This window comes from Amborella trichopoda, chromosome 12, assembly GCF_054954075.1.
Source record: "Amborella trichopoda isolate Santa Cruz 75 chromosome 12, AtrichopodaSantaCruz75HAP2 v2.0, whole genome shotgun sequence".
Classification (NCBI taxonomy): Eukaryota; Viridiplantae; Streptophyta; class Magnoliopsida; order Amborellales; family Amborellaceae; genus Amborella; species Amborella trichopoda.
Window position 1 is genome coordinate 6,534,578 of NC_142347.1, and position 66,632 is coordinate 6,601,209.

The following is a 66,632-nucleotide window of genomic DNA, read 5'->3' on the forward strand; positions in this document are numbered from 1 at the left end:
GGTGTAATAAGCCCGGTTGAGGTAATCTCCGGCACTCTTTTTTTTTCTTTCTTGTGATACTTAATTATATTGTCTTTATATTCCCAAGTATAAGAATTGTGGATATTTTCTTTAAAGAAAATTGGCATCAAGGTTTTTAATATCTTTGATTTTTTAGTTTAATTTTCGTTGAAGCAAGAGTTATTGTAATAAAACTATTTTTAAGTGATATGTGATATTTGCCCAAAGAAAAAAAAAAAAAAAAAAAGGTGAAAAAAAGAAAAGAAAATTAAAAAAAAACATATTCCCCGACAATATCGCATTAGTCTTTCTTTCACAAAGTAACCATCAAAAGCCATATGATAACGAATTGAAATAGTAGCAAATGTATAGATGTTAAATAGCGCATCTCTATGAATATTTTGATAGATTTCTCAATATTTCCAAATTTTGAAAATTACCTCAACTCCTTAAAAAGTATATTAAAACTATTGAAATTGCCCTCGTAAAGAAGTTGGGTATACTTCAATACTCATCAATAACAAACAAGGGTACTCAATCATTGGGCCGAGGCCTCAAAAAGTATATTAAAACCAATGGTTTAAAAACCGGATCGGTGACCCGGATCGGGCTTTTCAAAAACCGATCCGGATCGGTGACCCGGATCGGGCTTTTCAAAAACCGATCCGGATCGGCGAATCGGCGATCCGGATCGGAATCGGGTGAATCGGTCAGAATAAAGCTTCAAAAAAATCCGAAAAAATTATTAAAATTCATTATAAATATTGGTTTTTAGGAATTCAATAAAAAATGAGGGTACTCCATTAAGAATTTTCATGTTTTTGAATGAATATGCGAATATTGATATGTTCTTTCCCTGCATGAACCGCCGTTCAGTATTTAATTTACAGTATTTCGTGCTCATCCCTACACTGTTGCTGTTGGGACTCGATATGTGAATAATATGGCTGGGATAGGGTGGCCTCAGAATCATCATCTCTCTCGTTTTCTCTTTGAATAATATGGATTAAAAAAAAAAAAAAACAAATTTTCAAAAAAATCTATCATGGATTAAAAAAAAAATCACAAATTTTCAAAAAATTCTATCATGGATTACAAAAAAAAATTCGATCATGGATTAAAAAAAATCACAAATTTTCAAAAAATTCAATCATGGATTACATAAAATTCGATCATGGATTACATAAAATTCGATCATGGATTACATAAAATTCGATCATGGATTACAAAAAAAAACAAACAAAAAAAACAAAAAATTCAATCGTGGATTACAAAAAAAGAAAAAAATAGTTCGATCATGGATTACAAAAAATTCAATCATGGATTACAAAAAACTCTATCATGGGTTACAAAAAAAGCAAAAAACAAAAAATTCAATCATGGATTAAAAAAAAACAAACAAACATTTCAATCATGGATTACAAAAAAAAAACAAACATTTCGATCATATATTACAAAACATTCGATCATGGATTATAAAAAATTCTATCATGGGTTACAAAAAAAAAAAAAAAAACAAAAAAATCGATCATGGATTACAAGAAAAGAAAACAAACATTTAGATCATGGATTACAAAAAATTCTATTATGGGTTACAAAAAACCAAAAAATTCGATCATGGATTACAAAAAAAATCTATCATGGATTACCAAAAAAAAAAAAAAAAAAAAAAAAAAAAAAAAAAAAAAAAAAAAAAAAAAAAAAAAAAATCCGTACGGAATCGCCGATTCACTGTTCGGACTCGCCGATTCCGTACAGTGAATCGGCGATTCACTGTACAGAATCGTCCGGTTCTCTCTAGAACCGGACGATTTCCGATTTATGAACGATCCGGTTCCTTTTTCACTATTTCCGAGTCGAACCGGGCGAGTCCGGTTCGACTCGGCGTTTTTTAAAACGCTGATTAAAACTATTGAAATTGCCCTCGTTAAGAAGTTGGGTATACTTCAATGCTCATCAATAACAAACAAGGGTACTCAATCATTGGGCCGAGGCCTCTTAGGTACGTAAAATTATTGAAATACCTTGCGCTTCCAACCCTGATCAAAGGCAATTTAAGTATTATATTTTTGAAAATTTTATATGCATAACTCTTCCCGAATTCCTATCATAAAAGATCCTCTATAAATTTTTGTTTTTATATTTATAGTAATTTTTCAATTTGTTTTTTCAAATCACCCTTACTTCAGACCTTGAAGGTGTGAAGGTTCATTTAATGGCTAAACATGTTGGTTACAAAAAGCTAGATTTGCGAGAGATTTATATAGATAAAATTATCTTTGGAAACATCCGAAGTTTATGAGAAAACAAATTTAAACTTTTGACCTTCAAGTTCTGAAGTAAGAACAATTCGGTCAACAATTAAAAAAAAAGTAATGACCCTAAATAAAAATTTGAGGACTTTTTAAATAGGGATTATCTAGAGAGAGATTATTTATTTTTCATACATAGATATCACAATCATTCACACTCATTAGATGTTACTTGAATGGTTTAGGGTGAGTTGCGAAGTTTGAAATTTTTTTTAGAACTTTGTGTCCATTTCATGACACTCTTATAACTACCGATTTTGAAATGATTGTAACATCTATGTACAACAAAACAAATGGTTTCTCTGTGGATAATCCCTTTTAAATAACGTTGTGAGGGGGATATTTTGCATTAATTTCTCTACATTTAAGGAAATGCCTTAATTAAATAAAAAAAAAACAAAAAACCCTCTAAGTTAATATAAATATTTGGACTCCTTGATGATTTTGCATGGAGGCCTCGCCCTTAGATGATAAATATACTTTTTTAAAACCTATAATAGGTTGAAAACTAGGTGGTTAGGACAATAGGGCACAACAATTTGACTTCTTGAGTTCCATTTGCTTAGGGGTGGCAATAGGTCGGGTATGAGTCGAGTCCGACCGGACCAAGACCTACAATCGAGTAGATTCGGGTCCAGGTTTTGGACCCAGATCCAAACTGTCGGGTCCAAAAATTGGACCCATACCCATACCCGTTAGGTCTCGGGTCTACCCCATCAGGTCTTAGGTCCATTGTCACCCTCACTATGGGCTTCCCATTTTTTTACCATCATATACCCGTATTATTGGCAACAAGGTCACAATCACCCGCTATTAGATTTCATGTCGTGAGATTTGTTGTTTAATAACTAAAGATGACTACTAGTTCTAATTATATATGATCTTTAATACACCCAAATGAATAAGGCTTAAAGTAAAGTATTTTATCTCTAATAGTTTATGAGTACGGGTTGGGTCCAGTTAGACACAGACCCTAACCCGTGTAGTGTTGGGTCCAAGTTTTGGATCTGAACCCAACCCGCCAGGTCCAAATGCTAGACCCATACCCAACTAGCATCGGGTATACCAGGCAGGTCCTGGGTAGGGTCGGGTCCGGTCCATTGCTACCCCTACATTTGATTTCCAATCAAGGGTTACGGGTGGCCATGGGTCAGTTATGGGTCTTGTCCGGCTGGACCAAGACCCAAATAGATTCGGGTCAAGTTTTTGGACCCGGATTCGAACCATCGGGGTCCAAAAATTGAACACATACCCGTACCCATCGGGTCTCAGGTCTAACCCATTGGGTCATGGGTCCATTGTCACCTTCACTATAAGCTTCTTTTTCTTTTCTTTTTTTTTTTGCCCCTTTTTTTACCATCATATACCCGTATTATTAGCAACAAAGTCACAATCACCCGCTATGAGATTTCAAGCCGTGAGATTTTATGTTTAATAACTAAAGATGACAACTAATTCTTATTATATACGATCTTTAATAAACCCAAATGAATGGGGCTTAAAGTAAAGTATTTTATCTCTAACATGAATATCTCATATTGGAAGAAATTTATTGGAAGCAACAGTCTCGTGTCTAATAGCTCAAGGAAGGGGATAGAACATAAAATTCTTTCATGCAAATGCCAATACTTGTAGAAGGCAAAACGATATCTCTGTCTTGAGAATGCCTGGTGTTAGGGAGGATGATGACATTGGTATTTCTCTAGTAATTTTCAGCTAGGAGTTATTATGGATGGGGTACCTTTCACAAGTCTACCTCTTCATTTGGTTGGGGAGCTTGAAAAGGAAGTCAATATACAAGAGGTTAAAAAGGCAGTGTTCGCACTTCTTGGGGATAAGGCCCCTGGGCCAAATGGTTTTCCACTAATGTTCTTCCAACGTTATTGGAATTTGGTCAAAGAAGATCTTTTTCTCATGGTAAAGGAATTTATGAATTCTAGTGTATTTATCAAAGGCATTAACTCAATGTATATATCTCATTGATTTCAAAAAACTATTTTATTGCAAAGATTTGTGATATTAGGCATATAAGCCTATTATCTAGCCTATACAAAATCATAGCCAAAGTTCTTGCAGAGCATCTCAAAGTTGTCCTTCCTTTTGTGGTATCAAGTGAACAGTCTGCCTTTATCCGTGATCGCATGATCACATATAACATTCTTATCACTCAGGAATGTATCCATTCGAAAAAATTGGCAGGTGAAACGGGCATGGTTATAAAGCTAGATATGGAGAAGGCCTTTGATAGAGTCGATTGGCATGTTCTACAAGAGATTATGAGAAATATGCATTTCGGTTTTAAATGGATTTTTTGGATTTTTGGGTGTCTATCTTCGGTTCATTTTCAGTGCTCGTCAATAGCAGCCCCAAAGGATTTTTTCAAGCTTCTAGGGGAATTAAACAAGGAGACCCTCTATCTCCTTTTCTATTCACTCTAGTGGCAGAAGGCTTCAACATGATGCTTAAAAATATTGTGAGGAACGGTTGTATGACAGGTTTCCAAGTTGTTGTCAATGGGCTAGTTGTTTCCCACCTCCATTATGTTGATGACACTTTAATCTTTTGTGATAAAGATCAGATCCAAATTAAGAATCTAAGTAACTTTCTATATTGCTGCTAGTTAACTCTTGGCCTCAAAGTCAACTTCTATAAAACTTCCATTGTTGGTATTTAATGCACTAGCAACTATGTGGAGTCTCTTGCCTTAATTCTAAGTTGTAAAGTTGACCACTTCCCTCTTAAGTACCTTGGGGTGTCTATTTCTAACTTTAAACTACCTCGAGCAGTTTAGGATCCTCTTATTCATAGACACCAAGTTAAATTGGATCTATAGAAAACTAAAACTTTGTCTTTGGGTGGCCGTATGACATTGGTCAAATCCACTTATGCTAACTTGCCAATCTACTTGATGTCTAATTTGCAAATGTTAGGTGAAGTGGTAAAGACAGTAGAAAGCTATATGCAGAATTTCATTTGGGGGTTAGTAGATGACAAACCACAAGAAATTTCATTTGGTGGGATGGGACAAGATTTGTACACCAGTCAAAATGGGAGGCTTGGGTATCCAAAAAGTAAAGCTCATGAATTGGGCCCTTTTATCTAAATGGTGGTGGATAACTATTCAAAGCACGAATTATCTCTGGAAGGACGTCCTGGAAATATGGTATTGATGACATTTCCCATTCTACCAAAAAATGTAGAGGAGGTAAATTTTCATCTCATATATGAAAGATATTTTTAGCTATAGAAATATTGTTTTGAGCAATGTTAGATGGATGGTTGGAAATGGGGAGGAGACTTTCTTCTGGTTCAATAAGTGGTTGGGTGATCAACCTCTCTCCTACCAATTCCCATATATTTTTTGCTAGAGTCACTTTACCATCTGCTAAGATCTCTGAACTCTGCTTTTTTTTGTCATGTTTAGGATATTGATCGTGCTTATAACAGGCTCCTGATAGCTTCATTTCACAGTATCGGAATCTTTTACAGCTCCTTGGTAGAGTCTATATTTCCTCTTCTTTCAAAAATGAAATAATTTCGGAGAGTGAAAAGATGCATAGTTTTCCGTGTGATTTGCCTATAGATTCCTCTTTGATGATCGGGTTAGGTGGTCTAATTGCACTCTTAGCTTTATTTGGAAATGGCCTATCCTTTCGAAAATTCAGGCATTCCTTTGGATGGCTATGCAAGATAAATGTCTTACTATTGACAACTTGCACAAAAGCGGTAAAGTTCTTCCGAACATTTGCCTCATATGTAAGGGCGATGAAGATATAGGCAGCCATTTATTTTTGCACTATCGATTTGCATTAAGTCTTTAGCTTGGGCTTTTAGTAAATTGGGTCTATTTTTTGTTATACCTGAGCACTTAATTGGAGTTATCAACCATCTCTCTTCTGCGGGTCTTCCTAAGAAGGGTATTTTTATTGGGAAAGTTTTTCGAAGTGGTATTATTTGGTAGATCTGGTTGGAGCGTAATATAACTTTTGACAGGATCTGGAGATTAAAGTTGTGAAAGCCGGCATCTTGCAGTCTTTATGGGATTGGTTTTCTACAGCCTCTGTGGGTCGTCATGTCTCACGTTATGATATTTTTGTCAATTTAAAGTCACTTACATCATCCTTCTCCTATATTGACCGTCCTCTTTTGGTTTGGAAGTTGCCCGCTTGAAGGATCCGTCAAACTGAACTTTGATGGGAACTCATTGGGAAACTCGGGTCTTGCATGATTAGGTGGTTTGCTTCGAAACCATGAAGGGACGGTACTATTTTCCTATGCTGGACCTTATGGAATCACTTCGGCTAACCAAGCTGAATTATGCTCTCTTCTGCATGGATTGGAAAATGTTATTGGTAGAGGCTTCACGGTATATATTCTTATTGAGGGTGACTCATTGAATGTCATTAAATGATACAAACAATGACAGCAGTTTCCCATATCTCTTCTTGGCCTTTAGTTGAAATTTCATGACCTTTGTGCTTCCTTGGGCTGCGATTACTTTTTCTACTTTTTTAATTCTTCCCTTGTAATTTGATGTTGTTTAAGCGCATATTCAATAAAAGAAAAAGTCTATAATATTGTCAAAAAAAATAAATAAATAAATAAAATAATAATAATAATAATAATAATAATGGCGTACCCATCGCCCGCATGACTAAAAAAAAAAAAAGGTAATTATTCCCGAATGGTATGGTAGGTAGGGTTTTGTCAATTTCGAAAAAGCGAGGTGCCGAAAATTTAGTATTCATAAAATGAAGGGTAACTCCCTAATAAAAGATGGACTATTTTCTTGTCGCGCACGAAAGAATTTAGATTGGGCACGTATTTGCTGCCCCATACAAGGGATAGTGTTTATTTAATTTTTTTTTATCGGGATGAAGTTTCTACCTAAGGTTTTATGAAAACAAAATAAAGCCCGACCTTGAATTCTCGTGTAAAGAGTATTTTCGATAATCAAAATCTATATGATGGATTTAAAATCAATTTTCAAAATCGACAAATAATTTGAAATTCAAAGTCTGATACAAATCTTGCGGATCAATGAACAATTATATTTAAGGAGAAATAAACGGTTTAAATAATTAATTACAATATACACTATTTTTAGAGCTTAAAATCCTTTTTTTTTTTTACAACCATAATGTTCAAGCCGAGATAATCGATGTAAATGTTTTTCAATACTTGAATTGCAATTTTCGATGAGTTATGAAGTGAGCCTTTATGTATTTTGATAGAGTTGCAGCCCTATCAAACCATTTTTTATTTTATTTCCGGCTGCTTCAATTTTGGACAATCCAAATAAGGTGCACTCCTAAACTTCGTTAAAAGATAGTTTTTAGAATCTATGTTGACAACCCCACAATGGTCTTAAATTTATTTCTACCCCTAATTGTGAAATTTAAAGCTCAAAAAAAATAGTGCATATTGAGATAATATCTAAGTATTTGAAATTTTAGACCATACATGGTCTAGATAATATATTATGAGATGTATTATTTTTAAGATTTGAAATCCTTTTTTTTATAGTTATATCTTGAGATCGAGATGATCAATTGAATGGTTTTTTTAGAGTTGGAGCAATCTTTTTTCTTTGATTTTTTGAGCGTACTTTACTTTTTAGTATATGGTCGACACTTAATAGGATCTTTTCCCTTTTTATTCACCTTGTGAAAAATCTAAAATTTTGAAACATTGGATGTTATTTTCCTTTTTAAAACCTTAGATATTACTTTTCTTCAAATGGATAGTCTAGAGTCAATATTTTAGAGGGGTTCGACTTAGATATTTTTTAGCTTATAGTTGATTATTATCATCTCCACAAGAAAATACCAAAATCATTTTAAAAAATCATTGAGGTAATTAAATCGATCAATTTAACGATAGAGTGATCTTTATAAAACTACTTCAGTCTAAATACTGCTTCCTGTATTTTGTTTAAAATTGCCAAAATGTTTATGTACTAAGGTTGGAACTCCAAAAAGGCTTATCATTTTCGTAATTTGACACAATTAAGTAGAATGATAAAAACTTCCTGCTTGTTTAGGATTAGGAACCACGAACAAGATTTTTCAAAGAGCAAAACATATTCACTGTTTCCAATCGTGAACAACTGAGGGTAGAGTCGTCACTGGGCTCCTAATCAGGTGTATTGGTTCGGACTTAGGGATGGCAATGGACCCAGACCTGACCTCGGACCCGATGACTCAACCTGACCCGGGTCCAGGTATGGGTCCAAAAATTGGACCCGGCGAGTCGGATCCAAGTCCAAATCTTACACCCGGACACTTTTCGAGTCTGGATCCATCTAGACCCGACCCGGACCGGATCGAATAGTGTTAATATTTAAATAATATTTAATATGTAATTTTTATAACTATATATTTTAGTTATAATATTCAAATAGTGCATGTATATATTTAACATAATAATTAAATATATATATATTTTTAAATTTTTGGATCAGGTCCTATTGGTTCGGACGGGTAGGGTCCGAGTCCTATAAAAAAATTTTAGGTCCTGATCTAGATCCGGCTGGACCATACCCAACCCACCCCATTGCCACCCCTATTCTAACTAAGTTTTTGGGCTCTAAGAGGTATTTTTAACTTGGATCCTAGGTTATATGCTTCTTAAGTGTGGTCTAATGACTCTTATGTGTAGTCTAGGACATTATTTTATGGGAAAGCTTTCTATGTTTTCCCTGCAACATGGAAGTTCTATCCTGCCCATACCATTCAGCCGTTCATTTTTTATCAAGAGAGTCACTCACCGTTTGATCTTAGATCCAACGTCTTAAAGTATCTTATTTTTAGTTTTTTTAATACAATTTTTTAAATATGAAATTTGGTGCAAGTCATCTTCTCATTGGGGCACATCTGTAAAAAATATTAACAATAATTTTTCGATGAAAAATAATGACCAACATACCCTTTGAATCTTTTAGGGGTATTTTGGTTATTTATTTTATTGAAAATATTTTTTTATATTTTTTATTAGTGCGATTTTAATAGAAGAATGGACGTCCAAAAATTGGTGTTAAAATAATTTATAGAAAAGAAATTAAAAATAGAATAGTGTAGAAACGTGATATTGTAATTGGGGCAATCTTAGCCCTCCATTAAAAAATGGACGGTTGGATAAAGGGGAGGATATAACTTCTATATGGTAGGGGATCATAGAAAGCTTTCCCTTATTTTATAACCAATCACATTTCAAGTGTCTCTTGGGATCAGTGCATTGTGAACCTTGACAAAGAGCATGATTAGGAAAAGCATCTTTTGCAATGCTTGGGACCCAACTAGTTTTACAAAAACTGGCCGGTTAGATCAGAACCGTTAAGGTTATGAGTCCGATTAGATCTGGTTATAGGTGTCTAGTAGCCTAAGGTACACCTCCGAACATTGCCTAGGCCCAAACCGGCCGGTTAAGGGTTGAACCGGCCATTTTTTATTCAAACTGGTCGGTTTTATGTTAACCGGATCGGTTAGACAACATAACAGATGTTTTTACAAAATAATGGTAATATACACGCTAGTCTAGGCTTGTTCTTTAAAGCCCACAAGAGAGAGATGAGAGGCTAGCCCTTAAGAAACTTAGGGAGAGAGGGAAACCCTATGCAAACTAGGTTGGGGAATGCTTTGAAAAATGATTTTCTTTTAATTTTTAAATTCAAATGATAAAATTAAATATCAAAAGATTAACAAAAATTCAAATAAACATTCTAATCTCTTATTTATATTTTTTATATTTAAGAATATGGTCCAACCAGTGTTCGCAAAATCGAACGGGAACTGTTAACCAGACATGGAGCCTGGAGCCGTTAGAACTGGAACCGAACTAACCGGTCTGGTAAAAAAAAATTTCTTTAAATGGGACCAAAATACCCAAAAAAAAAACAATTCTAGTAGAGGCACTTTTCAAGCTCGAGTATCTAAATAGGGTTTCATTCAATAGATTAGCCTAGACTTCTTGGGTGTATTTTGATATTAATGACCGGACCCATATTGCCAAATGTGAGGGATGATTTGAAATTAAGATCACCTTTGTAAAGCTCTCTCTCTCTCTCTCTCTCTCTCTCTCTCTCTCTCTCTCTCTCTCTCTCTCTCTCTCTCTCTCTCTCTCTCTCTCTCTCTCTCTCTCTCTCATCAGGTCTGATCAGGATCGGCCAGTGACCTATCTCGAGCTAGTCGGCCGATTTTTTAAAAATTGGCCCGACAAGAGCATTGTGTACGTGCTTTTCTCAAAAGTACATGGTGGATGGCAACGGCCGGGCCTCGGCTCTGGTCCGGCCTCCAGCCTTGGCCCGGTTAGGGGCGGGCCTGGCTGCGTGGCTCATTTCCAATCTTACAAGAAAATAGTCATTATGTCCTAGGTGGTATGCCCGACCACGGAGACCAAATTTACCATAAAAATTTGGCAAACGCGAAATCTAAGTACTAGAGTGCTCAAGGAAACGGAAAAAAAAAAAAAATTCAAAAAATATTGTATTCAACAATCCATCTAGCATATAAATGAGTGTTGAGTTAGTAGTTTGGGTGGTCCTATATTAAAAATATCGGGCCACCCTATGTTGCTCACATTTTATAAATTTTGGTCTATTGTCTTGAACGTCAGATAGTATACTTTAAAAACTTTATGAAGTTCAGAACTCAAATTCCCTACATTTAGAAAAAAAATAAAATAAAAATAAAAAGGATATTCTCATATCAGATCAACCAGCAAAATTCTTTGTTTGAATTTCCTATATGAGTTGAACGAGTCCATAATTACTATATATCTAAACGAAAATGGTTCGATAGAGCTGCAACCCCATCAAAAGAAATAAAGCTTCACCTCATAACTCTTTGAAAATTGCAATTCAAGCATTAGAAATTGCATCAATCATCTCGGCTTAAACATTATGGCCGTGAAAAAAATTAGGATTTCAAGTTCTAAAAAGAGTAAATATTGTAACAAATTATCTAAACCATCAATTTTGCCCCAAAAATAATTGTTCATAGATCCGTAAGGTTTGTATCATTTTTTTTAGTTTCAAATTTTATTGTTGGTTTTGAAATTTGGTTTTATACTTTAAAATAAAAAATAAAAAAGCACGAACAGAGTGCTCCCGTGGGGGCACACGTGGCCTATTCTTCCTCGCTCAAAACCCCAATCGTTACATTTGTTTTTTTTTTTCTCGACGTGAAATGTTATACGGATTCTCCGGCCGAATTTTAGGGTTTTCTGTGGCTGTGTGAGAGAGAGAGCCGATAAAATTGAAACTATACAGAGAAGAACAACATTGTCAAAATAAAAAATAGTTCAAATTTGTTTTTATTCAAATTATCATATCTGCTGTATTTTTCTCTTTTTTTTTTTATACAGATTAGAGTTATCATATCTACTGCAATTTTTTTTTGTTTCTGAAGATTAAATTTAATATTTTTTTTTGCTTATACAGATTCAAATTATCATATCTGCGGCATAGTTTTTTTTTTTTTTTTTTTTTACAGATTTGAATTATCATATCTATTGCAATTTTTTTTTTCTTTTTTGAAGATTTAATTTATTTTTTTGCTTGACAGATTCAAATTATCAATCCTACTCGAATAATTTTGAAAAACTTATCTTTTCTGAAAATTAAATTCAAATTATGAGATATACTGGAAATTGTTTTTGCCCAATTAATATAATTCGATCAAGAAAATTCCTCTTTTATCTTTCTAAAATCAAGTTTCTTGTTATCCTTTTGAAATTTTTTCCTTTTGCCCAATTAATTTTTAAATTAAGCAATTTGTTCTTCTATCTTCCTAAAATCAAGCTTATCTTTCTAAAATCATATTCAAAATTATCACATATGCTGAAATTGGTGTTCAATTTCATTTATAAATCTATTACATGTGTATTTTTAAGTTTATACTTCCACAAGTTAAATTCTGTTTTTCCTCAAATTTGTTTTTCCAAATTATGATATTTGCTGAACTTTTTGCCCAATTTCCCTTCTTATACGAGTAATGCACGTGTTTCTTAATTTTATTTTTCTAAGATTTTAAGTTGTGTTGTCCTTATTTATTTTCGAAATTTATTTTTTCTACTATTCTGCTCTATCAAAGGCCATACTCGAGTGAGTCCATAAGTTCTTGTATCTTTTCTTACCACTTCCAATCATGTACATTTAGGCCACCCTTTGTCCTTCTTGAACCTTCTACTTGGACCAACTCGCACCTCCTAACAAATGTTGTACTAGATCTGCACTGCATATGTACCTTAGTCTGTTTTCTCTCATCTTAGTATTGGGGCCATACATAAGTTCTCTCTAGTGTGTTTATTTCGAATTTTATCCATTCTTGTTTTCCTACTCATCCAAAATAACTTTAATGTATTTCAAAAAAAAAAAATCCTTTATGTTTTTTAAAAAATTAAACAACTCTCTTTTATTCTTCTAATATTAAAATCCAAATCATGAAACCCACTAAAATTTTTGCCATATTTCTATTTTAAATATAAGATATGTGTTTTTTATTTTTTTTTCTTTGTTTCTATTTCGTTTCTTTCATTAGAGTAACTCTACTAGATTTTAATGGAAAAATGCAATATTTTTTGTGAAATTAAAAAACAACATTTTAGTTTACATCCAAGTCTTAAAAAAAGGTCATATTTTTTTGAAATTAAAGTGTCCCATATTTCTTAATATTAGAAAATAATCTCGCATATTTTGATTTTACATTTGAGTCTCCAACTTTTGTATTCTTTTCTCTTGATGGGGGTCTTTTATTTTATTTTTTATTTTTTTTTGTAAATATCCTATATATCCTAGTATTTAGAAAATCTAAAGTGTCCCTCTAAATATCCCTCGTTCTTCATTGTTTATGCTTCTCACCATTATTTTCTTTTTCTTTTTCTTTTTTTAAATTTTTTTACAAAATACTCCTCGATTAGGAACTTAAAGTTTGTAGAGCAATTGTGACTTCCTTATAATAAAGATAAATGGTTTCATTATACAATCCCTTACTAAAATATCCATGAGAGATACTATTTACACATTTATCACTATTCCAACTCACCATCATGTATATTTTTGAAGTGAAATCAATCTATATAGGTAAAATGTTAAACAGTTTATCACTCATAGATATTTTAATAGATTTTACTTATTGTTAATTTCTAAAAAATCATAAGATTTATGGGTAAATTGCCAAAAAAAATACAAAAAATTGGGACAAGTGTTGTAAGAGACCATTTTCCAATTTTGAAAAGAAAAAGGGAACTTTTTATAAATTTCCTTTTCTTTTGCTGGTTTTTTTGCAATATATTCATTCTATTTTCCCTTTAGAATTACATTCTTTGCAACCTACAATCCCAAGAACAAAAGAGATCAAGAAATAAGAGTAAGGCCTCGAAAAGATAAATGAAAGAAAATAAAAAATAAGATGTGGTTACGATGGCAGGTATAATTTTTGAAGAATTAAAGTAGTGTAGTGGCGACAATGAACTATGGACTATTTCTATTTTCTCTTTGAAAATGAATCCCCATGACTTTTTCTATTCATCCAGAAAAATCTCCGTGCTTAAAATGAGGCGAAATAAGCAGGATTTGAGCAATCATCGATTTTCTCTTTAGTATGACTATATACTTAATGGGATTATATGAGGCCAAGCTCTCTATGTTTTCGCTAAAGCATAAAACTTATATACTTCTCTTTATCCAACCAACCGTCCATTCTGAATGGAGGGCTAAGATTGCCCCAATCACAATGTCACGTATCTACACTATGTTATTTTAAATTTTTTTCTATAAATTATTTTGACATCAAATTTTGGACATCCAATCCTCTATTAAACTCGTACTAGTGAAAAATATATATAAAAAATATTTCCAATAAAATAAAATGACCAAAATACCTCTGAAACTTTTGAGGGGTATTTTGGTCATTATATTTTATCAAAAAAATATTTTTAATAATTTTTTTATTAGTGTGCCCTGATGAGGAGATGGCATGTACCAAATTTCATATTCATACAATTTTTATAAAAAAAATTAAAAATAAAATACTTTGAGACGCCGGATCTAAGATCAAACGGTAAGTAACTCTCTTGATAAAAAATGGATGACTGGATGGTAGGGAAAGCATAGATCTTCTATGATGTAGGGGAAGTGAAGAAACCTTTCCCATTATATAAAAGGTGTGGTTTCTATAAAGTTGCAACCTTAAACAATCCAATTATAGTGTACCTCCAAATTTTATCATAACATGTAATTTTGGTGTAAAAAATTCTTAAGATTATATAAAAATCTATTTTCATATTTAGTTACAAAATTTTAAACTCCATAAATGATTGAAACCAAATAGATTTATAAACATATGAAAATCTTGAAAATGGACGGTCTAGATAATATATTGCAAGATGTGTTGTTTCTGGGACTCAAAATCTTTTTTTTTATGCATATTCATACATCTCGATATCAAGATGATCAATTAGAGGTTTTCAACATTAAAACAACCTTTTCCGATGAATTTTTAAAGTGCATCTTTAATTCTACATTTTACAATTACAACCTTATACAAACTTTTTCTTATATTAAATGAAACCATTAGTTTTTATTACAAGAAAGTCACAATCACTCCTACTCATTTGATATCAAATTGGATGGTTTGGACTAGTCATTGAAGTCCATTAATTTTTATTTTTATTTTTTTTTGAACTTTGAGTATCTTTAATGATACTCTTACAATCACCCAATTTGAAATCAAAGAGACAATGGTTATTGTGACCTTCTTCGGCAAAAAAATAAATGGCCTCTTTACATATTTTTCCATATTTAATATAAATAGTATAGTTTTTCATTTTGTAATAAAAACTCCAAAACACAAAAATTATTATTTTAATATTTCCATTATTTAAAGATTTATTATTTCTGAGGTATAAAACATCCATTGAAGATGGATGCAAATAGGTGGTCCATCTAAAAACAAATGTAAGCAACAATCCAAATGTTTTTTTAATATAATTATTATTTCTAGTTTTCAAGTTATTTATGTTTTCATATTCATGATCTCCGTGCTAAAGATTATATATTCTCCAAAACTTAGGATCAAATTATATTTAAAAATATATTTATTGTCAAGCCCACATTTCTACAATATGCAAGCTGGTCGCATAGAAACCATGTCCTTGACAAATACATGTATTGTTCAATCAGGTCCAATATACTAACTTGGTTCACATATTACTGGTGTGGACGTGCATTACATGAAACAGGGTTGAATTGGTTATCCCAAAGTTGACCCAATGTAATTCCCTAAACCACAAAAAGTAGAGTGCCTGATTAAGGCAAGGGTTACAAGAATCAATACAAATACTTTCAAGAGCGATCATTTCAAGCTCACAAAGCTCTCAAACTAAGACAACCACTCTCAAACTAAGACAACCAACCCGAGGTTGCACAAAAAAAGTACCTCGAATTGAAAGGCACATTAGAAGAAGATTTTATCTCACGAGTTCATATTAAAAAACAAGACATTGTTTATTTTGAACTTTTGCCAGCGGAAAGATCAACAAGAGAAAGGATACGTTCAGCAATTCGTGTGGATGCATCCGGCATTGCTGCCTTCGTTGCTTTCTCACTCATCTCTGCCATTAAGGTCTCGTTTCCTGCAAGAATGGAAGGGGATTTAATGATTTATAGGGCTCACAGAAACTGAAAATATTCATCGGGAATAAAATACTGAATTACTGAAAATGACGGACTAAAACACAGCATAAATCTTACTAGAAAAAATAAAACATTAACTAACAGAACACGCATGCATACACACAAGCACACATAGTCACATCCATACATGTATTTATACATACATGCATTCATGCAACCATAAATATTTATATATGTAAACACAAACGCACAGACATGCATAAACATATACACATGCATGCATGTTCACACCAAGTGCTGCACTATTTCCAGGTACCATAAACAAAGAATGGCGTCTCCATTGGCATCAAGTATGCTTTCTTCGAAATGATTGTCAAGTACTGTATTTTTTCTAACCATGTTTTCTTGCACCTTCGAGCATAGCAAGTACGCATTGTAGCCTTAGTATGACCTGGTATAACTGCCAGCTGCCTTGCATGTGCACCAATCATTAGCACAATGACCGCCCAACCATATCTTCCAAGGAAAACCAACCATGTTCCAAGTACTATCAAATTCTAAAAGATCACTTGTTGAGCTCTATCTGGCAGATTGCTCAAGGATGCGAATAATAACCATCAGGTTCAATATGGTTGGATCCCATAACATTGCAGTCATCTGGAAAGTATGCTACTGGCTCACTGGTTCTGTTCTACCATCTGTGAAACTTATGTCGATGGTTTATGGCACATGCTAACATACCACAGACACGATAATTGTGTCTGGCACTTCAGAAACTTAGACACTCCTGCTTCGCCTGCTTGTTGAGATGCCTACCCTACAAAAGTACTGAAAAGTCCTGCCTCCTTTGAATGATGATGGTTGTCATGTTTAAAAGGCCAGCTTTTGAGTTGGCACTTTTGACAACCGTACCTAAGTCAAACACAACAATAATATCCGAATCTTTGTAACAAGGAATGCACCTTCCTAGAATTAGTACCTCGGGCAGGCAAATAGTCTCAATAAAGCTAAAGCTAACACCCTCAGAAGTCAGCTTGCTAGGCAATTGACTAGTGAACTACAAACCTATCAAAGATGCGTCCGTCACTAGGTCACGATACTCGGTAACCATAGAAGCAAACAAAGTCACCCTCTCCTCGCAAGATGGCCATGGGAGTTATCACTTGTGTGGAAACCCTAAGAGTTAGCAAAACCCTGAAAGCTAGTAAAAATCTAGTGTCATCATCCATAAGTCTTTTCAATTCTCTCACCGTTCTTTGCACTACTCCCAACACTATGAAAAGCAAAAAGAGGAGACAAAACCAAAATATGGCAACAAATTTAGCCAACCCTGGTTTCACCAATGCTGGTAATGCTCTACTTTCAAGGAAGATCCTCAATCTAAGAAGTTACTATCAGGCAAGGATGTTTTCCCAGCGGTACATATCACACGCTCAAGTACAAAAAGATTGGTCCGAGTCGTGTGCTTCAGAAGATTGGCCATAATGCCTACAAGATTGAGCTTCTAGAGGGATATGGAATGTCTCCTAAACTTAATGCCTTTGATCTATAAGAATGTCATGGAGAGCCTATTGATGCAGAAGTGGATGAGTGGAAAGTGCAGATGCCCATGCAGCTTACTGATTAGATCTGGAAGGCTCTTGTCATTCAGACCATTGCTAGCCATTGCAGTTCCCACAATCTGTATATAGTCCGTTAGAAAGGCAAGCCTGAGTCAGATAATTCATGGATTACAAAGGAGGAATCAAAGAAATTTGATAAAGAAGCCTTGTAGAAGGTGGCGGATGACTAGAACTTGAGGGCAAGTTCTCTCTAACCAGGGGAGACTAGTGCATCTCACTTCCTGCACCAAATTTCTAGTCTGACATTCAGGGCTTTGGAAGCATTTTTGGGCCCCTATTATCAAGAAAACTGATGAAGTTGGTTTTCCGCTCATAGAGCTTACACTGTAATTTCCAAAATGTGGTCATGATAGTGGAAAGTCATGCTTACACGAAATTGGAGGTATTTTTCAGGGTTTTTAGGACGAGCTTCTCTTAATTTATGTCATTAGAAGTAAAAGTGTCAAGTGGAGTCTAATTTGAATTAGCCATTCTAATTACATCAGGATTAGGATTGGGAGGTTAAATAAAGTCTATAAATAGGGTTTGACTTAGGGTTTTGGTTCAAAGAGGAATTATAGTTTCAGAACTACTGTTTCCTTGAATTCTATGGAATTTTGCAAAGTCATTGAACCTTGGATCATTAGCTTCATTCTTAATATCAATCAACTCATCCGTTTTTATTTTTAATCTTCTTGAATTCTTTTTGGTATTTTGCATAACTAAACTTCACTGTCTATGATGACTACAAATTTTACAAAGACACGAAGCGAAGCACGAGTTTTCTGTACCTAGAGATTTGGCAGCAAGAAGAGAATCGCTAGACATGAATCATGGCAGTAAGAATTAAATCCAAGCACATTTGAGGCCAAGAAGATGATCACACACCTAGAATCTCCTCAATAACATTAGCAAGAGTAGTCGAATCAAGTTCATCTTCAGCTAGAACCTTTGAACCTGCTATCTCAGCCATAATAGATGCATTTTTTGTTTGATGATCTTCTGCAGCATTTGGTGACGGAATCTACAACAAATTTGAAAAAAAATAAAGAATAATAGTAAACGCAAAACTGAAGGAAGCACATTACTAAAAACAAAATGAACATGAGAAATAGAAACAATTTAGGGGAAGATGGATTTCCATAATAGTTGGTATATCACTTCAATTAAATATCTTATTGGTATATCACTTCGATTAAATCTCTTACTCTATAATTTGATTTGATCTAATATTCTTGTAATAAAAATGGTCGGAGTAAAAGAGTTTAGTTTTAGAAACCATTGTGATATCCTTGGCAGGCAAAGATATCCTTGGCAGGCAAAGCATTGAGACTGAATTCACAACCCTGAACCAAAAACCCACATAAACCTAAAGTCATTCAATAAAAGTATACAACAAAACACAAGCTACTGATAATCATATAAAATCTGATATTTGAAATTTCTACAACCCCCGTCTATAGATGCATCCTCCCAGCAATGCCATGAAGCAAGTGTCCATAAATAACTCAGGACATATACACTATAATTCATTTTCCACTTCATTTGTTGCACTTTTTCATCCTTTGATGGAGATAGGAATGCTTTTCTCCTGTTATTTCCATTCATTGACTTGATTGTGTACTTGTAGATTTCTTGTATAGATGATGGGCACCTTTCGTTTATGTATCTTAATTTGCTTTATAGATGATGGGAAACCTTTCATTCATGTATCTTATTTTGCTTTTTACAGCTAACAAAGGAGAAGTAGAGATAACCTGAAAAGAAATATCATAGGACACAGAAGCATCACCAACTGCCTCCTAATTAAGCGCGCTATGCTTCTCTGAGCACATCGAGTGAGAAATAGAGTTATTCCCAAAATCTGTTCTGAATGTGTTTTCTTCAGTGTTTTAAAATGCGGGATGCGGTCCCTATGTGGTTGGGGGGCCAATGCGACGATGCGGCTCAATGTGGGCCAGATGCGGGTGCATCACCCCGATGCGGTCAATAAAAATATAAAAAATTCCGAAACAAATCTTAAGAAATAGGTTAATACATGGAAAAAATATAGAGGTGATTTATGTGATAGCATGTATTTAATTTATTCATTAACTCCAATGTTATCAATTGTCGAAGACTTTGAATCCCCTAATAGAAGAGATTAGAAATATAAAGGAGAAACTCGAATCTTGAAAAACTAACTTTATAGTAGACATTAGAACTTATACCACATCATATTATCATAATTCAAATAAACATCCAAAAATCATAACCACAAATTTGCAATTACGAACTTTAAAGTTACAAACTCCAAAGCAAAGATATACAACCATTAAAAATCTATGAAGAGTTCAAGAGTCAAGATGAATCATAGAAGAAAATAGAATTCAAAAGATGATCTAATCAGCTCTCAACTCTCAAGTGTCAATCTGAAATCTCAATCACATAAGTCATCTAGGGAGTCTCCATGTGGATGTGCATGTGCATCTCTAGCATTTGAGTGTGAGGAATCCTCATCATCGATATCATCCTCGGCGGATTTCACATATTCTTCATCTTCCTCGATCTCCTCTAAGTCAGCCTCCTCCTCGACCACTAGAACTGATATGCAACTGGACCCAATTTTTCTCTTTTGTGTTCTAGTGTTAGGTCATTCTTCTTTCTCAGCCCCTAAGGCTAGTTCGACATCATACACGCTCCGCTCGCAGATCTATAGTCCACTCACTTGTGCCCTCACTATCAAGTTCATACAATCGAATTGGGTTAGGATCCATCCACTTACTCTCAAACAAACGCTCACCGACCATATAAAACCACTTTGCAATGTACTTATATACCTTCTTTTTCTTTTCTTTCTTGTATCGATATTCGATTATTTGTTTTGTTTTTTCCCTCCTCTCCTGAACCATAATTTTGGGCTAGGGGTGCAAAATGCATCCATTGGCCCCTTAGGGAGAGGTATTTTTTGTGCAACAATACATCATGCATCTCAGAAGAGCCTCCTAAAGAATGATAGAGCGAATGAAATGAAGAAAGAAATGAAGAAAAAAATAAAAAAGACGATAGAGAGAAAGGGGGAAAAGGAAGAGAGTAGGAAGAGGAAGACGAGGGGGTTGAGACAGAGAAGAAGATGAGGTTAAGAGCACCATGCATCTCAAAAAAGCCTCCTAAATAATGATTTAGCAGATGAAATGAAGAAAAAAATAAAAAAGACAATAGAGAGAAAAGGGGAAAAGGAAGAAGAAGAGTAGGAACGGGAAGACGATGGGGTTGAGTCAAAGAAGAAGAGAAGGTTAAGAAGAAGAGGAAATAAAAGAAGAAAGGGGAGAAGAAGAAGAAGGAGAAGAAGAAGAGAAAGTAGAAGGAGAAGGAGATGAAGGAGAAGAAGGCACCCGTTAATTAGGCAAATTTTCGATGCCACCTCCCCTAGGAGGCATCTACCGTTGTACAAAAAGGCATCGAACCGAAGTCAGAATACCTGAGAGGACTCTTAAGACGCTATGTTAGGGGACAAATCAGCTGCATACAATGGCCGATATAGCTACCTATCCCACTTCTCATCAATAATCTCCTAAATACGCTTATAGCGGCTCTCATCATCATCTAAATTTTGTGCTATCTCTCTCTTGCATCTCTACATAGCCTCATATATGTAGCCCACTATCAACCATGCGAAGGACTCTGACAAGAGGAAAATATACCTTAAGATCGCCCCTCACCCTTGGCCAAAAAGCCTTCGAAACGATAATATCTCACTTTCTTCCCAACCTGATCCTTGGACCACTTACATGCTCTCCAGATATCTGAGATAAATATATGCCTCAACTGGACTCTCCTCAAATGTATGCTACCTATGCATAAGTACCAGGTCGCAAATCTCGTGACCCCAAGCCTCACAATCTCTTTCTTCTTTGTACAGGGTGAGAGTGTGGCTATAAATGAAATTCGTGACTTTGCCTTCTTCAAAGCACCTAAAATTTCGCTTAAACCGCCAAGAGCCTCAAGCATGAGCTCTATACAATGTGTTGTACATGGTGTCCAAAAGATTCTAAGGTAAGCTATGCGCAACAAATTAGCAACAGCAACATTAAGAGCAGCATTGCCTGTGACAACCTATATAACAAGTTGCTCCCCGACCTCCTTGGTTCCCTTCTCCATAATTTGGAATATGTAATGGGTATCATGGCTATGATCAGAGGCATCAATAGACCTTAAAAAAACAATCCCTAAAGCACAATTCACTAGCAAATTCGTCTGGCTTCTTCTCTTCCTATCACTCGAAGCATCAGTCATAATAGAAACTTCATACTAAGCCCAAGCATCTTTCTGAACTTCAACAGCATCCTTCGTGACACTCACCGCTGTTTTCAAAAGAGGCTCTAGAAGCTTATATGGGAATGGGGGTTTCATCCCAGACCCAAATTGGCCAATTGCCTCTACCAAGGCGTAGAAGCTGCTTAAGCAATCAGTATCGAAAGGAATGCTCACCTCATAAAACCATGTAGCAACATAAAAAGCAGCTCCACCTCTCTCATCCTTCTTGATTCTATTTTCAGTGGTGGTTTGCTTCTTTGTTTTCTCTCCTGTAACCTCAAGGTTAGGCCTGGGCAAAAAACAATCCATAGGGCCTCTAACCCGAGACATCTTAGGCCCCGAACTCCCAGAAACAATTACAACTCCCTTTCCCTTCCCCCTAATAATGGATTGTTGTTGTTCTACCTCTTGACATCCCTCCCTGTCCTCATCATTGTCATCATCATCATAACTGACCCAAACCCCAGACCTAATCTCTGCTACAGATGCATGTCTTTTTTCATTTTTACAAAACTCAAAAAATTGTTTATCTCATCTTTAACAGCATCAGGAGCGTATTTACATGAGGCAACATCCCCCCGATATCGGCAAGATGTTTCTTGAACCGGTTTATGGTCCCCCTTTATATCCTTGTCACAAAACTTGCATCTTATGCAAGTTTTATCTGAAGGATTCAGGTTGTAGCCATATTTCCAACCCAGATCACCACTTCGATTACATCCCAAAGAAGGCATCTCAAAATTATACAAGTTATACAAGCAATCAAAAAAAAATCACTAACTTTGATTGCTCAACTCCAAACTTCTACCTCTAAGATGTGTCTAAGGACTTAAAATCTTCTAAAAAACCCTTTAACAGATTTATAAAATATTCATAATTAAATCTAATATCAATGGGTAATGCTTAAATCAATTTCTCATAACTTTGAGAAACCCTTCGATCCTATGGAAATCACTAAAAAATAGCTTTTTGGAGTTTTCTCTCTCTAAAATAGCTCTAATGGGTTTTCGGTTTTAAATGAACCTAAAACCCAAAATTTTGCCTTTTTAGTATTAAAAAAAAATGACAAAAAATACCATCAACGAGTGGCTTTTCGGCCTCTGGGTAGGGCGTAGGCCCCGAGCAGCTGCTCAGGGCTGGGCGCTGGGCACCCACCTATGTGGGTTCTCGGGCGCCTAGGGATTTCCGCCTTTTTTTGCCGCTCATGATTTGGGCGGTCTGCTTTTTAAATCATGCCACCCATTTTAGAGAATGATGAACTATGGGGGGTGGAGCTCCCTTTTTATTATGTAAAACCCATGTAGCGTGGGGTACATAGAGGTAACTCGGTCTTTAAACATTGACCTTGGAAGTCACAGTTGGTGATTCTTAACCTTGAAAGTCGCAGCTAAAAATCTCGGTGGGCCTCTAACCATGATTTAGAGACCAAGAAGCCCAAATTAAGAGACAATCATATATCTCAATGAGATCCTCAATTTGATCTTCAGATCATCCCAAATGGACATCGATGAAAAGTTATGCCTCGGGAAAGCAGATTGCGTCACTGAAGCATTTTCCCCACATTATCATTCGACATTCACCCTAAAACAAAACCTTAACTAGCCAACCACGTTGTTTCATCCTTCATCAACCAAACCCTAAATTTCATAAAACAAATCTACTCCAATCCTAGATCCTAACTCATAGTTACGCCTATTCTACCCACGTCGTCTATATTTTATCTTTCAAAACGTCCATGCCAAACCCTAATTTAATCTAATCCTTAGCATAAGCCTAGCTCTCATAAACCCTAATTGCCAAAACCTAGCCTTCTCATGTGGGATTTCCTTGCTCCTATGTCATTACTCAAGGAGGCATTCTCTTTTATTGTTTACTGAAGGGCCCTCGACTGATTAAAAAATAAATAGGGTCACATTGACCACGGGTCTTTGGCAAAAAACACATGTAACTGCTTCTTCATGACTAGGAAACTTGGATCAGCTAGATGTGTCATCACTGATCCAGTGGAAGTGGTTGATACATCTCCTCATGAAAATTTAAAGTGATAACATATCACATTAAGGTGATCATCCAATTCATGCAGGAGAGACAAAGAAAAATGGAAAATAAGTACATTCGTCATTCTTGAAGCATACTTGAAGTGGTTGGAAGTGATTCAATGGCTTTTTGGGTAAAACTTGACACTTTAACATATTCAAAGTGTTCCATCCAAAACATTACGCCACCAAATTAAAAGCAAGTTAACCGTACATTCGTGCAAGATGCTCTCATTCATCAAACTAACAATGCCTTATCGTAAGTAAGAGAAATAGAAAACCAACTGCTCAACAATTCTACATTAGTTTTATACTTAAATTGTGATCTGTTGTTTTCTTCACAATGACTACCATATCACATTGAAACTGAGGAACTTTTTCATGCTTCAAAAAAATCGTTAGAACGCTACCAGGATAGAAGGCTTCCCTGTGGCCAAAATCTCGGTACATGTCATGGAAACAGCTCTAGAAACAACGAGGTCTGCAGCAGCATAAGCCATATCCATTCTATGCATGTACCTGACAGGTTATGAAATCATTTGAATGCTTACACAACACTGTAAAGCGGTGATCATAGAAGGCATTTTATATTAAGGAGGCAAGTTATTACAAGATGAGTACTATGTGTAACCGTAAAAAACAAGCTTACCCAACAGTCCTATGATGTCATCGTGCTATTAGGTGGGACAGATTATGACAATTTGTCACAAGATTTATTAAGATGCGATAGTAAAAATGAAAGAAGGGGAATAATACATACATAGATGCTGTTCCAGGTCATGGATCATCAGCAATTGTAAAAGACTATAGATGCATCACTACCATGACTGAAAAGATACAAGCAGTGGCATTTGAACATTATATCCCAAGCTCAAGTCACCACGCCCCAGCCTCTAGTTCCCTTCAGATTCATTAAGGGAATAGGAGACTGAAATTTTCAATGACTTGTGGAACTGAAAATCATAGAACTTCCCTGCAAACGAAGTGATACACGAGGAACTTACTAAAGCCTAATACAAATAATAACTTCAAATCTAGCTTCCCTACAAAAAGATATATGCTAATTTTTTAGTGATTCTTCTAACAAACTCCAACACCCAAGGGTTCACAATGTGAAAATACACTTGCAATTGCAATCAAGGGTGTATTTTGAGATAGCCAATTCAAGCAAGATTTAATTTGCAAAGAGCTGGCGCATGGGGATGTGGGTTGGGTCACCCAGTTGAATGCAGGCTGGGTTGTAATGTGTGTCTCTACCAAATGTATATTCAGGTCTTCTCGGGCAAAATCTGTAAATCAGGGACAGACCCATTTGTTCCTTGCATTCTAATGCACTTCGAACAACTATCCCAACAAATTAAACCTCGTCACCCAAATGCGATTATTGCCAGCAAATAATTGAAAGAGCCACCAATCGCAAAATAACCAGAAAAATTTAGAATAAGTCAAAGATAAAGGACAAAAATATGTTGGAAGAACTCAAAATGAAGAAAAAGGTGATACACCATACGCTCTGTAACCATACACATCATAAAAATGTATGAGCATTGGAAGGTGGTGTATGAGGGATTTGTGAATTGATACAAACCAGCGATAGCCTTGAACCCAATGCAAAGCCAAGGATGCCACGGCATAGGGAGCATGGGGTTCTCAGTTCTCACAATCTCACAATGCTGTATAACTCTAACAGGGGACAACTGAGAATCAACCAGCTCTGCCCAAATCAACAAAAAATACTCAAAAGCATTATAATGAATGTTTGCTGCTCAATAGAGAATCAGATTTATCTATCAAAAAAACAGGAACCAACTCATAAAATTTAAAATCTTTAATCGTTTCTCATAAAAAGACAGCACCATGCAATTTCACTCTCTCTTGAATGACACAACCTTAGACCAACCATCTGAATTCAAGGTAACTAAGGCACAAATATTGGTCCTATAAAACAACTTCACATTACCAGAGAGAAAACCAGAGAATACCACCAGCGTCACTAACTCTAGACTTACCAACTTTCCCAAGCTCAAATGTTCACAACCTCATGCATTTACAAAGCTCCATAGTGCTATTAAGCCTACCTAACTCACTAATGAACAACCCATCAGCTAGATGAAACAAACCTAAATGGCAGACAATCACCATCAACCCCAAAAAGCCAAAGGATTTTTCAGAGATAGCAACTCAAGGCACAGGATGCTCACCTTGGGTTAGAATAGCTCTTCAGATCTAACTATATGCAACTTCCCAATTCATGATCACTTTGCCAAGGAAAGGCTTCCTAAATCATTACCAATAATATGCTACTCCACTTGTGGAATAAGGACAGAACAAATAGGAATGTTCACCTCAATGAGAATAATCATGCCCACATAGGAAACACAATATACTTTTCATTAGGCTAGCCACCTTTGAGACCTATCACACTCATGCATGTGTTTGGTCTCCCAATATATAACAGTGGGGCAACATATAGTATACACCTTCAAACAAATGGGATGAACTCTAAGAAGAACCTGGGGATGCCAATACCCGTAAACTGTGCCAAGAACTGAAAATTGCCCCATCATGGGTTCAAAAAACCTTAAGATAAGATCCAATTCTCTCCTGAGCAAAAGTGGCATTATATTATATGAAAGTTTCATTAGCAAAATCAAGGTGCGTTACCTCCAAGTCTGGAGTCTAGCCTCATTGTTTTTAATCACTCCTAAATCCGTCACTTCCTTGACAATCAAACATAGTTTAGAATCAAGGATTCGTAAGCGCCAAGCCCCCATCAAAAAATTCTATATGCGAATAAAAGCCCCTTAAGAAGGAGAGTTGATGGAAGAAAGAAATCCACAAAACTTCGAACATCAACCATTAGTCCATTACACAACAAACCACACTTCACACTATATACACCACATCTATTAAACGAAACTTGTACAATAAAATTCCAATCTTATCGTAGTAAAGTTTTTGATGGATTGCAATCCAGACTAGCTTCCTCTCAAAATCATTCCAGAACTTGACCATTCAGCCAATATAATGATACATAGAAGAAAAAGAAAAAGAACTCAAAGAAGAACAAGAAAAGAAAACTAATACAAACTAAAAAACTGTTGGAAGCGAGAAAAAAACGAACTTACGATACCAATGACACTCGAGGATGACCCCGCACCAGGCTCTCCATCTCATCAAACGCATCAAGCCCAGTTTGCCATATAATATACCTATTCTTATGCTCCGACAACATTTGCAAATAGAAGTTCAAAACTGCAATATTGATTGCATTTGCACCCAAAGAGCCTCCAAGGATCAAAACCAACTGAGCAGAAGCCGCCGACCTTGCAGCCTTGGGAAAGAAATGTGACCTTGCAATTGCCTTTGACACAAACCTTCTGAGAGATGGGCGCACGGGGTTCCCAGTGATCACACACTTGCTTTTTGGGAAGAAGCCCACAGAAGCAGGGAAAGAAACAAAAATGAGAGTCGCAAAGAGAGAGAGTATCCTATTTGTCAACCCCGGCTGGCAATTTTGCTCTTGAATCACAACTTTGAAGCCTCTAAGAGCCGCGACCAAGCACAAGGGTCCTGACACATAGCCACCTGTCCCAACCACAATTTGGGGGGAGAAATCATTGAGAATTTTCCAGCTCGATGCAAAGGAAATGAGGAGTTGGAAGGGTAGAAAGAAGTTTTGGGGAGAGAAGAAGGGGTGTTTTAGTGCAGGATAGGGGAAGGGGACAATTTCGAACCCAGCAGAGCGGACGGCATTCCATTCCATCCTTTCTTTGGCGCCAACGAATCGAATGAAAGCATTTGGGTGCATGGCTTTGATCTCATCAGCGATTGCAATGGCAGGGTAGACGTGGCCTCCAGTGCCACCAGCAGCGAACATGATCCTGAAATTGCCTGATTCATTGGAGGAGAGTGATGGAGAGGCATTTCCCTCCTCCGGACCTTTCAGTGCCAAGCAAGCAGAGATCCTGAGCCTGAAATCCAATCTATGAGAGATGAGGAAGTAAACAGTGCAATTTCATACTAATACTAAAGCACATAGAGATAGAGAGAGAGAGCGAGAGTCCGCTCCCGGGGGGGTTGGGTTTAGGTTGATCTTATAGAGATTGTCCTGTTGAGGTTTGTAACAGATATAGGGCAAAATGAGAGGATAGAGTTCTAACCCTCCCAGCGCGCACAGAACGATTCATGGAAGAAGGGGGAGAGGAGGCCAGAGAGAGAACTAGAGGGAAAACTTCATGGCCACAGGGAAGGTGGAGAGAGAGAGAGAGCGATTCATAGCCAAAGGGGGAGATGGAAAGAGAGAGAGATTGCCAAAGCTAAAAGGAGGAGAGAGAGAGAGAGAGAGAGAGATTACCATAGCTAAAAAGGGAGAGAGAGAGAGAGAGATATTGCCATGATCAAATGCCTCAGTACCTGATTAAATTTTTATTGTCAAAAAAGAAAGAGAGATTGCCACAGCTAAAAAGGATTTTAGTGCAAATCCGATGTGAAGAGAGAAAGAGAACTGAGTTCCAATCATACTCTAACGCAGAGAGAGAGTGCGTAATTGTGTTAGAGAGAGAGTGTGTGCTCGAGCACTTAGAGAGAGTGTGTTCCACAGGCAAAAAGATGTTTGGTTTAAAGTTTTAATCCGATGAAGAGAGAGAGAGATGAGTACCTAACCTGCCTTCCGGTCCTTCTTTGTGAACCCACAAATGGCGGTCTCTGTAACCGCTGCCTCTGCTGAAGACGAAGAAGGTGGTAGAGCGGGCAATGACAGTGGAATGAGGAGAGAGAAGTGCCATTGACCTCTGTACTTACTTTCTATGTTTCATAAACCCTACATTTGTTTTGTTTGCTGGTGAAAGAACAAAGAAACACTCCATTTTCAAGCAATAGCAACAGTGATGGAGAAACCCAAATTTCATGAAAACTCAGTTCGCGTTTTTTATTTCCACTCCTGCACGCGAGGGCCGAGTCAGAAAAGTACTGTTGCTTTTCAGTGAAAATGACCTACAATTAACGCCCTTTTGTTTTCATCCCATTGAACCTTTGCGCCCACCAAAATTCACTGTACCCCTGGATTTTAGACCTTTGGGACGGTTAGGCCCCATACGTTTTCTTTTATTCTTTTTAGAAATTTTATCCTTTTATTTTACTAATATCAAACACATCATTTAATCATTTATATAGTTAAAGTGCAATCATTTATTTTACTATATATCAAACGTATTTTGTAATATATTATCTAGATCGTCAATTTCCAAGATTTTTAAGTGCTCATAAATCTATTTGATCTACACTATTTTTTAAGCTTGAAATTTTACATTTAGATATGAAAATAAATTTTTAGGTCATCATAAAAACAAATGGTATTGAAAGAATATCTTTCTGTTGGGTTTATGTGGCCTTTAAAGGCCTTATGAGTATTTGTAAAATGAAATGATATAGTGGAACATAAACTAAGTGGGAGTGTGGTCCCTCGTGGACCATACTAAGCAAACGATGGTTTGCTGATACCGATCGATGTTTAACGATCTAGATCAGTCGGATAGAAAAAATCCATGTTACCTGGGCATGAAGAACAAACCGATGAGGGTTTATGGGTTAGCCCTTGATGAAGTCAGAGAACATGCCTGCATAAGTGAGCCGAGGGACTGTGTGATTCTTGTGTGTGATGGTGGCCCATTGAGACGGGGGCCAAAACCTCATCCATGTTCTATCACACGGCATGCATATTGATAGACTGTTCGAGCAAGCCAGATATCCACCTTTGGGTGAAGCGTATGAATGTGCGAGAGATACCCCTATGCATCATAGAGCTGTGGTCACATCAAATCGTGGTGACCTTGACTTGTCTCTAGGGGATGACCTGTAATCTATATACTGGGATTGCAACCCCTTGACTCATCGATCTGACTTTGGTGACCCGCTAATGAGCTCTTGTTTGGACTGTGGGTCATGAGAAACACTGGGTCAGTTCGATAAAGCTAATGTGGTCTGTAGTCCACAGTTGAAGGTGGAGTATCCCGTTATTACAGATTGGATTCTTAAAACCATATGGATCATTTTCCCATCATATTAATTTAATTGTGTTCATTTTATTATTGAAATGATTTTAGTTTTATTATTTGAATTTTATGAATCTCTAAATATTTTATTTGTGATTTTTGGACTTATAAAAATACAGTTATTGTTCTTACAAAGTTATAAAAATTCAAATACATATTTTAAATTGTTTTATTCAATTTTTTTAAAAAAATTATAATATTTCATGGGGGCCCATAGTGCACATGGGCCCACCATGTGGCATGTGGGTGGGGGCCTACGTGTGCCACAAAAGGGTGGCACGCCCCACCCACTTTGGATTCTCTTGTTTGCTTTGAAGATAATTTTAGTTTGATTTGTGGCATGTGGTAAATCTTGGAAGGGATATATTGACCATGACTTTATCTATTTTGTAGCAAGTTTGTTTTAAAGAGATGATCAATTTGAATTGATATAGATCTTATCTTATTTATATTTGGTAATATTTATCTACTTGATATTATTTGACATATCCTTATGGAATATGTGACATGGGTCGTGCAATTTTATAGAATGCATGATATTTATTTTAATAAATTGATGGGAAAATGGTTTAGGAAAGGGGGATAATATTTCATGCACCTTTCATAATGTTGATGAATGGATGGCTCAAATCTCTCACCCCACAAGTCACCATTGATCGACGGTCTATGTTCAATCTTACAAGAAGAGGTTAAATAAAACCCTAAGAAACCCTAATCTTATTCAAGACCTATAAAAAGGATTGTCTCCACAAAAAAATCTGTGCATCTTATCTCTTGTACCTAATTCCCATCTTTCTCTCTCATATCCCAAACAAGGGACACACACCACTCTCTCATATTTGATCTCTCTCATGTTTCATCTCTCTCTCCCACATTGTGAAAGAACCTAAAGTTCTTCTCTCCTATCTTTCAAGTATAGATTTACGGCTAAGGGTTTTAGGATTTAGCAAAAAGAGAATCCATCTCTCTCAAACTAGGTTGTTAAGAGAATTCACCTAAGGTTGAAGTTTGTGATCAAAGGGGTTTCATGTTCCATTGGTGTGGCTTAGTCAAAATTTGTTTTCTCGGTTCGAGCTTGAAGCTAGATCGTTGATCCACCACCATTGGATGGTGGTGACTCGGTGTGGGGTGTAATAAGCCCAGTTGAGATAATCTCCGACACTCTTTCTTTTTGTTTCTTGCAATCTTATCTTTTATTATCAAGTACAATGCATAGTTGTTTCAATGACATCAAGTTGTTAAGATATTGGTTTTATTGTTATGTTGATTTTATTTTGAAATTTATCTTATTATAATAAAGACCACTTGTAAATGATATTTCTGCTAAAAGAAAGGGGTGAAAAAAAAAAAATGTATTCTCTGGTAAAAGATCACATAGGTCTTTCTTTCATTTTTGATATTATTTGAATGTGCACCTTACTTTGATTGTTTAGGGCCTCAGCCTTATACAAAGCACACCCATAATTTATTAATTGTCCAATAGTTTATCTTAAAGAAATTTCAATAAATTTTTTTAATAAAGAAACAAATAATAACAATAATAATAATAATCTATTAACAATAGTAATAAAAATATTGATTAATCACTTTGCAAGTTCTAAATATATTGATGTAATTGTAAAAGGGAAAAGTTTATATAGAGTCCAACCTCTAAACAATCAAGTAAGAGCCCACCTCAACAAATTTACTAGAAGAGGTTGTTTTGATGCTCAAATATCCTTAGATTGATCATCTAGACATCAAAGTCTACATTTATAGAGTGGGTCTCCCGAAATAAGATTGGTTTTAGGCATGAGAGAAAGGAAAGAGAGTTGATTTGTCATGTTATAAAAAAGATATTTATGTGTGGATTACACTTAAAATATGTTATATAACAAAACACACAAAATATGTCCAGGATGGAATCCCAAATTTTTTTTTTTTTTTTTTGACAAGTTTGCCACCGGACCGTCTCTTAACCCCTTCGCAAACATGTACATCCGGAACTACTCGCCGAAAAATGTCGAGACTAGCTTGTGCAACCGGAACTCCACCGGAAAATGTGGGACTGATTTATATTCGACCCACAATTGCTTACCAAAAAAAGTTCAAGGCCAGCCGTCGGGTGTGAGTTGGGTGAGGGTTTTGAGTGAGGGAGAGATCAATGGTGATTTGGGTGAGAGTTTTGAGAAAGAGAGATCAACAGTGAATTTTAGAGAGAGATTTGGAGCGAGTTGGGTAGGGTTTCTTGAAAGAGAGAGAGAGAGAAAACATTCTTAGTAAGCTGTGACAGAGTTTTTAGAGAGAGAGGGAGAGAGCGGTTGTCATGGTGAGCAGAGGGACTGTCTCACTCTCAGCCCTTCTTCCTGTGGCTGCCATTTCTATCCACTAGACCCACACAAGGTAGAGAAAGGGAGAGCTGAGCAACTGGGGCCTGAGAACATGATCCTGAGAGATGGATCTATTTGCATTTTAGACCATGTAACAATCCTCAAATCAGAGATGAATCTATTTTGCATTTTTAAACCATGTAAAAACCCCAAAACTAGAGATGAATCTATTTATATTTCAGACTATGTAAGCTGAAAAGCCAGAATCTCTGCAACTTCATCTAAGCTACAATGATTCAAGACCGTACTTTCCACCCTTACAAAGCCACCCAAAACCCTTCTATCTCTTTTTCTATGCACTCTCTCTTTATCCCTTTGCTCCAGTTGTACATGTTTGGGAAAGGGTCCAGAATCCGTTTGATGTTTATAATATCGGATGCGAGACGAATTTGTTAAAAAAAAAATAAAAAAATTTGAAATTCTGTCTTTTTGGATAATAACGGGTCAATTTTGGGCTATTTTAATATGACAGATCTTAAATCCGGTTCTTACGTAAAATTTCTTTTTATAAAACAAAAAATTAAATTTGTAAAAAAAACAAAAGAAAGCATATTTGAAGAGTTAACTGTCCCAAAATTTTAAACTCAGACATAAAAGGATTTCGTAAAACCCAAAGGGCTATTCGAGATGAAAAGTTTAAAAAAGAGGCTACTCGGCATTTTCTTTTACAGCCACTCAATGTATCATGATATTTGGTACCGCAGGCATTTGGGCATCCATCAATCTATTCTTAGTCGCAACGCCTCAGCTACAAAATAAATGGTGGGCTGAGGTCAAGGTTTAGATTGCTGAAGGGCTTTGCTGATCTTGTTTTTTCAAACTTTCATCCTCTTTTTACTTTTTTCGTTTCGAATCTATAGTCTCGGCCAGTTAGGGGTGGCAATGAACCCAGATCTAATCCAAGACCTAACCCAAATGGGTTTGGGTATGAGTCCCATATTATATTTTCAGGTATGGGTCAAAGTTTGGGTCCCGCATTATATTGTTTGGTTTTGGTTTTGGTTTGCGTCTGGATCTGAGTCCTATAATATTTTTTGGGTCTCGGTCTGACTTGGAGCTAGACCCGACCCGACCTGACCTAACCTAACCCAACCCCATTTGTTGCCAACCCTATAGCCAGCAAAAAAAGAGTCGATACACCTGAGCGACTCGTACATAGAATGCACTACCTGGTTTAACACTTGGCTATGAGGCGGAAAAAGTTTGATGATGAAAATTCACGTCCTCCGGGCCATCAAATGTGAACTTCTAACGGTTGTGATTCATCGTTCCTTTTGTCAAAGGCAGTCAAAAAATTAATGGCATTCGAGCAGAGAAGCAACACACCATAATAGGTGCTTTTTGCAGCTCGTGGCTTGGGGGGGCCTGAAATTTCCATAAAAAAATTAATTGCACTTAATATACAAATGACACGGTACATGTAGGTTTAACAATTTATTTTGTGACAACGGATGACTCGGATGAACAATTCGTACTCTGTAGAGGACGATGATAAACTTAGGGAATGAATGGAGTGTAAATTATATCAACATTCTTGTACTTACAATTCATATGTTATAATGTTATACTTGAAAATGTGGGCAAGGAACTCGATCTCTGCTTTGGTTTCGAGTGTAAACTTATCAAAAGAGTTGATAGAGAAAGGGTCCCATCAAATTACGTTGTGGGTGAGAATCGGGCCACAAGGATTTATCCCACTCAGATCTCCAATAGAGCCGACTTCCCACACACCTTAAACTTGGAGTTCAAGAGAGATTTTGAAGTATTTAATGAAGAGAGGAGGTGATTTGATGAATAACTTCAAAATGAGATAAAGCTAGGGAAAGCAATAAATGAAACTAAAGAAAATGCATATAAATGTATAAATGAAACTAAGATTAAGAAGGCAAAATCATAAATGCTATTAATGAAACTGAAATAACCAAGAAAAATGATACCTTAGGTTGAGGCCTTATGCTCAACATCCACCTAGAGTGGACGCTGGTTCAGAGTAGATTGTTGCATGGTCAATCCCGATCCTTCGGGTTTTAATAGGCAAGTGAATATAGGCGGAAAAGTGTCCAGAAGGTCTGATCATCTAGACCACCTTCGATTTAGATTGATTGGACAATATTTTTAAGTTTTAGATAAGGGGTTCAGGTTTGATTCTAGAGATCGAGAACGCTCAAGAACGGTTTTGAGAGCAGTGAAAGTCTTTCAAATAGGAAGGTGATTGAGAACATTGAGGACGTCGAATGGGTGGTATAGAGATTGGTGTTGGGATGGAAGTGGATGGGGTGTCAGGGGATTGGTATTAATGAAGAGAAATAAGGGATTTGGGTAGAGAAGTGATGCGATCAATAGTGTTCGGGGCATCATGTGAATCAATGGGTAGGGAGTCATCGGGTATTGATAATGGTAAAATGACAAAGGAATAGATGGAAGGAAGATTTTGATAAGGGAAAATGTTCTCCTGAAACTACATCAGGAGAAGTGAAAATATAATTGGTAGAAAGGTCAAGATGACGGTAGCCCATTTGAGAATGGAGATAACCAAGGAAAACACATTTACGAGCATGAGGGTCAAACTTATTCCAATTTGAAGCAATGGTAGAAGCGTAACAAAGGTCTTCCACTTCCTTTCATTGGAAGGACTCCAAGATTTGTATTAAACCTATGGCATCATCCTCGTTTACCTCAGGCAGATGTTGTTAATAAGCTATTTCACCTTCACAAGGCTGCAAAGATATGATAACTTGTTAAAGGAGATGGCTCGTCTTCTTCCTCGAAAGATGAGAGATTGCTTTGATGATCAAGTTCATTGTATGGATCAATCACAAGTCCACGTACCCCATATCTCAGGACTGCTGCTTTGGCGAGATCAATAACCCATTTGATGAATGGAAAGCTATCATCTTCATACCTTATGAGATGGAAGGTTTCACTCAGCCATTGCTTCCCTTCTTCTAATTCGTCATGGCTCAGTCTTGGAATAGAGTCTCCATATTGATTAGTAAGTTTTTGATTGGGAGTCTCCATATCTCTGGACAGTCATGGCTACAGGGGAAAGGGACGAAGGGGCTTCTGCGGTGTCCTCGCGTCAAGGTTTTTGTGATCTATGAAGAGAGAGGAAGTAGAGAGATAAAAAAGGAGGACCCTGCGAATGATCTGATACCATGTTAATATTTGGAGAATCGATCATTTTCATTGACCCAAAGAGAATAATTATATATTACAATTACATGCCAAATATAATCCCTTGATTATGGGGGTTTTATAGGATATATGACATTCTTAGTTGTAAATCCCTGGATTGTAGAGATTTACAATTTGAAATAATAAAACCGTCTAACAAAAGGAGGCCCGCGACTGCAGACTTGTCTTGAAAAGAGTAAGGCTTGCGAATCTTGAAAGGAGGTCTCCTCTTCAACTCCCTCCAACCACAAATATTTCAAAGGACCACAAATTAATATCTCTTGCAAAGGATAAGACTTGCCGATCTTGACAGTTTGCAACCTAAAATTTATTTTGAATAAAGAGAATACAGAAAGGTTGGTGGCAAGGAGTTGCAGGAAACATCAAGTCCTCCACCTCCTGAACAAATTCTCGAGCCTCTCATTTCATCTCAAAGTATTAATCATAAGAAGAAATGAATTCCAGAGCGAGAGAGGCGGGTTACAGAGAGCAAGAGAGAGGGGGGTTAGAGAGAGCAAGAGAGATGGAGGGTTGAGAGAGAGAGAGAGACATTGCACGAGAGGGACCATGTGGAGAGGGAATTACTCGTGATGCTCGGACTTTAGAGTGAGAATATGTGAACTGGCTTTTGTCGTCCACCTCGAGACCATGGAGCTCTTAGTATTTAGTGTGGGACAAAGTTTATATAGAACCGTGGCTCTAAACAATCAAATTAGAGCCCATCTCAAAAATTTCATTAGAGCCCACCTCAAAAATTTCATTAGAAGAGGTTGTTTTCATACTCAATATCCTCAAATTGATCATCTTGACATCAAGATGCATGGACATGAGAAAAAAATAGATTTTAAAATTTCAAAATAGTGCATCTTGCAACGCATTTTTGGACCATCAATTTTCAATATTTGCAAGCTTTTATAGATCTCTTCGATTTACACTATTTTTTAAGATTTAAATTTTATAATTAAAGATGAAAATACATTTAAGACTATCACAAAAAATTCCAATATCAAAACCACATTTCTTAACTCTATTTGAGGGTGTGCTTTACTTTGATTGTTTAGAGCCTCGGCTCAGTACAAACCGCACCCATTCATAAATGAATGAGGTTTATATATGACCTAGGCTTTATAAATTCTCACTTCAAATTGTACAGAATTTACTTTGGTAATGGAAATCTCTACAATAGCTCTAAAATCATTTTTCAACAACGACAATAAAATTTGAAACTCAAATAATGATACAAATCTTGCAGATTTATGACCACTCACTTTTAAGGAAAAGTATATAATGAGACCATTTATATTTGGTATAAGGTTGTCATAATTAATATTGACCATTGGATGTGAAATTGGGTGGTTGCATTTATTTCATTGACCAAGCTCAAAGTTCAAAAGAAATTTCTTGAACTTTGTGACACATCCAAGCTATTAGATTTCACCTCGGATGGTTGTAAGTAATTGTGATCTCCCTATACCAAAGGTAAATAGTCTCAATGTATATAATCCCTACTTTTAAAGCGAAATGAACAATGTGGATAATTTGTTACAATATACACTCTAGTTTTAGAGCTTGAAATTCTATTTTGTATTTCACAACCTTGATGTTCAAGCCAAGAGTACCAATGTAAAGGTTTTGGATGGGTTATGAGGTGATGCTTTACTTATTTTAATAGAGTTGCATCCCTATCAAGCCATTTTCTTTTATAAATAATCAGGCGCACCTCTAAAATCTGGTTAAGTGATGAATTTTTTGTACCAAAAACTTTAAAAGGGCCTAAAAAATTATTTTAAGACCAACTTATGAAATTTATATCTCAAAAAATAATGTGGATCGAAACAAATCTATAAATATTTGAAATTTTGAAAATAGGCGATCTAGATAATATGTTATAAGATGCACTTACCATAGAGCTTAAAACCATTTTTGTAATAATCTATACATTACGAGGTCGATATGTTCAACTATAGGATTTTCTGATGCGGGAGTAACCTTTTAGGTTGGATTTTTAGGGTGACACCTTATACAAGCTTTTTTTTAGGGTGTTTTTTAAGTTGGGCTTCTCTTTTTGGTGAAATATTATCTATAAGGCATCAACCTTCCACTGTAGAAATAAGGCGCAACTCAAAAACCCATAAAAAAAGTTGTTCCTATACTAGAAATATCATCTTGACATTTTAAAATATGATTCTAAATAAAATAATATTTAAATTGCCAAAAATGGTACATCTTTTAGTATAATAGTTGGATTGTCAATTTTTAAGAATAAAAGAACTAATAGATTTATACTATTTTTTGAGCTTTGAATCTCAAACCTAGGGCTGAAAATAGATTGTTGACCCATTATAAAAAGGAAAAAGTTTATATAAAGTAGAGGCTCTAAACAATCAATTCCCGGTGCACCTCAAAGAATCACTAAAATAGGTTGTTTTGAAGCCCAAAATCTTCAAATTGATCATATGGACCTCAAGATGTATGGACAGGAGAAAAATTGGATTTCTATTCTTAGAAATATTGCATCTTGTAATGCATTTTCGGACCGTCAATTTTCTTCAGGTGTTTATAGATATACTCGATCTACACTACTTTTGAAGTTTTAAATTTTACAATTAGAGTTGAAAATAAATTTTTAAGCCACCACAAAGAGTTTCAATATTGAAACATCTTTCAACACTATTTGAAGGTGCACTTTATTTTGATTGTTTAGAGCCTCGGTCCAATATAAACCACACTATTATAAAAATTTCCAATATTAAAAACTACATCATTCAACAACATTTGGAGACGTGCTCTAATTTGATTATTTAAGGTTGACACCTTATGCAAACTGCATTCTATTCTATTAATCTATTTTTCTTTTGACGAGTAATATATGTATTTTAATAAAAATAAAAGGGTTTTTTTTTAAATATCTCTTTCTTGTAATATTTAAAATTTGTGCCCTAGTTTTTACATAAGAAATTATAAAAAAAAATATTCTCTTTTTTGTTAGGTTATTAGAAAAAAAATTAGAAATCTTCTAAAATCCCCCCTTTTCACTTTTGGGATCTTGCAACCAAAATACCTTTTACGGAAGTATTAGACTCGTGAAAGTCATCACGATTAAGTCAAAACCACGATGGTTTTAGATAATTTATGGGGGGATATTTTTAGTTCTTCACAGTTCTAAGTTAATCACCATTCTTAAGTGAAGATGAACAAATTCTTAAGTGAAGATGAACAACATCACAGTACTAACACACGTGGTGCCTATTAGGAGATCTCACGGTTCAAAGTGAACCGTGATTGAAGGCACCATGATTCTAGCTCAACCGTGATGGCTCGTATGTTGGGGCATTCTTCATATTATCTTAAACTTAGGGAAAATTATGATCCCAAATATACTTTTTATGCAACTTACCCCTCAGCTAACCTTTGCTCTCAAAATTTTTCCCACAACCACCACCTTTCTATACAAATAACCCATCCAACCCCCCCCCCCCCTCCCCAACCCAAAAGAAAATAAAAAAAGACTAAACTATCCCCCAACTTTAGCACACGCCTCAGCTCCGACAGTCAACGTTCTGGAGACAATGCGCTCCGGCAGTCCCAAAGGCGCTCCGGCAGTCCTAAAGGCGCTCCACAATTGCATGCTCTGGAGCCACAGCGCTCCGACAATTGCATAAGGCGCTCCAGCACTGAAGACACAGTGCTTCGATAGTATTAGAAGGTGCTCTGGTAGTACATGTTTTGGAGACAATGTCGTCTCAAAGGGCGCTCTGACAATACATGCTCTATAGCCATAGCGCTCCGGCAATTGCATAGGGCGCTCCGGCAATTACATAGGGTGCTCCGGCATTGAAGATACAGCACTCTGACAATACACATTATGGAGACAATGCGCTCTGGTAGTCTCAAATGGCGCTCCGGCAATACATGCTTTGGAGCCACAGTGCTCCAGTAGTTGAATAGGGCATTCAGGCACTCAAGACACAACGCTCCGGCACTCGAGACACATGCGCTCCAACAGTGCATGTTTTGGAGAAGACAACACTCCGGCATTTGCAAAATGCGCTCTGGTAGTGCTTGTTCTGGAGACGAGGCGCTCCAGCAATTGAATAGGCCGCTCCGGTAATATCTGAAGGCGCTCCAGCAATATATGTTCTAAACAGTGTGCTCCGGCAATGTGCCACTTGGGTTCGACAGTCGGCCCCAATTGATTTTTTTATACGGGAAGGGCATTTCTATCTAAAAAAAAAAAATTTACCTTGACGGGTTTTTGCATAGAGAGTTTATTGTGGGGAAAAAAATGGGAGAAAAGGTTTGGATGGGAGTAAGTTGCATAGATAGTGTATTTTGGATGGTTTTTTGTAATTTTCCCTTAAACTTATGTGGGACCTCTTATGTGGGACTATTTTTTTAAAATTAATCGTATCATCTTAAAGGTATAAGAGAATAATGAAGACCTTAAGGATTCTAAGAGAACCGTGGTTCACTTAGAGAGATCACGACACTAGCACAACTGTGATGTTTGTTATGCTTCACAGTTCTAGCTCAACTGTGATTCTTAAATGCAATCACGAAAGTAGTACAACTGTGATACTCTATCACAACCCAAACACTACAGGTGAAGTTCATTTAGTACAACACGGTTCAAGTTTGTCCCTACCATCCATGATCATTAATGGGTCCGAGTTAGCCATGATGACCTTTATGAACTTAACACTACCGTAAAGGCTATTTTGGCAACAAAGTTGCAAACAGTGATGAAAAGGGATATGAGGTTTTAAAAGATTTGGGATTTTTTTTTCTTGGAGAGCGGACTTGACCTTGGCACTTGGAGTGCCACCCACATTTTGGATTTGCTACACGGTTTAAAGTGTTGGTCGACATGCTAAAAACCGAATCAAGTAAGCTCATGTTCTAACTTCCAACCCCAATGACTTCCTATTTTTTTGTACATAAGGTCGCTCATTTTCTTTCCATATTTCAATCCCAGATGCTCTTATCCCCCTGTGGTAAATCTAGAGTACACATAAGCATTTTATGTACTGACCCAATCTAAGCTTGAGTTGGTTTCGTACTAGGACCCATAATCTGGAGCTCTGTGACAAATCCAAATTGTCAGTTGGCACTTGGAGAGTTGACCTACACTTTCAAGCCAAGTGGCAAAAATCTTACTTCTATAAAAAAGATTTCAACTTTATACAAATCGCACTTTTAGTTGAAAGACTTTTTTTTCACAAAAATGAAGTAAAAAGGGAATGGCAGAAAGATTTCTCCCAATTTAGATACCATTCATAGAAATAATTAAGGATGCCTCAATTTTAGGGAAGAATATATTGGAAATCATTTTTCCTTGACAAAATGGGCCCAATAATTTATTATATTTTCTCTAATAGAGAGAGAGAGAGAGAGGAATGAGAGCTGGATACAAATGAGAGAGGTGTCCTACCCTGAAGTTCCCCTCCCCTTAGAGCATGTATGGATGATAATTAATTTTATAAAATTTTATTTTAGGAAAATATCTCCATATCTCCTATTTTTAGGTTTCATTTCTTGATAAACTTAGGGTTTCAAAGATATCTTCTAACCCCCTGGTCACTTTAAACCTATTTTTTAACCTAAACAAATGTAAGAAAGACATGCTCTTTCTAAACCCAATCATTTCTCTCTCTTCACTTATATGTCCAAAACTTCTCTCTTTCTCTCTCTTCCTATGTATCTCACTCTCTCTCTCCTCCCGTGTTTCTCCAAACACCTCTCTCTCTCCACCCGTGTTTCTCCAAACACCTCTCTCTCTCCTCCCGTATTTCTCCAAACACCTCTCTCTCTCTCTCTCTCCTGTCGGTAACCTCTCACCTCCATGAAGTCCTTCTCTCTTTCTAGAAGTTTGGGAGGATAGCTTTTGGAGAAGGCATGTCTTTTTAGATTTGTTTGGCCTTAAAAAACATATTTAAATTCGCTCAGGGGGTTAGAAGAAACAAAATCTATAATTTTTATGCCCCAAGATAACTTTTAAAACTTTGCGTCTAGTGTGAAATGAAACCTAAAAATAGGGCGTATGGAGATATTTTCCCTTTTATTTTAATTAGTTTATCTAACTATTCTATTAACTAATCTATATAGGGTTGGATTACTAATAAGGCACTGGTAGAAGTAAAGCCATGGTTTTAAACTTTGCTTGGATATGTAGTTTTAGTATTATAAATTTTACGATAACTTGAAAATATATTTTCATCTCAAATTAAGAAACTTAAAATTTTAACGTTAATACTAATCGAGAGGAACTATAAATATTTGAAAAAATCTTGAAAATAGATGATTTATATGACTTGCTACAAGGTGTATTATTTTTTAGGACTCAAAATTCTAATTTTCTTCGTAAGATCTCAAGTCAAGATAAGCACTTAGAGAAATTTTCACCCAAACACTTTCTTTGAGTCAATTTTTGAGGTACAACTTACTTCCATAATATAAGATTGACCCATGATTTGGGCATGGTTTCTATGAGTCAATGTAGAAATGAGTCACCTCTTAAAAATCTATGTTTGAGATGGTTTTTTGGATTTAATTTTTAATCTCTAACATGGAGATCAAGAATATGAAAAAATAAATAATTTTTGATAATTAGAAATAATAATTCTATTAAAAAAACATTTGGATCATTAATTTCAACTATTTTTAGATGGACCGTCTATTTGTATTCATCTTTAAGATGGATGCTTTATATCTTGGCACCGCATGTTGTAGAAATGTGGTTCAGCTCGCATGAAACAAATTTCGTTATATAAATATAAGAAATTCATACATGTATTGTTCCCTGTAATGAAATAAAATAGGAAAAACGCAAGCATTTACATTAATAAATGCCAAAATATTCCATGAATATGTTGAATTGTTCCCGTAACTAAAAACCCAATTCAGAGTACTCCTATGACTCCAATGACGTGTTTGTTTGGTGGAAGGTTTGGCTTCAGAAGCCAAACTTTCCAAACTTTTGGGATCCATGGGGAGCAATAGAAGGTGCAGCTTCTATTTTTTCCCCAATTTTGGAACAACCACAAAAAATAAGAAAAGAAATGGAAGCCACCCTTTCCATGCCCCACTAGGCATCCAAAAATATGGACGGTTTGGCTTCCAAACAAACACCCTCCAAAGTCTTGGACACAAAATTCTTCAACCTAGCAATTAACCTTAAAATTAAAATATCAAACTCAAATTACATAAAGCATTTACTAAAATAAATTAACGCCTCGAGATTGAATAGAAACCATCCAATTCTTGGAGGATGAGATCTTAGTGTTGAAGAATAGAAATCAAAATCCACTTTAAATAAATAAATAAAGGAGATCCCAAAATTTCAAATTACAAAAATCATCGCAAGTCTTTTGCGCCATACTCTTTTGCATAGCACATTCACCTTATTTCTTTTGTGCCATACTCTTTTGCATAGCACATTCACCTTATTTCTTTTGCATAGCGTATTCATAAGAGTGTTATATGTGACAACATCTGGTTGACAGTCTATCTTCCCCATTTCTGTGTACGAAGCCAAGGCTTCTTCCACCTTATCCACTTTGCAAAACCCGTTGATCAGAGTGTTAAATGCGAAGACATCGGGGTTCAGGCCATTGTGATACATCTTCTGTAACAAATGCATTGCCTCTTCTGTCTGTCTCTCTTTGCAAAGACCATTCATGAGTATGTTATAGGTCAGGATGTTTGGTTGACATCCTCTCCTCCCCATTTCTTTGAGCAAAGCTATAGCTTCTTCCACTTTATGTGCTTTGCAGAGCCCATTAATCAGTGTTAAATGTATAGATATCCGGCACAAGCTTGTAACTCTCCATGCCATGGAAGAGCTCTATCGCCCTTGCGACTCGCCCCTCATTGCACAGTCCTTTCATCACCATAGTCAAGAGGATAACAGAGAGAGGGTAACCAAGCTTCTGAATAAGACCGATGACCCCAAGCGTCAAATGGGTCCTCTGGAATTGGCCAAAACACTTGACCAATGTGTGCAACATTTGAATATCAGGTGAAATTCCGGCTCCGACAATGGTTTTATACAGAGATAGAGCCTCATCTGGTCTTTTGAAGGACCCCAACAAGATATTACAGGTGGAGAGAGAGGGTTTGATTGAGGATTTGAGCATACCTTTGAAGAGAGAGGAGGCATCTTCCAACCCACCATCTGTTCTCATTTGGCAGAAACACTCGATTTGCCTCTTTATCTCTCTCCTTGCGCTCACTGTCTCTGAATCGGTTCTTCTCTCAACAACAGAAGAATAAGCAGTGCAAAGCTTTTGAAGAGAGAGAATGCAAAAAGGTTGGTGGCGAGGAGTTGCAGAAAGTGGCCATGGCTTGGCAAGCCCATGCCCGTATACAAATGATGCAGTATTAACGATAGGAAAGTAAGGAATTCAAGAGAGAGAGGGGAGGTTACCAGAGAGAGAGCTTAGAGAGAGAAAGTGGGAGGGCTCACCAGAGAAGAGAGAGAGAAACGATTCTCTGTCACCCGAGGAGCATGGGAAGAGGGAGCTAGTCGTGGTGTTCAGACTTCAGAGTGAGAATCTGTTAACGGGCTTTTTATGATCCGCCTCGAGACCATGGAGCTCGAGCTTTAGTATTTTTGGTGCGGTTCATATAAGGTGTGGGCATTAAATAATCACAGGCATACCTCTAAATATTGTTACATGATGAGTTTTTGTGCCAAAAACCCTGACAAATGGCCTAAATATACGGTTCTAAATAAATTAAAATTTCAATGGCTAAAAAGGGTGCATCTTTTAATGTAGAAAAAAGTTTATATAGAGCCGAGGCTCTAAACAATCAAATTAGAGCTCACCTCAAAAATTTCATTAGAAGAGGGCTTTTTATGCTCAAATATCTTCAAATTGATCATCTCGACATCAAGATGCAAGGACATGAGACAAAAAATCGATTTTAAGTTTTGAAAATAATGCATATTGTAATGCATTTTTGATCGTCAATTTTCAAGGTTTTCAACTATTCATAGATTTGCTCGATTAACACTATTTTTTAAGCTTTAAATTTTATAATTAGAAATGAAAATATATTTTAAGGCTATCACAAAGATTTTCATTATTGAAACCACATTTCTCGACACTATTTGAATCTTAGCTCTACTTTGATTGTATTGAGTCTCGGCTCTATACATACCGTACCTTTAATGTAATATCGGTCGATTTTTAAGATTTAAAGTATTTATAGATCTGCATCAACTACGGCTGAAAATAGATTTTCAACCCACTGTAAAAAATTCCAATACTAAAACTACATCAATCAACAAAATTCGGAGCCGCGCCTTTGATTATTTATGGATGACATTGTGACAAGTCTTAGGTTTCTCTACAAAGACTCGGTGTCTATTTATCAATATGAAATACAAGCTTGCCTTATATAGACAATTATCAATATAAATATACAAACTTTACCATGTTATATAGACAAATACAAACGGCAAGAACATAAATAAATTAAAGGCACCCATACTATACCCAGACTTACAATAAAATACAGGATATTGTATATACCATTCCCATATTTACAGATTACAATACACCATTGTTCGTAAAATCGCTCGATCTAACTGCTAACCCCCCAGTTAAATCGGAACCGCCTAGTTCTGATTTTGGGCGGTTAGGGTGATCAATTGATATTTAAAAAAAAGCAAAAAAATTGTATATAAATTCTCAAAAATAAGGAATTTGATTTGTAATTCATTTTTAAATATTATTTACAATATGGTAAAGATTAAAAATTGTTTTGGTCACTAATACTCACTTTTATATTTTTTCATCTTTTTTAAAAAAATTTAAAAATAGCCCTTAAAAAATATAAAATGGGTTAAAATCCATTTTTTCATTAATTTTTTACTTCATTTAAATGTGTTTTGTTTTAATCATTCTTTATATTTTTTTCATATTTTAGTAGAATTTTTTTTGTAATTTTGTATTTTTTTTAAACTTTTTTGACTGCCGGGGATTTGCCCGATTAGAGTGGTTGAATAGATCGGTTTACCGATTAGGCCAGTTAAACCGCTTCCAGGCCCATGTCCACTTAACCGTTCCGGTTCAATTTTGCGAACACTGTAATATACACCTTCCATATTGTTGGCCCAAATACAATGGATCTTTAAGATTTTCATAAGTAAATATAGCTATATCAACATGCAATATTGGTTTTAAACTCAATCAGAAATATCCACAAACATATGGCATGCAATTCTTATCAAAATACTTATAAAAAGTTGTTGTAAATTCTTTGGAACTCAAGAGGATGTATAAATATCACTAACTTGTAATCCACTAAAGAATCTCAACCAAAGTCAATCGCAACTATTGATAAGCTCTTCCAAGCAATCCCAATAGAGTTTCCAACAAGCATGCACTCATCAAAAACTCATCATAAACCATTCCAACAATATACGATAATGCCTAATACATTTTCCTTTGCTCATATAATATTTGCCAACCTTCTTGTAGTATTTCTAGATACAAAAGATGGAGAAAAAAGTTGGAACAACCTCAACAAATTCATATGAAATTGTAAGAACAATTTGATAGTTTTTCTAGAGAGAGAATGTGGCTAAAAATGAGGTTTCCAGCAATATATAGCATAAAATAGAACACAGTTTCCTACAAAATAGTTGTTAACAAATAATCTAGAGACAGAAGCTTATTTGAGATGCAACACGGTACTAGAATTGATCTTGTGATACTGGAGGGCTCTCACAAAGATGAGAGACAAGTCCCTTGCACCTAGCTCACAAGGAAGCATAAGAGAGAGAAAGAGGTTTTTGGGAGAGAAAGAGAGCTCATGGTTGGTACTCATTCCCCAAAACCCATTTCCATAAATATAGCTATAAAAAGGGGAAAAATAGAGAGACACATGTAGAGAGAGAAATGACAAGTGTTGCATTTCAATAGCCACTTATCCATCTTTTCACATTAGTCTTTTTTATTTTCTACACAAAGTATTGACTTATCTTAAAATATATTTTAAGTACGGTAGAAAAGAAAACAAATAAATCAAAATTTTTGGGCCCTTTTTTTGTAAATATTTGGAGACACAATTTTCTGTAACACATATTAACTTGATAGATAATATATTCTTTCCTTTCACACTCCCCCTCAAACTCAAGATGCTATGAGATATAGCAGCTAGAGTTTGAATACTAAGTTGAGGGAATGAGCAGTTGGTTCTGCAAGTGCATACTCACATTGCTTGATTAACAAGCACATGAGATCAACAAAATATGGAGGCTCAAGCAATGACATATCAATAAGTCTAAGAAACATAAGGCTCAAATAGATAATGTTTGAGCAGCACACGAAAAACTTCAAATAATCTACAGAGACATGAAAAATAGTTGAGAAGCAGAGAAAATAGAATGACACTTGAAAGAGTCAATAGATATGATCTAGTAACAAGATAATAGACTGGATTATATAGAAAAGAATATGATCAAATAACATAAAAGAACATGATCGTGTAACATACTCGATTATACAGGAATGGACACAACAAAGATGAATCTGGCTCTGATACCATGTGAAGAGTCTCAAGTTTCTCTGAAAAGACTCACTATCCATTAATCAATATGAATATACAAGCTTACCTTATATAGACAGATATAGATGACAAGAACATAAATAAACTATAAACACTTATACTATACCTAGCCTTATCATAAAATACATGATATTGTACCAACCATGCCCATATGTACAAATTATAATATACACCTTCCATATTAACTTGATAGACAATATATTCTTTCCTTTCAACCTTATGCAAACCACACCATATTCTATTAATCTACCTTTTTTATGCTTAATATATGTATTTTAGTAAAATAGAAAAAAAAAATTGTAAATATATTTTATTGACTCTCATAAATTATTCAAAAACCATGTGTATAAGTGTAAACATAAATTTGGACTTAATGGGAAATAAAACATGAAGCTAAGGACTTTAAGGTAAAATGACTATAAACCTATGTTTTAAGAAATGAATGGTGTCAAAAGCTCATCTATTGATCTTGGTGATAAGATATAGATGAATGACTTGGATAAAAGTCTCTCATGTACCATTGATCTGAGGCATTAACGATTAAAATCAAATCCATCTTTATGATCGAAGTATAAAAGTAACTTATAGGATCAATTATAACCCTAACTTGAGTATTCACTTTAGAAAGAGAGAGAGCCCCTTTGACAAAAATGTGGTCACCCATGATACTATCTTCTTCCTTGAGAATTCATTTGAAGCCCTTTAATGGAGTAGTCCCTCATGTGTGTGATCAAGCTCATACTATTGTTTCACCAAGGTATTGATTTTTCTTCTTATATTTCAATCCCTACCTCATTTTCATTATCAAATATTGCTGTAATTCTTAATTTACAATAGCTTTCTTCATATTTGGTCATGAAAACACTATATTTGAATAGTCCCAAAGCAATAGTGTAGTCCGTACACATAGTATTTGTAGACTAGCTTGCTTACTTCATGATATTGAATAATTTCACCTTGATTTTTTTTACCTTATTTTTATGGAATTTTTACTAAGAATATACAATTGATGAGAGAATTATTTTATCATATTTGAGCATATAAAATAGTCCTTTTAGTTCTTTTTTTAATGTTGAAAAGTTCGTGTGGTTCCTTTTGGACCACATGGTGTACTTTTATCATAACTCCCTTATTTCGTGTAGTATCTCTCTCAAACTTTGAATGGCTATTTTGATACATGTCTCTTTCATTATTTGATCCCTATTAAGTGAAATAAAAGTGATCATTTACTTCCCATTAGATTGATCTCCTTGAGTTATTATTATCACCCGTGTCTTAGACAATGAGACAAAATTAAGTCATCAAACGGCCCTTTCGCAGCCCGGGCACAAGGGGTTCGACCATGACTTCCCTCATTTATGTTTGCATGTTAATTTGATACATTTACAGTTATTAATTGATTCATGGTTGATTTAAATTAAGTATGTTATGTGAATATTGAGATTGTTCTTATAATCATGAAGTATGAGCTTTAATGTGATGTTATATTATATATGTGAATTGAAATCTCATTAGATTATTATGATCAAGTGTATGATGTATATGAGAAATTGTGATATATGATAATGATGAAGAATGAAGATGGAATTATCATGTAATTTCGATAAAATAAGAAATTTTGAGTACAAATCATGTAATATGTCTTAGAGATATACATTGTAAGTATTTGGACATTGTATTGAGTTTAATTATATTTTTTGAGTAAGGGATTTGTAAGGGACCTATTAGGGATGAATTTTTATTATTTAAATGTGTACAAACCATGTTTGTAGGCTGGAATATATATAGGGAAAAGTTTATATAGAGCTAAGACTCTAAACAATCAAATTTGAGCGTACCTCAAAAGTTTCACTAGAAGAGGTTGTTTTGATGCCCAAATATGTTCAAATTGATCATCTCGATATCAAGATGCATCGACACAAGAAAAAAATGGATTTCAAGTTTTAAAAATAGTGTATTTTGTAACCCATTTTTGAACCGTCAATTTTCAAGACTTTCAAGTTTTCATAGATCAGTTGATCTACACTAATTTTGAAGCTTTAAACTTTATAAATAAATATAAAAATATATTTTAAGGCTATCACAAAGATTTTCAATATGAAAACCATATTTCTCGATGCTATTTGAAGGTAGGCTTTAATTTTATTGTTTAGAGCCTAGGCTCTATACAAACCACACCCCATATATATATTCAATTTCTTTTGTTCCAGAGGTTTCTGGTTCTTTATCACTAGGATCTGCTAGTTGATCGAATTCGATTTCATCTGTATCAGTTACAGTTCCTGATATGTCATTTTGTAATTCTAATATTTTTATTCTAGTTTTTAATTGTCCTACTTCTGTTTTTATTTCATTCACTTCTTTTTTTAATTCAGATATTGTGGGTTCTCTTTGAAGTATATATCTTCTTCTTTTATTTGTATTTGCCAATAAACCTAATTAAATTCCTTCATTAGAGAAAGTTGGTCCGAGAGTTGAGGCTAGAAAGCATCCAGTCAAAAGACCGTTAAGGCCAGGAGAGCTGCTGAGGTAAAAAAGACGTAAGAGATAACTAAGAGCACTCATCCGCAACCTAATAATGGAGAATTTCATTAGGAATCTATCAAATAAAGCATTATTCCAAACTAGTAGTACTCTAAGGATAAAAAATAAAGAAGAGATAGTGATAAATAGTATTGAAAAACAAATACAGAACTGGAATATACCTAAAGTTCCTATAAGTGATATATATAAGAAAGGATCTTTCAACTTCAAAGTAGGTTATGCTATAAAAACCGTAGAACAAACTTTATCAGTAACAAGTACCCAGGAAGACTTTCAGTTATTAACTAACAAAAAAATACAATCTCATAATGATAAAAGTTACAATTATCTTCATATAGGTTTAATACAAGTAGCTATTAAACCATTAACCAGGTTAGAACTTAATAATTCAATATTAGTATGTTTAAGAGATACTAGACATAATAAGTTTAATGATTCCTTATTAGGCATGGTAGAATCTAGTCTATGTAGTGGTCCAGTATATTTTAATTGCTTCCTAAATTATTCTATATCATTAAAAGATCCAAATATCCTTAAGGTATTAACCCTAAACCTGAAAACCCAAGGATTCGATATGATCCCAAGATCTCAGAATTTAGCCATAGTATATAGAATATATTACAAAGTTATGACCACATTATGCCCTAATGTTTTACAACATGATACAAGAGGAAAAACAATATTTTTCCAAACCAATATTGAAAAATCTAATACTCTCATACCAAAAACCATAGAATGGTCAGAAATTACTCTACCTGAATCATGGTCAATCTACAATGAAAATCATCAATACCAAGCCCCAATAATAAACAATATTCCAGAAAGAATACTAGAAAATCCTAATGGTAAAATAGAAATTCAATTTACCAACAATAGAAGAAATAACAGTAAAGATGATTCTGAAATAAAAATCATCTACAAGACCTATAATAGAATTACCAAGAAGTTCTACTTCTTCTATAAATCCAAAATTAGAAAGTCTATATATGACAAGAGAAAATATTATCATCCCACGATATAGGTCCATACAAAAATTTGAACTAGAAATAACTGACTCAGAAATGGATTTTCAAGTCTTAACCCTTACAGAAGAAAAAAGACTTAGCAAACAATTTATAGAATAAGATTACTTATCTAAAGAAAATAAGGAGATAAGAACTTGGCATAAAAAACATTTTCAACCTAGATTAGTAGAATTATTTCATATAAAGTACAATAAGGCACGAAAAAGAGAACGATATAACAAAGGATTTTTTGTATGGTTAAAAGAAATATGTAGAGAAAGAAAAATACATATTCCTAATTTTGAAATAAATACAATACAAAGTCAATATGCTTCATATGAAACAACTGACGGAAATACAATGACAAGTATTCACCCTCCTGAAAAAAGTATTATTATAAAAGGATCAAAACCAGAATTAAAATTAGAAACAAAAGCTACACCATATAAAATGACCACAGGAGAAATAATACATAAAGCTGAATTAATTCCATATGTAATAGAACAAAATAACTATACAAATTTATATATGTAATCTTTAGGAAAGCAGACATCCAGAATTGAAAATATGTTAAGACCTGTACCTATAAAAGAAACCAAAAATGTTTTATTTAAACCACCTCCATCACTTAATAAAGAAAAATTTAATTTTGGAGAAGATAATAAAACCCTAATAGACCAATTAATATCAAAATTATCTAAATTAGAAATTAAAGAAAAACCTTTAAAAATTCAGGACAAAGAAAAAGAGAAAATTTCTACATAAATCCCTGAATCATCTACATTAACCTTACAAGAAGAGACACCCATAATTGCTAACACAATAGAAAATATGGAAGAAGCTTTTACGGCAAATAGTCATGAACAGGATAATAATAATATTCAAAGAATAATATATGGAAAATGATGGAAACCTTTAACGGCTAAGCCCTATCATCATAGACCTACCCCTGTTGATATACAATTCGAAAAAGATTTGGTAGCCCAGAATATTTCTTATTCAGGAAGATCAATAGTAAATTGGAATATAGATGGATTATCTAAACAACAAATATTAGACACTATGAAACATATGTCCATGTATGCCTCTGCGTGTAAAATGGTAGGCAACCATGATCAAGAGGTCGCCAAAGCCATTGTTTGTGGTTTCACAGGATGGCTTCGAGGTTGGTGGGATTTCCACTTACCTGAAAATACAAAACAACAAATTTTGAATAATACTCGCCAATGAACTGTTAAAAATGAAAATAATCAAGACGTCCTATATTCCGCAAGTGATGTTGTTAATACTCTCATTTACACCATCACACTTCATTTTGTGGGGAGTACAGCCTTACTTGAAGCCCGATCTGAAGATTTGTTATCTAATTTAAGATGTCCAACCCTATCCCATTATAAATGGTACAAAGATGTTTTCTTTTCCAGACTATTAAGTAGAGAAGATAGCCAGCAGGATCATTGGAAAGAAAAATTTATTGTTGGATTACTATATTTATTTGTAGAAAAGGTAAAAACTAGATTAAAAAATAAAAATGGAGGAATAATACCATATTATGTTTATATATTAGGAGAATTATCTGCAGAAATATGTGCAGAAGGATTAGCCCTATGTATAGACATGAAATTAAAGAAACAATTAGATAAACAAAAAATGACTGGTAAAAAGAGTTAGGAGACTTCTGTGAACAATTCGGATATCATATAAAGAAATCTAGAGATAAATTTCATAAAAAGAAAAGATATAAGACAGAGAGAAAAGAAAAGAAATCTTATAAAAAACATAAAAAAGAAAAATTCATAAAAATATTCTTTCCAAAATACGAGTACCATAAAGGTAAAAGGAAATTACCTGTATGTTATAAATGCGGAAAAGTTGGGCATTATAAAAGCCAATGTAAAAAAAAAAAAAAAATAGATACTATAATCTTAGAAGAATCTATTAGAAATAAACTATATGATATAATACAAATATATGATAATGATTCTTCTGAATCTTCCACTGATACTACAATGGTAGGACAAATAGAAGATGAAGATTATTTTATGTCCTCAACAGAACAATCTGGATCTGAACAGAATATAGAAGAATGTTCCTATAATATGCTATCTAAAGAAGATACATTCATATTAGACCTTATAGAAAAAATAAATGATCCAGAAGAAAAGAGAGAAATTATTACCCAATTTATCACATTAACAAAAGCAAAAAATAAACCAGTTTCATTACTCAAACCACCAGAGGATTACAATTTTGCTGAAATACTCAAACGAATTAATAAACAAGATTATTGCATAAGTAATACTTAGCAACATTATTTGGGTTGTCATGCACATGTCTGGATTCTATGATTGCATCAGCAACAAAATAGGTTTCAAGATATGGAGATTTGCTGGGTAAAGTTGGTTCTTTGGTATAGAGGTTTGGAATATATATATATATATATATATATATATATATATAGCTAGGAAGATGCTAGGGTGAGCCCACTAGCTCACAAAATAGTATAAGCGCAATGGCCCTGATTGAATCTGGGCCGATCTGACGGTCGAGAGTGTTTGAATTTTATTTTTTTTTAACAAATCTAAATCCTTTGAAATTTTAGTTGAATGCTATTCTCATCAAGCTACACCTAATAAAAATATAAAAAAAATATTCCGTAAAAATAAAAATGATCAAAATACACCCCAAAATTTATGGGGGTATTTTGGTTATTTTTTCATGTGAAATACGTTTTTAATATTTTTTAAATATTCACCTATTTTTTATCAACACACGTCTAAAATTTCAAGTGATTTGAAATTGTAAAAAAAAATTAAAATTAAAATACTATCGGGCATCTGTGATCATTAGATCAACCTAGATTCAATCTGGGCCATTGGGCTCATTTCTTCTTGTGAGAAATGAGCCCATTGGCTCACAAAATCCTTTTCCATATATATATATAGGAAAAAAATCCTGTCAGCCCAAGGGCGTACTGCTACAGTAAACGCCAACGACCCAGATTGAATCTGGGCCAATCAGACGATCCCGAATATCAGGTAGTATTCAAATTTTAATTTTTTTCTACAAATCCGATTGATCTGAAATTTGGAGCGTGTGTACATAAAAAATAGTTGAGTGTACATAAAAAATAGTTGAATCGTCAAAAAAATAAAAAAAAAAATATTTTACATGAAAAAACTTGACCAAACTTCCCATGTAAAGTTTCAGGGGTATTTTGGTTAATGTTGTTTTTTTGGATTATTTTTTTATATTTTTATTAGGTTTGCCTTGATAAGAAGAATGTACCCCTAAAATTTTAAGTGATGTGGATTTATAGAAACAAAATTAAAATTTAAACACGGAAAGAGGTCGTGACCGTTAGATCGGCCTAGATTCAATCTTGTAAGCTCATTGGCTCAAGAAAAAATGAGCGCAATGGCCCAAATTGAATCTGGGCCGTTCTAACGATCACGGATGTCTGATAATGTTTGAATTTTAATTGTTTTTCTACAACTCCAAACTACTTAAAAGTTTAGATGTGTATTGATACAAAATAGGTGAATATTTGAAAAATATTAAAAAATTATTTTTCATGAAAACAAATGACCAAAATACCCCTATACAATTTTGGGGGTATTTTGATCATTTTTAATTTAGTGGATTTTTTTTTATATATTTTTATTAGGTGCGGCTTGATGAGAAGAACATTAATGTAAAATTTCAAGTGATTTGAATTTGTAAAAAGATTAAAAATTAAAATTCAAATACTCTAGGCCGTTAGATCGGTCTAAATTCAATCTGGGCCATAGGGCTTATACTATTTTGTGAGCTAGTGGCCTCACCCTAGCATCTTCCTATATATATATATATATATAATGGTTTTGTATTAAGATTTTGATGCATTTAAACCCTTGAGTTTTAATACAATGGAAAGTTTTTAAAAGAATGTGTTTCTAGCCCATTGGTCTTATACCACCAATATTGGGCCCTAGTTTTTACATTTTACACGTCTGTTTTTTACGCTTTCAATACTGACCTGACCTTAGCACTTGGAGTGCTACCCCACATTTTGAATTTGATACATGCTTGCAAAGTGCACTTGGAGTGCTACCCCACATTTTGGATTTGATACATGCTTGCAAAGTGTTGGTCGGCACGAAAAGTCCCGAACAAGCCAAAGCTCATGTTCTAACGTGAATGACTTTGGATTTCCTTTTTTTGTACATGAGATCGCTCATTTTACTTTTAGATTTCAATATCTTACCCCCACCCCATGTGCCAACTCCATCTAAGCTTCAGTTGGTTTAGTCCTTGGGGTGTTCATTGTTACTCTGGAGCCATGTGGCAAATCTAGAGTGTAGGTAAGCACTTGGAGAGTTGGTCCACACTTTGAAACCTTGTGGCAAGTCCAAAATTATAGTTAGTAAGTCTCTGAGTTTTGAAACTTGTTTTTTTTTAAATCCATTAAGAACTCTCAGTTTTTCAAAAGATCTTCAACAAATTGCTTTTTTTTTTTTAATGGAAGGGATTTGAATATGTGTTTTATCCTTTTTTAAAAACTTGTAAAAGAAACTTCATTCCCATAACTTTATTGAAACCTCCATTCTCTTCAATAATTTGATATCTTTAAATGTTGGTTTTTGAGAAAAGAATATTGAAAGTAAGATTAAAATAAGAATCTTGATTTAACAAATAATTCTGTCAAAATGTTCACCAACAAATTCTTTTAAAAAACTGTATTAAAAAAAACAAGGAACGTATTCCGAAGAAAAACTAATCTTTCACAACTCTATAGCTCAAAATAATAGGTCTAGTTAGAAATATTAACCATTGAAATCTTTTTCTTTAAACCAACAACACCATATAAAGAACATGAGATATTTGGTGGTCACCAAAAGGCGGCCCGGGGATTGCAGACCTGTTTTGAAAATAGTAAGGCTTGCCAATTTTGAAAGGAGGTCTCCTCTTCAGCTCCCTCCAACCATAAATATTTCGAAGGACTCCTCACAAACTAATATCGCTTAAAAATGATGAGACTCGGCAATCTTAAAAGTTTACTACAGAGTTTCCAACTATATCTCCCATATAAAACTCCTTTTGAATAGAGAGAATACATAAAGGTTGGTGGCAAGGAGTTGCAGGAAACAGCAAGTGCACCCCTGATAGAAATGACGAACAAATTCTCGAGGCTCTCATGTCATCTCAGAGTATTAATCATAGTAAGAAAGGAAATCAAGAGAGAGAGAGAGTGAGGGGGCTTAGAGAGAGGAGGGCGGGAGGATTGAGAGAGAGAGAGAGACATTGCACGAGAGGGACCACGTGGAGAGGGAATTAGTCATGGTGCTCTGACTTCAGAGTGAGAATATGTGAACCAGCATTTGTGGTCCGCCTCGAGACCATGAATTCTTAGTATTTGGTCTTAGAAAAAGTTTATATAGAGCCGGGGCTCTAAACAATACAATTACATGCGAATAAAAATGGATTTTAAATTTTGGAAATAGTGCATCTTGTAACATATTTTTCGACTGTCAACTTTCAAGATTTTCAAGTTTTCATATATCTGCTCGATTTGCACTATTTTTTAAGATTTAAATTCTATAATTAAAGATGAAAATATACTTATCACTATCACAAAAATTTCCAATATCGAAACCACATTTCTCGACTCTATTTGAGGGTGTGCTTTACTTTGATTGTTTAGAGCCTTGGCTCTGTACAAACCGCACCCATTCATAGATGAATGAGGTTTATATATGACCTAGGCTTTATGAAAACAAAATAAATCCTCACTTCAAATTGTACGGAAAGTACTCTATGATAGCTCTAAAATCATTTTTCAACACCGACAATAAAATTCGAAACTCAAATAATGATATCGATTTTGCATATCTATGACCACACACTTTTAAGGGAAAGTATATAATGAGACCATCTATCTTTGGTGTAAGGTTGTCACAATTAATCTTGACCATTAGATGTGAAATTGGGTGACTGCATTTATTTCAATGACCAAGCTCAAAGTTAAAAATAAATTTTCTAGAACTTTGTGACACATCCAAGCTATCAGATTTCACATCGGATGGTTGTAAGTAATTGTGATCTCGCTATACCAAAGGTAATGTAACAATCCTAAAATTTCAAAAAAAAAAAAAAGAAAAAAAAAAAAGGAGAAAATATGCTTTTAAATAGGTGATGTTCTGTTTGAATATGATAGTCCTTGAGGACCATCACTATTTTCAAAAGATTTGCCTTTGCCCTTACTTTTTTCCTTTGTCTGCTTTTGCCTCCTACTGCTTGCAGCTGGCAACGTCCTTTAGCGGACGTCGTTTTCGTACGATAAAAGTCTGCTTTTAACGCGACACCTCAGGTATGAGGTAGAGCGTAATAAAACAATATAATAATACGTTATAAGAATTTAAATAGGGGATGTGAGCACTCCCACCCTAAAACAAAATTTTGAGATCTCTCTCTCTGGTCGAAACACAGTGAACTTCTCTCTCGAACCAAATTTTTTATCGGAAGATCCCTCTCAAATAATTGTGGGTAAGTGACATCGTCTTTTTGAAAAATAGTCTATTTTTAATAAATAGTGATATTTCCGTCTAGGATCTTTATTTTATCAGTTTTGTATGTAAGTGACCTCATTGTCTCGAAAAATAATCCATTCTTTTTAAAAATAAAATGAAATAATTATTTCTGCTTATTATCATGAATTTTAGGCGCGATAAATTTTATGCGCACGTGACCTCATTATCTTGAAAAATAATCTTTTTAATAAAAATTGTGATATTTTATCTATGTTAGAAATTTTGAATGCTGTAAATTAGAAAAATAAATTTATTTATTTTTCTTGTCTATTGTTAGAAATAAATGTGATATTTCTGCTTTTAGTAAAATTGTGATATTTCTTTCCACTGTTTTGAATATTTAGACATTGTAAAATTCATGTGCAAATGACTGCCTTATTATTTAAAAATTGACATTTTTGCAATTGATTATAGTATTGTTGTGAAATGTTTATTTGTGAATTGATATTCCATAAATTGTGATAATTCCGTATTCTTGAATTTTTATAAGAGTTTTTTTTTCTATACATATTAAATTGGCAATTATGCTACAATGCCTTTACAAACTGCTACCTTTCTAAATTTGAGCCCAAAATATTTGATTGGTTATTTTTGAAATATTATAGAGAGTGACTGTTATTAATGGTTTAAGTGAAATTCATATTAATGGTTTCAGTGATATGTTGAGTACATGATATTGCTGCTTTCGAATGTTTAAAGAGATTTAGAAATAATTTAAGTATGCAAGTGGACTCATCCGGTTCGTCGGTGAGGTATAAGTGGATCTATCTGGGACGCCGGTAGGGATTAAGTGGACTCATCCGGTACGCCGGTGAGGTATAAGTGGACCTGCAGGGATTAAGTAGACCTATCTGGGACGCCGATAGGGATGTTGAAAACCAAAATACCTTTGACGGAAGTACTTGACCACTCATCACGATTAAGTCAAAACCATGATGGTTTTAGATAATTTATGGAGGGTATCTATAGATCTTCACAGTTCTGAGTGAACCACCATTCTTAAGTGGAGATGAACAACATCACAGTACTAACACACGTGGTGCTCTTAGGGGATATCACGACTCAAAGTGAACCGTGATTGAAGGCACCACGGTCCTAGATGCCTTGTATGTTGGGGCATTCTTCATATCATCTCAAACTTATATGGGACCTCTTATGTGGGTTTTTTTTTTAAAAATTAATCATATCATCTTAAAGGTATAAAATAATGATGAAGACCATAAGGATTCTAAGAGAACGGTGGTTCACATAGCGAGGATCACAGCAGTAGCACAACCGTGATATGTGTTTTGATTCACAGTTCTAACTCAATTGTGATTCTTAAGTGGAAGCATCACGGCAGTAGCACAACTGTGATACTCTATCACAACCTAAACACTATCGGTGAGTGTTTCAGTTCATTTAGTACATCTGGATAGTGGCAAAGCCATCACAGTTCTCTTACAATTTTAGTGGTAAAAAAGTTTGTTCCAGCCATCTATGATCATTTACGGATCTGAGTTAACCGTGATGACCTTTATGAACTTTCTCTTACAATTTTAGTGGTAAAAAAGTTTGTCACAGTCATCTATGATCATTTACGGATCTGAGTTAACCGTGATGACCTTTATGAACTTAACACTACCGTGAAAGCTATTTTGGCCACAAAATCAGAAACAATGATGAAAAGGAATATGAATGACGTTTTAAAAGATTTGGATTTTTTTTTCTTCTCGGAGTTATGACTTGAACTTGGCACTTGGAGTGCCACCCACATTCTGGATTTGCTGCATGGTTGCAAAGTATTGGTCGGCATGCTAAGAACCGAATCTGCTAAGCTCATGTTCCAACTTCCAACCCAATGACTTCCTATTTTTTTGTACATGAGGTCGCTCATTTTCTTTCTATATTTCAATCCCAGACGTTCTTATCCCCTTGTAGCAAATCCAGAGTACACATAAGCATTCTCTATGCCGACCCTATCTAAGCTTCAGTTGGTTAGGTTCTTGGAGTGTCGACCCGCACTTTCAAGCCCGGTGGTAAAAATCTTACTTTTATAAAAAAGATAGCAACTTTATACAAGCCACACCTTTAGTTGAAAGACTGTTTTCACAAATAAAAGGGGATGGCAGAAAGATTTCTCCCAATTTGGGCACCAATCATAGAAATAATTGAGAATCCCTCATTTTTAGGGAAGAATATCTTGGAAATTATTTTTCCTTCACTAAATGGGCCCATCAATTTATTATCTTTTCTCTAATAGAGAGAGAGTGAGGAATGAGAGCTGGATACAAACGAGAGAGGTGTCCTACCCTGAAGTTCCCCTCCGCTTCGAGCATGTCTGGATGAGAATTAATTTTATAAAATTTTATTTTAATTATTCTGTCTAACTATTCCATTAACTAATCTATATAGGGAGAGGATGCTAATAAGGCCTGGCCTTATATGGTAGAAACAATGTTTGCAAAATCGAACCAGAACGATTAATCGGCCATGGGCTTAGAAGCGGTTTATCCGGTCTAACTGGTAAAATGACCGATTCAACGACTCTAATCGGGTAAGTCTCGGGCGGTCAAAAAAGTGTTAAAAAATACAAAAAAATCTACTAAAATATGAAAAACATATAAAAAAAGATTAAAACAAAACACATTCAAATGAAGTTGAAAATTAATGAAAAAAATGGATTTTAAACCATTTTATATTTTTCAAGGGTTATTTTAAAAATTTTCTAAAAAAGATGGAAAATATAGAAGTGAGTATTAATGACCAAAACAATTTTTAGTATTTACCATAATGTAAATAATATTTAAAAATACATTACAAATCAAATTCTTTAATTTTGAGAATTTATATATAATTTTTTGAAAAACTATTTTACCGGTTGATGACCCTAACCACCCAAAACAGGAACTGGCCACCGGTCGTTCCAATCTAACAGGGTGGTTAGATTGGGCGATTTTGCGAACAATGGGGCAGAAGTAAAGCTGTGCTTTTAAACTTTGCCCGGATATGTAGTTTTTGTATTAGAAATTTTATGATAACTTGAAAATATATCTTCATCTCAAATTATAAAATTTAAAAGGGAAATTATCACAAATATATCTATATTTTCGTAAAATTGGAAAAAAAAAAAAAACCCCAAACTTTCAAAAACCTCCTCTACACCCTTTCTCACTATTTTCAGGTTTTTTTGACAAAAATGCCCTTCACGGTAGTCTTTCTACCGTACTATATATTGCAAGTTTTATGATAATTAAAATACCATAATAATTTTAAGTAATATTACAGTACTTTAAGTACCGTAAAACTCAAAGCTAATTACAGTACTTTAAGTACCATAAAAACGAAAACCCATTATACGACATTTTGTTTTTTTTGACCAATGTTACTACTTTTATTTATAACTACAGAAACGAAATTACATCATCAGAGATCAAAAGAGAGGGGATAGAGGAACCTCCTTTAGTTAAGAGGTCAGCAACACAATTGGCTTTCCTATAAATATGAGAAAAGGAAAGAAACCGAGGCACTATCTACCAAGTCCATCACCTGCAACCACAAAGACCAGAGCTCCCAAGGGATTTTCAGTTCTTTTTTGTACTATTTAATAACATTCAAAGAATCACCTTTAATCGTGTAGTTACACCCCAAATTCATTCTTAAGAATATCTTCAAACCACAAAGCAGCGCACTTAGTTCTACAAAATTTTGTTATAGCATAACCTTAGGCTTCCTAAGCATCTCAGTCTAGAGCAATTGGTCTAGAGCAATTAGAGCAATTAGAGCAATTAGAGATATTCTTACCCCTTCCACCCCCAAGCCATAGATCTAGTTTATCCATACCATATTTGGCATGTAAGACTTGGTACCAGAGAGGATCCTTCAAATGAGTGCTACGCCACCACCACTTGCATAGCAAAGCTTGGTTAAAAGTTTAAATCTTCCGAATGCCCAGACCTCCTTCTCTCTTAGGAGTGCACACTCTATCCCATCTTAACAAATGAAGTTTGCGCATCTCACCATTAAAACCCTGCATAAAGTCCCTAATCATTTTCTCCATTTTTTTTTCAACCAAAGCGGGTATGTAATCAGCGACATCTAATATACCAACAGATTGGCCAAACATGGGCGTAGTAGTGTTACTCTTCCTCCTAGAGATAGATATTTCGGGCTCCACAAGTCAAGCTTGGTTTGGACTCTTTCAATCACCTTATCCCACACAATAAGAGAGAGCCTAGTGTCCGAGATGGGCATTCCGAGGTATATAACAAGGAAGGATCCCACTTTACAACCCCTTGCATTCGCCAGAGCATCAACACAAGAGTGTGGACAATTAATGCTAATAATTGAAGACTTGTGAAAATTAACTTTTAGGCCCAAAGTCACCTCACAACACTCCAAAAATCTTGCAATGCTCTCCACTTGAGAGATGTCTGTATCACAAAATATGATAGTATCATCTGCATATTGCAGATGGGAATAGTAATGCCATAATCTGCAATCTTAAAACCCAAAAAATAACCAACTCATTCCACTTTACTCAACATCAAGCTAAAGCATTCAACATAAATGGTAAATAAAAAAGGAGACAGAGGATCCCCTTGGCGAAGTCCTCTTAAGGCATTGAAGAGTCTAATAGGGCTCCCTTTAAAAAGCATCGAAAAGTGTGCTGAGGATAGACAATAAAAAATCCAGCTTCTCCATCTATTTTCAAAGTCCACATAATTTTCAAAAGAGCCCCCCATTCCACTCTGTCATAAGCCTTCTCTATATCTAACTTGAGCATCACACTAGGTTTTTTGCTAATCACCCGAGAATGAATACATTCTTGTGCTATCAGTACACTATCAGTAATTTGGCGTTCTTCAATAAAAATTGATTGCGTACTAGAAATGAGGGGAGGGAGGGCCAATTTTAGTCTTTTAGCCAACACTTTACCAATGATGTTATAAAGGCTTGTCAGAAGACTAATCGATTTAATATCAAAAATTTTCGATGTCACCGACTTTTTCGGGATCAGAGCCAAATAAGTAGAATTTACACCTCGAAACACTTGCCCAGTAATCATAAAACCCCTTACCAACTCCAATAATTCACCTTTAACTAACTCCCAAAATTTTGGAAAAAAGCTAAAGGGAAACCATCAGGTCCTGGTGTTTTATCACCAGGCAGAGCAAAGACTGCCTTTGCACCTCTTTCAAAGTTACCTCTCTTTCCAACTAGCTTTGCAAATTGCTAGGTAACATTTTAAAAGGAATTCTATCAAATTTTGGGGTAAACTTTAATTCCTTTGTAAATATCTTCTTGAAGTGATTAATCATTGCAAGTTCTATGATCTGACCATTGTCAGAATCAACTTCTGGAATAACAAGTCTAGAGCTATCATTATGTCTTCTTTTAGTACTAACAATATCATGAAAGAATTTGGTATTAAGATTTCCCTCTTTAAGCCTCTTCGATCTAGACCTTTGTCTCCAATAAATTCCTCAGCTCTTCTGAGATCATTTAACTCTTGTAATTTCTCACTTCTCTCCAACATAAAGTGCTCTATTAGGGTGCCAGCTTCTTGGATGCTCTGATCCAACCCTTCAATATCAATTAAAACCTTATCTATTTTTCCTTTAATATCAAAGTTATTTTCTTTCTTCTAATCAATCAATTTTCGTTTGATGTTCAACAGCTTATGGTGCAACCGAAAATCCATAGTGCCTTCAACAACACAATTTGTCCATGCTCCTTTTATAAGGTCACCAACACCATCCATCTCCAACCATTCTAAATTCAGACGAAAAAGTTTCAGGCCACCTCGCACCACACTTGTGTTCAACAAAATTGGTTGGTGGTCAAAGCAAAGTCTCGAAAGAGACGTAACAATTGATAAAGGGAACTCCTCCAACCATTCCATTGAAGTCAAAATATGTCTAACTTGGACATGGCTAGCCTGGAAACACTATTCTTAGACCAAATAAACTTAGATCCAACAATAGGAAGATCCATAAAAGCATTACTTTCGATGAATCTATTAAACAGTCTCTTCGAAGAATTAATAGGAATGGCTGTAAGACACTCATTTGGCCAATGAATAAGACTGAAATCACCCCCAACCACCATACGAAAAAGAAAAGATTGAATCATATCATTCATCTCAGAAATGAAACCTTCTTTTAGAGCTAGAACAGAAGGTCCATAAACATTCATAAGACCCCATGAAAAACCAGGTTTAGGACCATAAAAGCTCAAAAGCAAAAAACTACTTTTGACATTGACATCAAAATTCTGCAGAACCAACGGGTCCCACAAAACCCATAAACCCCCAGATGTAGCCACTGCATCAATACCACAAAAACTAACCACCCTGAAACCCCAAACTTCCCTAACACCTGACACATTGGGCCTAAAAGGTTTGGTTTCCTGTAAAAGCAAAACAACCGGATTGTATTTGGACACCAAGAACAAAACATCCCTTTTTTTGCGAGGTCACCGAAGCTTTGCACATTCCAATACAAGAAATCCATTTATAAGAAAAAAACAGGGGGTTAGAGGAGCAACCTCCTAGTCCCTTAGGACCTACACCGAAGTAAAGCTCTTCCAGCATCATGGTTTCCTTCAGTTCATCATCATCCCGAGACGCCGCACTCGAGGAGGACGATTCCACATCACTAACCACCGGATCTCCAAAAGCAATAGCACCAGGGGGACCTTTCTTGAAAATGCCACGAGCCTCAAAACATGTTGAAGATCAAACCCCAACCTTTGCAATCCTCTTTTTCTTGCCTGCATCCGCCACTTTGGCTGGAGTTACCGAAACCATCTTTTTGTTTCCACCTGACTAATCCTTCCCAGTCCCCTTGTCGTCCATGTTAGCAGCAACCCTCTTTCTTCTTCGTTCTTTAATTTCCTCCATCACCACATGGAGCGGGACATCATCGAGACCCATGTCATCCATCATCTTGGAGACTATAGGGAAGTCATCCAATTGAGCCTCCTTCACATGACACCCCAACATCGACTTCGGTGGAGACTCCTCAAAGACAGAACCCATGGAAGGCAGATGCAAAAGGTCCACTTGTGGCATGACGTAGAGCGACCAAAAATCCTCAGGCACAGTAAGCTCTTTACCTGAAGGATTCACATCATCTTGGGGGATTGCTACACCACCTTCAATCATCAAAGGTCCCACCGGAGCTGCCTCTGGTTCCACCATTACTAAAGCTAAAGGCTCTAACAGTAGGGGATCGAACTTGGTTCTTGTCTTCTTAGCCCAACCTTTAGCCACTGTTGCTCGATAGGGCAATGGATACATCTTGGTTGAACACAGCGCAACCACACAAAGCCACGAGAGACTATGTTGGCACAGTAGTGCCGAGAGCTTCCTGTGTGTCAAGCAACCAAGGAGAACGACCACCACAGAGAGGAGCTCAAGGAGATTTCTTCTAGAATCAATCTCCTTCCAAAGATGGGATATGGAGAGAGATTTTGACAGAGTTGTCAACTCAAAACAAGGAAGGCCTGCTGAAAAGCAGACCAAATCTCTGACCCTAATCATCTTGTCCTTCTCAGGACTCACACTCGCCGCCTTTCCAAAGTGATTTAGCTTTCCAAAGTGATTTGGACTTTCCCTATGCAAGACCGACGATGGCCCCGCGGGTCCATTATGTGCTTTTGAGGCCTGTCGCCCAGAAGTAATTCGACGATACCTGTTCGTAGTCGACGGCATCATTCAAAATAGCAAATTGGCGGTCATGAAATTGTTGCGAAAAACCAGCAGAAGATTTCAGAAACCTCCCTACGGGAATCCAACTCTTTGAAACCTTTGGGTACCGTAATTTCTGAAGCTTTTGAAATTTGAAATGTCGTTGATTTCTCCTAAATTGATTCCCCACTAACTGACAGTTCATCTTCATGCCGGAATCAGGATTTTCGGTAGTCACGTGCAATCTTTCTGGTCCTGCATCTATCACTTTATGCTGAGAATACACTGCCCAAATTTACGGTACTTACCATCATCATCCATTACCATAATTGCAAAGAGGTCATCATCCACACTAAGGAGAACGTCTTTTGAAAACTGCATACCAGGGAAACCCGACAACTTAGCTCGCACAAATTTGCATATTGAATTCAGAAAAGAATCCCAATCCAAATCACAGTAAACACCAAAGCTTCCCACTACCTGTTTGATGAAGGCCCCTTAGTTTAATCCAACATGACTTCTTTTGAAGAAAGGCACCATGATCAGCTGGTTTCCAAAGATCAAGAGATAGTGAATTACCTCGAACTCTACAAAACCTATGAGATAAAGCCTTCTATACCTCTTTTTTTGACCGCAGTTTAAAGATTTTTTTGTTAGCTCCAATAATTTTTTATATCAGGAAGATAAGACAGATTCCACCCTCTCTGGGCCTAGTCAGAAAGGCCACAATAATCTTTTAAAGGAGGTGAAAAAGAACCAGTCACAAAGATGTTTTTATTGATATTGCATTGCTCCAATAACGCTCGATCAATCACAACTTTAGAGCAGAAAGATCCCGTGAAGACCTCAACATCAGACATATTTCCTCCATTAGTTTTTCCATCATTTTCTCCTACCAAAACCTTCGTCCAATCCATCATGGTCTTAGTTTCCATCGGCTCTCTCTCTCTCTCTCTCTCTCTCTCTCTAGAGTGCTCTCATATTTCGTGCATATCTTACGGTATTTTATATACCGTAAAAACTAACCCATGTTATACGACACTTAAAATGCCGTAAAACCTTTTTTCCTTCTTTTTTCTCTCTCTAATTCTTTTTAATATTTGTCTCTTCTTTCTCTCTCTAATTCTTTTTAATATTTATCTCTTCTTTCTCTCTCTAATTCTTGTTAATATTTATCTCTTCTTTCTCTCTACAATCTCATCATCGTTTCCTTAGATAATATTTATCTCTTTCATCTCTAATTCTTTTTATGTTTATCTATTATTTATGTCTCTAATTCTTTTTAATATTTATCTCTTCTTTCTCTCTCTAATTCTTTTTTATCTCTTTTTTGTCTCTACAATCTCGTCATCGTTTCCTGAGATACATCATGTCTTTTGTTTTGCATAGCCGAAGTCCGTGTTTGATTACCCAGACGAACCAATTTGGACACGGCGAAATATTCCAATTAGGGAGAGAAAAGATTTACAGAGAGAAAGAAGAGATAAAAAAGAATTAGAGAGAGAAAGAAGAGATAAAAAAAAATTAGAGACAGAAAATAGAGATCAATATTAAAAATAATTAGAGAGAGAAAGAAGAGATAAAATTAGAGATGAAATAAATAAATATAAACAGAAGGAGAAAAAGGTTTATGACATTTTAAGTGATAACATGTGTTAGTTTTTACGGTACTTAAAATGCCGTATAATGGGTTTTAGTTTTTATGGTACTTAGAGTACTATAATTAGCTTCACGGTCATGGCCAGGGTTTTACGGTACTTAAAGTACCGTAGTATTACTTAAAAGTTTTACG

At 35.3% G+C, this 66,632-nt stretch overlaps 1 protein-coding gene across 4 annotated transcripts; it reads right to left on the reverse strand.

Annotated features, from left to right (window-relative positions):
* Window positions 1-15,367: 15,367 nt before the first annotated feature.
* LOC18433635 (UDP-Glycosyltransferase superfamily protein) lies at window positions 15,368-28,720 on the reverse strand. Of its 4 annotated transcripts, none has more exons than XM_020666814.2 (6): window positions 28,544-28,720; window positions 28,236-28,294; window positions 27,007-27,852; window positions 24,289-24,397; window positions 18,435-18,570; window positions 15,368-15,944 (listed from the first exon to the last, which is right to left on the reverse strand). In XM_020666814.2, exons 3-6 carry the CDS (start codon window positions 27,756-27,758, stop codon window positions 15,817-15,819), a joined length of 1,125 nt encoding a protein of 374 aa, XP_020522473.2. In that variant the 5' UTR covers window positions 27,759-27,852; window positions 28,236-28,294; window positions 28,544-28,720; the 3' UTR covers window positions 15,368-15,816. The 4 variants fall into 4 exon arrangements, with proteins under 4 accessions (XP_020522473.2, XP_020522472.2, XP_006843780.2 ...); XM_020666813.2 differs by having other exon boundaries at window positions 28,539-28,720; XM_006843717.4 differs by lacking the exon at window positions 28,236-28,294.
* Between the last annotated feature and the right edge of the window lie 37,912 nt (window positions 28,721-66,632).

What these genes read in the sequence shown, in the direction of transcription:
- LOC18433635 (XM_006843717.4), bottom strand. Translation starts at nt 28,665, where the DNA reads ATGGCACTTCTCTCTCCTCATTCCACTGTCATTGCCCGCTCTACCACC. An exon ending in AAAGAAGGACCGGAAGGCAG is followed by an intron (nt 27,853 to 28,543) that starts GTTAGGTACTCA and finishes ATTGGATTTCAG; the next exon opens with GCTCAGGATCTCTGCTTGCT. An exon ending in TGTTATTGAGGAGATTCTAG is followed by an intron (nt 15,945 to 18,434) that starts GTGTGTGATCAT and finishes CCATTCTTGCAG; the next exon opens with GAAACGAGACCTTAATGGCA.